At 36.9% G+C, this 72,089-nt stretch overlaps 3 protein-coding genes and 2 long non-coding RNA genes across 6 annotated transcripts; 4 read left to right on the top strand and 1 right to left on the bottom strand.

Moving 5' to 3' along the window:
- The first annotated feature begins 4,047 nt into the window (after positions 1–4,047).
- LOC130459492 (uncharacterized) lies at positions 4,048–5,028 on the top strand. The gene is made up of 2 exons (XR_008918906.1): positions 4,048–4,470; positions 4,606–5,028. It is a non-coding gene; the product is annotated as an uncharacterized lncRNA (long non-coding RNA).
- A 1,804-nt stretch (positions 5,029–6,832) lies between these two features.
- LOC110783629 (uncharacterized) lies at positions 6,833–10,448 on the top strand. Its single transcript, XR_002532111.2, has 6 exons — positions 6,833–7,275; positions 7,372–7,460; positions 9,159–9,235; positions 9,605–9,658; positions 9,784–10,049; positions 10,170–10,448. It is a non-coding gene; the product is annotated as an uncharacterized lncRNA (long non-coding RNA).
- Positions 10,449–46,776: 36,328 nt separating this feature from the next.
- LOC130459340 (uncharacterized) lies at positions 46,777–48,867 on the top strand. Its single transcript, XM_056826658.1, has 2 exons — positions 46,777–48,166; positions 48,454–48,867. Exons 1-2 carry the CDS (start codon positions 47,710–47,712, stop codon positions 48,486–48,488), a joined length of 492 nt encoding a protein of 163 aa, XP_056682636.1. The 5' UTR covers positions 46,777–47,709; the 3' UTR covers positions 48,489–48,867.
- An 8,479-nt stretch (positions 48,868–57,346) lies between these two features.
- LOC110783587 (uncharacterized) lies at positions 57,347–58,478 on the top strand. Its single transcript, XM_021987941.2, has one exon. It carries the CDS (start codon positions 57,460–57,462, stop codon positions 58,300–58,302), a length of 843 nt encoding a protein of 280 aa, XP_021843633.2. The 5' UTR covers positions 57,347–57,459; the 3' UTR covers positions 58,303–58,478.
- Positions 58,479–58,922: 444 nt separating this feature from the next.
- Positions 58,923–66,363, bottom strand: LOC110783630 (protein SPA1-RELATED 4). Of its 2 annotated transcripts, XM_021987984.2 has the most exons (8): positions 66,158–66,363; positions 63,938–65,151; positions 63,328–63,485; positions 61,680–62,637; positions 61,459–61,605; positions 61,016–61,327; positions 60,652–60,711; positions 58,923–59,559 (listed from the first exon to the last, which is right to left on the bottom strand). In XM_021987984.2, the coding sequence occupies exons 2-8, from the start codon at positions 64,754–64,756 to the stop codon at positions 59,371–59,373; spliced, it is 2,643 nt and encodes an 880-aa protein (XP_021843676.1). In that variant the 5' UTR covers positions 64,757–65,151; positions 66,158–66,363; the 3' UTR covers positions 58,923–59,370. The 2 variants fall into 2 exon arrangements, with proteins under 2 accessions (XP_021843676.1, XP_021843677.1); XM_021987985.2 differs by lacking the exons at positions 58,923–59,559; positions 60,652–60,711 and having other exon boundaries at positions 61,085–61,327; positions 61,416–61,605; positions 66,158–66,335.
- Positions 66,364–72,089: the final 5,726 nt, after the last annotated feature.

Below are 72,089 nucleotides of genomic sequence, written 5' to 3'. Positions count from 1 at the left end.
TCGAATCAGGTGCAACAAGCTTAATCAAGTGTAATTAATTTCAATAAATTCAGATAAATTCGATTCTAATCTAGTAATACTCCGTAAAACACACCTAAAGTAACCTCGTTTATATTTTATTTGCATTTTCAGACTTTTTTTTTTGGAAAACAAGGTGTAAAAGTCTTCTTTTTTTCCTACAATAGAAGCCACTGAACAAAATTGAACCAATTGAATTTCATTGTTTGCTCCAGAAAGTCATATTGATATTTTTAGTGGAGCAATCTTCAATTAAAGTTTTCTATTTTCTACACCCACTTTCCCAACGCCACGTCTCTTAGGAAAATTAAATAAAAAATGCATTATTTTTATTATTATTAATAATTTTTGTATATAAAAATATACTTGTACTTGTAGATCTGAATTCTCCAAGTGGGGAATAATGGAAGAATATACACATTAATTATGTTACAAATTAAGTAGTTACGTACTAATTGTACATTGTTTATTCTTCTCTTTGACGTGGACTATTCAAATTCAATGTATACTTATACTACGTACTAATACAAGTGTAACCACGTCAATGATTTAACTTTCCATTAATAATCCCAAGTCAAAGTCTATTACCATATTTATTCCACAAATTCATGTCATATCAACGTAATTTCAAATTCATATCAACGTAATTTCATAATCATGTCAAAATAATTTTTGCGCAATATAAGTAATTGATACGAGGTATTCTTTAAGTTAATTTGTTGTGTATATTTTTGTAAAGAGTTTGATAGAGATTAATTAATTGGTTTATAATATTGAATATTCTCTATAGTACCCCTTATGAATAGAGTAAACCTGTTTATCACAACATTTGGACAATATTTAACACATAAACATATTAGAGACAAGTTTTACCGATAGCAACGCAATTCGACGTCCGTTTTTACTGGGAAGATGAGAAATTGTTTGGAGTCCTTTTAACATAATCGTCAAACAAGTTGATTTGTATAATATACATCGTGGTTATGTGGAGACTGGAGAGATGAAGGGTTAACATAGTCGCACAAGTAAGGTCCAAAACGTGAAAGCTACTTAAGAAAATAAGTAAAGTGCTAGTACGTGTACAAGATTAGTACTCCGTAGTAATTAAGATGAAATAACCAAGCAAATACTGAGGCCACGATAGGCTTTTTCTTATTGCTAAACTACCGACTATTATTATTATTATTATTATGGAGAAGAATGAGGATAATGGAGATGATGTGGAATTGTGTAGTGTGTCATTATTATTATTATTATTATTATTATGGGAAACCACCAAAACGTTACAAGCTTAACAAGCTACAAAGATCAAGTAAACTACAAGAAGTTGGTGGGGAGCCGAGATACAATCTGGGCCCCCACCCCTCTAGCTATGGCGAACCCGATCCTGCTGAAAATGTGGGCAGCTGCCCGTGCCCCTATGTCTTGAGCCCTGGAGTACGTCTGGACCCGCTTCAGCAACGAAACAGCCCCTTTCTCTAACTCCCCAAAAGAAGAGAAGGAAAAAGGAAAGAAACCGTAACCCAAAGCCCTACAACGTGCCGCATACTTAACCTGCTTCCGCTGCGCAGCAACCGCCACAACCCGACCCGGAACGAAGTCTAACAACCCAGATTGCGTCATAGGTGAAGACCCAGTCAAGTCAACACACACATCTACACCGCCATCCCAAGAATAAAGCAATATATCTGCAGGACGAAGAGCTCCATCACTCTCACTAGTCAGCCCAACATCAACCTCCTTTCGAGCAGAAATCCCCGACCGATAGCAAATATCCAAAAGGGTATCACGAACAACATTATGCCGATGTTTGATACCCACGATCCCAGCACAAGACACGGCATGATCCCCATAAATATCCCCATCGAAAACCCGAGAGCAAGCAGAACACAGCGTCGAATCAGAGAACAACGGAATACCCAACCGATAGCAAAGAACCGAACGATAAGTCTTACCGTTCATAGTCTGGCCTAAACCCGAGATAGGGACTGCCCGCAACCAAGCTGAGGAGTGATCCCCCTGCTGGGATTTCCAAAGGGCAACATGACGCGAAGATAAGGAGTAGGCGGATACCGCATCAGCAGTAACCTTCGTGAAATATATGTCTGCCAATTTCTTCATGAGAGTGGGGGCAGCGATTTCTTTATATTTATTATTATTATTATTATTATTATACTAGTTTTATTAACGGAACGGTGTGATCGCATGGCTCTGTTATATTTCATATATGCAACTGAGAATAAGGTGTATACTCTATTATATAAAAAAACATATAAACTTGTGTGAGTAAGAAATAGATGATCGATCAATTATGTAACTACTTGCCTAAATAATTAATAATTTTAAAAAAAATATTAAACAGGAGTAGTAAATAATTTAATAACTTAATAAGTAATTAAATAAATAATTATTAGTGAGTAATACTTCAACAAAAAATTACAATAATAATTATTAAAAATATTATTGATTATTATTTAGAAAATTATCATTGACAATTAATAATTATTAATAAAAATTATAAATTAATTAATCATTAATCACCAATAAACAATAAATAAACAACACTTAAAGGTTTGTACTTAATAATTTATATTTTTGAATTAGTAGTATAAACTAATTTATAAGTGGTTACCGTAATACCGTAAATAATAATTTATTTTAGTTAATAATTTATGCATTAATTATTATGCAGTACATATTTTTTTTCATAAAAATGAGTACAAGTCAAAAAATGTCCTCAAATATTATTTTACACCGCCAATAGTTGGCGGTGCCAGTATGAATTCAGTGGGTTCAACTGAAGTCATACTGGCTGGCATTCGAAACAAATCTGGTAGTCTGGAAGAAAAAAACCAAACAAATATATTCAAGTTTAATGCTTTCATATTCATGTTAAAGGAAGATGGCTCACTGAGTCACTGGTATACATCTCACATATAAGGAGTAGTTTCACATTCTTTGGCTTGCGGGTTTGAGCCCTTGCCGAGCCTTTTTTGTATTTTTTTTTCTTTCCAAAAGTTCTCTTCTTGATATTTTTTTGCTCATAAATTTGGACGAAAAGTCAGTTCTTTCGTTTTGTTTTAGGCCTTGAACACACCCACATTATGATTGTATAATAGGATTATAGGACAATGGTATCTGATTTTATTATATTTATGATATTTGTTAATCAAGTTGCGTCAAGTTTGAAAATTCGAACCCATAACGAAAAATTTCTGAAATCGCCACTGCCACCAAAAAGTGATACTAGCAGATATATTTATGAACTATCAATAGTTAAACATGAAACAAAAGCAGTCAACTTAAATCAACCAAGTAAAACAGTCGATAACGAACAACATTTACCAGCATGCCCATGTCAATGGTATTTGTCTTGTCATAAATGGTATGGCTAGCTTGTTCGGCAAATACTATACGTCTTAGTTTCCACCACTCGTTAATCATGGCAAGTCCTTTTCAGCTGTTAAAGTCACGTTATTTTCATTCCATATTTTGGGGCAAAATTGCTACCTCATTTGATATCAACGTTAATTTCCAATAAATCGTAAATTGATTTCTATCAATATTACGGTGTATTGGTCTAGTCAGTGTATATAGGGGTTAAAATCAGTGGATGTGTATTAGTATAAATAATTACTCGTACACATTTGAATTCGTTCTCTTTTATTTACTAGTTATTGGACCTTGTGCTAGCACGCACGATTCCCCAATGTATATAAATTTATTTTGCAGAAATGATATGTAAAAGACGGACGTTTACAAATTTACGTTAAATGCTAAAAAAACAATGCTAAAATTTGATTTGCATGTAATTAATAATATGAAATCATACATAAGTTTATACGGCTCCTTTGACTCCTCAACAATTCGGGAAAATAGCTACAAACTCTTATATAAGGCGGTCTCACAGGAAAGACCGCGTTGTTGGCAACCAAGATGCCAACTAAGTGCGGATGTCGGCTGAGAATTTTTAAATAAATAAATATAAATACATATTTTTCATTATTTTTCATTTCATTTCATTTTCAATCCTAATTTCTGCTCTCTCTCTCCTCCCTCGACCTCTTCGCCCCTCCCTCTCCTCAAAATCTCCATCGCCTTCGGTCATCCTCGCCGCTTCTCACTCTCCTCAAATCTCCGCCTTCCTCTCCACTTCAATGGTTGTAGGCTTTAGGCCACAGCAAGATCCACCGCGGCCATTCTGATTTTTGATCTCGTCGGCGCTGCTCATCAAGATTCGAGAAGGAGGAGAACGGCGAAGGAAGGCGAGGAAGGCGGAGAGCAGAGGCGGCGATTCACCTCCTCACAAAGCTGCGGTGAGCCATTGTGGTATCGGCTTTGGCCTCGACGTTATCGCGGTGGCTGCAACGGGACGGGGAAGCGTGGAGTAGAACGACGAAGGAAAGAGAAGAAGGAGAAGTCGATTATGATGATAAATGGCGAAGGAAACAGGTTTGATTTTGTTTTTGATTAAGTTTTTGTTTAGTTTCGATTGAATTGATTAGGTTTTCCAATCTCCTCTTTTTATTTAGGTTTTTTTGATTTTGATTAGCGATTAGGTTTTTTGTTTTGATCGAATGCTCGCAGCGTCGTGAAGGAGGTTGGGCTTTTGATTCATCAACACCAGTAGATCCATCGTCACCATCGACGAACACCCTCGGATTCATCGACGACGGCCGCAGAACCATAATCTGCTCTCGCTCCTCTTCTTTGTTGCTGCCCATTAATTGTTTCTTTGCGAGGTGGCCGTTGTCGGTGGTGGTGGCCGTTGTGTTTCACAGCCGCGAGGAGAGGAAGGATAAGTCCCTGCCTGTTGCTGGTTCTTTATGCGTGTTGTTTTGTAGTCTACCCTTGTTGTTCGTTTACTTTTAATTAGTTTTATTTCATAACTATTTTGTATTATTGATTTTGTTTTAGTTACTAATAATGTTGTTTTAGTTATGATTTATTTCGTTGTAGTTATGAATAATTTGGGTTTAGTTAAGAAATAAAATGTTTTAGTTATATGGAGTATTGTTTTGCATTTAAGTAATTTTTTTATCCCCTCAAAAAAAAAGTAATTTTTAGTTTAGTTATATTTTTCTTATATTTAGTTAAGAATTATTATGTTTTAGTTTTAGTTATAATTGTGAAATAATGGTCTTCTTAGTGGGATTAATTGCTAGACTAATTTTCTATGTTTTAGTTATGAATTTTTAAGTTTTAGTTACGATTTACTTGGTTTTAGTTATGAATTTTTAAGTTTTAGTTACGATTTACTTGGTTTTAGTTAAGGTTTTTTTAGTTTTAGTTAGGTATTTTTTAGTTTCAATTTAGGCCTTTATTACGTTTTTTCGAGTTTCAGTTATGATTTCACGAGTTTAAGTTATGATTTTCTTGGTTTTAGTTAAGATTTTTTGAGTTTTAGTTATGTATTTTTGAGTTTCAGATAACGAATTTTAGAGTTTTAGTTAAGATACAAAATTTTAAGCATTGAAACCAATTAGTTAAGCAATTGAATCAATTAGTTAATAGATGAAACTAATAAGTTAAGTTTCGGAACCAATTAGTTAAACAATGTAATAAATTAGTAAGTAATGTAACATATTAGTTAAACCATGCAGCCAATTAGTGAAGCACTGAAACCAATTAGTGAAGCACTGGAAGCAATTAGTTATGCACTGGATTTAATTAAGTTAACCACTGGAACTAATTAGTTAAGTTTGAGATTCAATTAGTTAAGCAACGAAACTAATTAGTTATGCAACGAAACCAATTTGTTAAGCAATGAACCAATTAGTTAAGCATCGAAACCAATTAGTTAAGCAATGAACCAATTAGTTAAGCATCGAAACCAATTAGTTAAGCAATGAAATCAATTAGTTAAACATTGCAACTAATTAGTTAAGATTTTATGAGTTTTAGTTAATACCCCAAAAAATTGAAAATTTTAATTTCGAAAAATATCCGAAAAAAAAATTGAATCGAAAAAAAAAATTTAAGCCTTAAATCCAATTAGTTAAGCCTGAAATCTAATTAGTTAAGGTTGAAGCCCAACTAGTTAAGCCTGAATTCCAATTAGTTAAGCCTGAAAAAAATTCAAAAAAATAAATTTCAAAAAAAAAAAATTACATGTTGACGTCAGCACATACACCAACATGGCTGCCAACGGGGCTACTAGCAAGACTGCGAACAAGGCGGTCTTTTCTGTGAGGCGATCTCACACAAAAGTTTCTCAATTTTATAATATTTGTGCCATTGATATTGTAGCATTTCACAAGCAACATTGATAAGAAAGACGAGAATAGGACGGAGGAAAGCTAGGTCTTAAAGAGTGAAGGGAGAAATTCGGTGGAATGAGTTATTAGGTTCCCAACAAAAGGGGAAAAAAGGCTAAAGAGAAAAAAGGAGACACATGGTAGCAATATGACCGAGGGTAGAGCTGTCCCCACACCATTGATAAGAATAAGACAAAAATAAAATGAAGGCACCGCTACAAGAAAAGCTTGCTTGGGCGACGAGTTAGTAATGTTTGGGCGACGGAAATTATATTTGTAGCCCAAAATATAACAAAAGGCGACAACGTATAATTTCGTTGCCCGGAAATCTGATTTTGTGCGACAAGAACATTTTGTTGTAGCCCAACCCATTTTATGGGCGACAATGTAGAAATCCGTTGCCCCAAATTTTGTTTTGGGCCACGAAATTTAATTTTGTTGTCCTTTGACCATGTTTGTGCAACAACTTACCTTTCATATCGTTGTCCATTGTAAATAAATGGCCCAACCAGCAATTTAACTCTCGTTGCCCATACCCAAAAATTGGCGGAAAATAATCCCGCTTCTTATTTCCCACTACTCCACGACCATACTCCAAGCTTCCAAAGGCAAAAACAGAAGTTACAGAACTGTGTATCTCCTCCCTTTTCTTCCCCTCTTTCTCTTCCTGAGGTGAATCCGTGTGTAACTCCTCCGTTTCCTTCCTCTCTTTCTGTTCCTGAGGTGAATCCAAGTGTTACAAGTCTACAACTGTGTTCTTCGATGTTTCTTCTTCACGGAAATCACCAGGTCAATATTTTTTTTTCTGTGCATTTAAAGATAAATTGAGCGCTACAACCCTAAATTAATTCATTTTATTATTTTTCTAAAAATTACAATCTGGGATGTTGGTGGATCGGAGGTGAGGTCGTCTCCGACGCTTCTCTGGGCGAGATCATGAGAGCTCTGGTTTAGATCTCTTCTTACACCGTCTCGGCCCTCGGCATCGCCATTTCCATTGGTATCTCCGTCCTCGGCGCCTCCTGATATTTCCCCATATTTCAGGCCCTTTTTGGGATTTTAAAAATTAATTGAATCTGATTTTTTTATATTTTAGTTTTGTTGCAGGGGAATTTATATTACAGGGAATAGTTTGATCAGTGCGGCAATCAAAGCTCCTACAATCACCCTCAAAAATCTCATCAGGTAAATATGAAATTCTTAAATTTTGTAAATTTGACTCTTGAATTGTTATATTTTTTTGCAAATGGTTGCTGCCTTATTTTTATTATTTATGAACATTATGTTTTGTTATGATGAAAATTTTAGATTATATGACGGATAACTTTGATCTTGTACTGTATTATGTTAGAACCAAACTTGAAATAAGCATGTATAGTTGGTTAATTTACTTTGGGTTGGAGGGGAGAGGGTAAAGAAAAAAACAATTGGATTAGTTCAATCAAAATCGACCTCTTTTGCTAGTGAATCGCAATGCTGGATTTATGAAGAAGGTATTATATATAACGCTTCGTATGTGGTCTTCTCTGTGTTGTTTTCTGCTGCATATGCTCGCACTGTGTGCCGCTGCGCCTCACTCAATTGTGCAGGAGGGATGGGATTTTCTTCTGAGGAGGGTCGACTTTGGGTAAAGTCCTCAGAAGAAAAGAAGATTGAATATTGAATAAAAACAGATTGAATAATAAACAGATTGCATATTGATTTTTAGGCTTCAATGATTATGTCTCTGTTGTGTATTGTATTTGAGAAATAAACAGAAATTTGTGTGCAATTACCATCTACATGTAATTTCTTGTGTGTTCTTGTAGCAAATTCTGCTCTAATGGTCACAACTAGAGCTTCTCCCGAATGCAAGCTCTCTTGTTGACTAGGTCTTCTTAGAAAAGTGTCATAGTAAATGAAATGTTTGTTTGTTTTAGATGTTTGTGCGGTCAGTTTTCATGTTAGAACATAGAAGACATGAGTCAGATTACACTGTCGGCCATATAGAAATCTTTGACTCTAAGGGGGAGGGGGCCGGGAAATCAGGAGATATATTATGATTACAACTTGGAGGCCATATAAAAATTGACATTGACCTCCTTCTCATTATGACCCCAAGCTAGCTGAAAAGAGGCTCCCTACAATGCAAGGTAAGGGATTGGATTGGATGTATGCAACATTATCAATGGAATAATATAATAGAGATGTTTTCATATAACCCTAATCTGATCTGGTATGGTAAAGTATATGTTATCTACTATTCACATTATGTAAGATGCATAGGCACTTAACAAGCCTGTTATTTATTATTCCGTACACTATAAACGATTAGTTAAACAATAGTGAATCTTTGACTCTTGAAATCGACAAGCTTTCAATCAGTTATAGAATTTAGGGTACTATTGATTGATTAATCCTACACGCAAAAGGGAATTATTATTAAAAGCGATATTTGTCTGTTGTCATGAATTTTACAAGTTTCTTAGGTAGATAGGTCACTATCGGTTATGCAAGTCTTTTAGTTAAGTTTATACACATTGCAATGACAAATTTCTAGTTATTATGGATATGATGAAGATACTGACCAATATTTAGTAGAGTTGTTGCGCAAATATTATCTAGCTTTATGATTGGAAGATTAAACAGAATTTGGTCCAATGAAAAAACTAATGTACATTGATTTCTAAAATCTAGCCAGAGAAGAGAAAATTGATGGATCTGGTTGGCAAGAATTGCAGGATACTGTTTCACGGTTTTTATTGTGTTATATATCTTTGATGCATGTCATACCAAAATATAAGTCTGAAGTTACACTACGATTTGTAACTTTTATACCATTGGATGGAATCTTATCATTGATATTTTCTTTTGTCATAAATGGGTTCAATCACATGGTTTTAGGCCTGGTCAGGCGATGATGTTATGGATACGTCTCTATGTTAACAACATCTTGGCTGAATCTTGTGATGATCTGGAAGGTACTGAGCTTGCAAATTGAATCCAGTTCTTTTGTCTCATTGATTTTCCTATTATTTTCTCTAGCTACAAAACAAATTTTCCCTCTCGAAACTTTTTGGCCATGTTTGATATATGAAGCTTTATTGTCACCATTACTTCTAATTGATGTCTCATGGTAAAAAAAACATTCTATCATCTTACAAAAGTATCTTTGAACCATAAATCCATCATTGATATTTCACAGTATAATCCAATACAAATTTGACAAGTTAATGTTTAGATTTAGCAAACTCAAAATCAAACTTGGCTACTTATTTTGTCATGTATGTAATACTCTTTTCATCCTTTTTGACAAGCTCTCTGTTCACAATTTTATTTTTATCCCATAGGTCTGAACAAGGATTTGAGAAAAATGTTCGTTCTACATCTGATGGAACTAAAAGGTGACAAAGGAACTCTCTTATTGTTGCAGTCTTGCAGATACCAATACCATTTACCGTCATCATGCTTTATCTGTTGTTGTGCCAATAAAATTTCTCATTTTTTTCCCTTTCATTGTTTGTTCCAGTTTTGTATAAATATCTCTCAATGATCCTGGAACTCACAGGAGCTTGCATATATTATTCACATTGGAGGATGGACTGGTGATTGAAACAATTATTTTCCCTTGTGATAGAGGAAGAAATGCAGTGTGCGTTTCAAGTCAAGTAGATTGTGCCATGAATTGTCAGTTTTGCTTCAATGGAAGTTAAGCTTCAATCAAGATTAGTTCACAAGTAATTTTGGCGATTGTTCACAAAAGATGTTGGGTCAATTTCCAATGTTGTCTTCATGGTAAGTGTCTTGTTTTGGATAAACTAAATAACTGGTTCTATTTGTTTTGTGGGTTTAGTGTAATGTCTTTATTCTATTGCAAATCACACAAGTACCTAATTTGGCATAATATCTTATCAGGAACAATGGGTCAAGAACATCGTCCTAAATTGTGCGAGGAGCGCCATTTGAAGTATGATCGAGCATTCGAGTTAACCCTATATGAACTCCTTAGACTACTAGTATTAGTTATTTAGTTTATTCCAAACTTTTAGTTTCTATGGCACAATATTTTTTTTATAGATGATTATATATATATAAATATATATATGCATACGATGTTAGAGTGACATTTATGTATCAATTTTATTTTGTTTGGATAAATATGTACTTTTTATTCAAAATTGTTTCTTATGTCAATTTTTTTTCTTTAATTGTTTAGCACATATATGAATAGAGAATAAATCATATATGGAGCTATAATACACATGGGCGACAAAACATGTGTCGCACATTAGCCTTATAATTTGGCATGTGATTTAAACTTGTGCAACAAGAATTTTTGTTGCCCATAATACTATGTGCAATAAGAATTTTTGTTGCACAAAATACTATTAAAAAATTAAGACTCCTTTGGGCGATGAAATCCAAAGGGTCGTTGCACCAAGTGACAATAACAGGCAATGAAAAATAAAATTTGTTGCCCAAATATATCCACTTATGGACGACAAAAATGTATGTCGTTGCACAAAGTCACCTAACATACGGCAACGAAAGTAACCCTTGTCGCACATTTGTTTACACTTTAGGCGACAAATATAAAACTCGTTGCCCAATAGAAGCTTTGGGCAACGACTTTATACGTCGCCAAAAACTCCTTTTGTGCAACGAGATTTGATTTCGACACCCAAATGTATCAAGGGCTTCGAGCCTATAGCAACGACCTTAGACCTGGATAAAATCGTCGCCCCAAACTTAAGGCGACGAATTTCCCTGTTTGGGCGACGACTTTTTCCGTTGCCCAAAACCGTTTTTCTTGTAGTGCACAAAAAGGGGTAGAATAGTAAGTTCACAATTAGGTGAAAAGTAAAAGATGTTCAAGGCTTTATAAGTGTTAGGATACACTATAATTTTTACTGTCATATGAGTAAAATTATACGGAGTACGATTTTTGGTTATCTGATTAAATCGAGTTCGAGTTAAATTAGGTTGTATTATTTCCGGTGGCTTTCGATTACCGGGTTACCTCAAGTCGGGTTATTTTTGGATAGATATAATCGAGTCGGATTGACAACGATTCGGTTGAACATGGATTCGGGTTAATGTTGGTCGGGTTAAATCGGATATTAGGTTATATCAGGTCGGGTCGAATGCGTTTGTTATGGGAAAGTTGATTTTCGGATTGGATGTAGATTCGGTTCGGCTAAATGCAAATATGCTTACGGGTTTCTTGGGGAAGCTAGCGGTTTAGATGAATTCACAGGTTAAATTTGATTTCAGGTCAACATCGGATCAGTCCGAGTCGGATTTGAAATCCATATTATTTGGAGTTCGACGTCAGTTGGTTTCGGTCGATTTTTCTCGGGTCGAAGTCCTTTTCTTACAGCCCTAGTACACGGATCGCATCAGCATGCCCATGGGCAACGAGCAGTGAGCAAGCAAGCCACAACGCTAACGAGAACGCACTGCACAAGGCATGCATGCTAGCACATTGGGTTGTTTGCGAGCGATGGGCGAGCATGCCCATGTTGGGTGGCACATACTGAGAAGCCCATTATCTTGGGCGTGTGAGAGTGTGTTTGTGCTTGTGCTTGAAAGGAACTCCGGTTGCTACGAGGAGTTCCAATCCTTGTAAAATTCGGATTTCTCCGATTCCTACGAGGAGTTCCAATCCTTGTAGAACTCGGATTCCTCTGATACCCTCCTATAAATATGAGTTTAGACCCTCATAACTTATACATGTAATTTAAGTATCTTGCCTACTCTTTGAAGGTGAGAACTAAGCCTAAACACCTACCATGAGCCATTTACTCTAAGCTAGTCTACTTGAGGCGAATCCGAACATACTAATTTGCTTGAAATTTACACATTTGTAGGAGCCATTAAATATTCTTCTACGTACATATTAGTGTTGTTTAGGTGCGTGTAGATTTCATCAGAGAAATTCATATTTCAGTGTCTTTTGTTGCTTGTTTTTTGCAGAGAGATTCTCTCTCCCCATTTTCAGGCCAAGCAAAAGTGAGGCATTGGAATATGGATGTCCCACTAATCCAAGGGTCGGAGAGAAGAACCACATTCACGAGGAATGAGTGTAGCCCCGAGGATTTCTTGTTTCCCTCTCATCACCATTTTCAACGAACTTACATGAAGGAGAGGAGAAGTTAAAATAGAAAGCTCCCATAAATTCAAGTCTGGCCAAGGTCCAAGGAGAACTTATATGCAAAGGAGAAGAGGAGAAGAGAAATGGAGTAGCTAGGGGCACAGTCCTTACACAGACTATGCAACATTTGCACCACCGGGCGGACAAATTAGTTCAAAACTGTATACATTTCAAATAACATAAATTCGTAAGCATGATATCTATTACAATGATCTGAATTGTAAAACAAAAATAATGGATCCAAAACTACATCCATTAATATAAAAATTTTGCAATCACGATCTGGTAGCTCTATTTTTTATAATCTATCTAATATTTATGTCCAAAAACCCTATAAATCTTCACATATTTAATGTAGCTTGTAAATCTTGAATATATACATCATCCTGCACAACAAACAAATCAAGTATGAAATTTTAATTAGAAACTTATTATCAATGAATAAAATCCAAATATAAAAGAAAAATGAAGCTTGGCATGAATGATAAAAGATAAACTTTAAAAATAATGGATAAATGACAACTTTTAAAAATACATGTCTCGTGTGAATTCATCAAGACTCCCATTGTAGACCCTATTACAAAAGTCAGTAACACAAATGATAGTGAACATGGAAAATCCGACAAAGTTTCGTTTAAAATTGAACTATCCAAAAAAATGGACTAATTAAACCCTATTTCAAATCTATATGACAAACAAAGACTTACCACAATATATACCACGGAGTTCTTTGTCACAACGAAAGAATTAGAAAGGTTGGGGTTTCATCATCACAAAATGAAAAAATGACGTTTATTCCACTATATCTCCTACATACTCCAATGGTTCTTAACACTGGGGGTTATATAAAAATCTAAAGCTTGTGCATATACCTTTGTCCGGTGTATCCTTCCTCCAGCTTCTACACTCGGCATGTGTCATGTCAAGAGTGCTAAACATTAAAAGTTAGAGAAAGAAGTTTTTATATATTAACCTATTTGTGTAAAAACTAGGAAAATATGTAAAAAATCATGCAAATATCACATCACAAAAACACAGATCCTACTGAAAAGAAGCTATAATGAATGAAAGACATCAAAACGTGCTGCATGAAGCTATAGTGAAAAGAAAGACATCAAAACGTGTTGCAGCTTTAGTTATGCATTAAAATTATAGGATTTTCCACAACCAGAATAAAACATCTGACATAAATGAATAAGCACTGCAAACTATTGATGATGGAATGATGTTCAAAAGAGAGATTAACACACGCATGGAACCCCAGATCGATAATGGATGATTGTTAGCAAAATAAACAATAGTGAGCCATAATATAATGATCATTCGCCTTCGACATGTAAATATCACTCACCTCGATCTTAGAAAAACGCAGCTACAATTCTGACATGGGCTTTTGATTATTTAACTACCTTCAGTCATGATGTCTCATTTGAAGCAAAAGTAAGCATGAGAAATTAAAATCATCAAAAAATTGACCATGCCCTACAACGAGGAGAGCACTTAACTTGGGATAGATCACTCCTTCATAAATCAGTCACATATAACGTAATGACAGAAGTTATAATCAGTCACGTACATAATAGGTGGTGCACTCATGTATTTCACCAGAAAGTAAAATGAACACAAGCAATATGTCTAATTATCTGGTCAGGCCAATGAACGTAATTTTTTATTTCGATTTATTTCAGATAAAAAATAAGCGAAGAGAAAGCTAAAAAAGAAATGGTTTGATTTGAAAACCTGCTTGAAGAAGGTAATAATAGCAATAACAACGGTGGTGTGTATAGTATTAAGAAGAATAGGATTATCTACGAGTCATGGCACTAGATCCAGATCGCAGTTCTATGTCTTCTTAAGTTTTTCCTTTACCTCATTTTGATTTAGTTCTCAAGTCTTGAATTCCAATCGAGTTTAGAGGTTCCTCTGTCATAACTTAAAGCCATCATATGTTTAATAGAGTGTTATATATGTCACTAGTTTGTTAGTATTTTTGTAATATTACACCTACCGTCGTGTAAGAATGTAACGCCCCGACCTCTAATTCAATAATTAAAGCATAATTAGCAGCGGAATTAACCTAATTGGTCGGGACATTACCAGCCGTAACTTCCTTTTCGGAAATTACAAGGCAAGCATCAATCATAAGCCTTTAAATACTCCAATATATACATAACAATCCTTTATATTACCAAAATGAAAGTACATTACTTACTAAAAGTCTTTAATTAAAATTTTTAAACTATTAGAACAGTAAACATAAACTAGGTGGATAATATTAAAGTGAAACTCCTCGCCACTACTCGTGTCCATCATCCCCCGCAGTACCTAAAACGGAAAACAAAACGGTGAGCCGAAGACTCAGTAACGAACTATTCTAGCAGCGTAAATTCATTTCAATTCATTTTATTTAATAACACAGGGAGAATAGAATAAGTAAAACATTTAATAAAACATCACATTCAATTCATTCATAAACTTTGCAGTTTAACATGCTAGTTGTCGGCAAGTACGAACCGTGAAGAAATTCTCCACTGGGCCTGGGCCCATAAGAGACTGGGCTCATCATCGTAACATGGGCCTGGGCCCTGAGCCTGGGCTCATAAACCATGGGAGCCTGGGCTCATGATCCATGGGTGGACAGGTGTCCGTGGTGCATGCATGACCGATAGATAGGAAGATGGTAGTTTATATACCGCCAGACAAACCAGGTCTTTCACTTTCATTTATCATGTTATATGTAATTTTACCAAGCCTTGGCTTGTATTTCAGTTGAAACAACATAACTCTTTTAGATCATAAAACATCATTTTGATCCTGGGATCAATAAAATATCAATTCTTTCATGGCATCATAATTTTATGAGAAAACTCAATCAAATCATATTATAGGAAACAATTCAATCAAATCATATTTCATCCCACAATCCATAAAACACATCAAAACATTTAATTCATAAATTCAATCATAACGTCATAATTTCATAATACATTTATAAGGGGATTGCGGGTACTAGCAATAGCCGTTACCTCACTTCCACGACTTTGCTAAGGATTTTCGTTGGTTCGTTCGTCCTGAGCTCCGAGTCCAATTTCTTTGAAAATATTAAATAATTGAATTAGTACCAAAATGATAAATAATTTAACTTAATAATTTCGAAACTTTATAATTAACCAAAAAAATATATATAATTTCATAGTTTTAATGAAAATATAATTAAACGTCAATTTTAGTGAAGAATATAATTAATTGAAATTCCAATCGAAATATATATATATATATATATATATATATATATATATATATATATATATATATATATATATATATATATATATATATATATATATATATATATATATATATATATATATTCCTTAATTAATTTACACGAAAATCTTATTTAAATTTTGTCCTTGATAAATCCATTTAGTAACTTATTTTAGTTAAATCGATAATATAATTTAAGATCAATATTTTATAAAATCATAAATTTTATAAGTAATGAATTTTATAAATAACGAGTTTTTAATATAAATAACGAATTTTTAATAAAATTATACTTTCTAAATTTAACCAAAATGTTATTATTAATCGAATTTTCAATCGAAATACATATATATTTTATAATTGATTTCCATGTAAATAATATTAAAAATTCCGTTTTTGTTAATTCAGGCTAAGTAATTTATTTTAGTAAAATCGATATTTGATAATTAAACCTGAAAATAATAACAATTTATTAGTAAATAATTATATCATAAAAATTATTAAAACATAAATATTGCTAAATTTAAAATCTGAAAATTCAGATTGGTCTTACCAAAGGCCCAAATGGTTAGTTGGCCCAATTGTATGAGGGTTTGAGGAGGATTAAAACCAAAATTTAAAATCACAATTTTTTTGGGTTTTGGTTTTTGTTTCTGGGAATGAGTCACGACAGGGGAGGAGGAGAGCACAAGGAAATCGGGAAAAGGGAAACATGAAGAGGGGGAAGAGAGGAGGTGGCGGCTATGCTGGATTGCGTTGGTTAATTCGACGGTGATGGTGGGTGGTTCTCGGCGGCGGAGCAGCGAGAGAGAGAGGGAGTGGAGCACGGTTTTGGGTGAGAAGCAGGGGAGGTTCGGGAGGGGGTGTTTCAGGGCGTTATGGGCGGCGGCAGGGTGGCTTTTGGGGCGGTGGAGATTGGTGTGTGGGTTGGTGATGGTGGTTGTTGGTGGAGTGTGGTAGGGGTGGTGCGGGGCGGCAGAGAAAGAAGAAAACAGGGGAGGGGGGCAAGGGAACGGGGCAGGGGCGTCGCGAAAGGAGGAGAGAGCAGGGGAGGGGATACGGTGAGGTGGTGGTGTTCGGTGGTTCTGGGTGGTCGGGAGATGCGGGGTGGTGGAGTGGTGGTGAGGATGGTGGTGCACGGTGGTTGAGGTGGTTGGTTGGATTGAATCACAGAAAAACAAGGATTGTGATTAAGATTGAGATTGAAATTGTTTTTGGTTTGTTGTTGAAATTCCATCCAAAATTCTGATTATGTACATGAGAAAAGTGATGAACAAGCTAGGAATTGTGCTTGGGGTCCAAGTATCTGCACTTGGACTGAATTATGGGAAAGAAGGAAGGAAGTTGACTTCCTGGTTTGAGCGTGGGGAGCAAGGAAATAAAGCAGACATTTTCATTTTTTTTTTTTTAATAATTTCACAATAATTGGCAAAATTCCGAAATTGTAATTAATTGCTAAAAATAAAAATGTTTAATTAAAATAATTCCTTAAAAATAAATAAATTATCGTTAACGAAAATAAATAATTTCAGTTTATAAATTTATCATTTAAAATAAATCGTAAAAACGATTAAAATAACGAAATTCGATTATTCGTAATTTATTTAAAACGAAATAAAGTTAATAAATATTTTTAATTTTAATAAATCGAGTTTAAAATTCCGGGGTATTACATCCTTACCCCCTTAGAAAAGGTTTCGTTCTCGAAACTGGAGCTCGGTCGAACTAGCCATTCATAGAATCATATAATTCATACTTAATCGTTTTATTCTCTATACAAACATGGCGGAATAATATTATAACACAGTCATTCAAATTACAGATTAGAATTCATACATCTTATCGTTTCTAAACGAATAACTGGGGATAATTCGATCTCATTTGCGCTTCGACTTCCCATGTAGCTTCAGATGTCAAGTGGTTTGCCCACAAGACTTTAACCATTAGAATTACTTTGGTTCTAAGTCGTTTTTCTCTTCGTTCAAGAATTTCAATTGGTTTCTCCTCGTAAGTCAAATCGTTTCGCAACATCAAGGGTTCGTGCGTAATCACATGGCTGGGATCAGGAGCATATTTTCTTAACATCGACACGTGGAACACATTATGCACTTTTTCCAAGTCGGTTGGTAAAGCTAGTCGATATGCTACTGCACCTACTCTTTCTAGTATCTCATATGGCCCGATGTATCTTGGGCTCAACTTTCCCGTTTGACCAAATCTCATTATTCCTTTCGTTGGCGAAATTTTCAAGAACACGTGATCTCCAACCTCAAACTCTAGTGGTCTTCTTCGTTGGTCCGCATAACTCTTTTGCCTACTTTGCGCTGCCATCATTCTTGATTGGATTAAACGAATCTTGTCAGTAGTTTCTTGAATCAACTCTGGTCCTATAACACGTGCCTCATCGATATCACTCCAACATAATGGTGTTCGACATTTCCTTCAATAAAGTGCTTCGTACGGTGCCATACCAATAGTGGCCTGATAACTGTTATTGTACGAAAATTCAACCATAGGCAGAAACTTTTCCCACGTTCCTTGAAAATCCAAAACACAAGCTCTCAACATATCCTCAACAATTTGGTTAGTGCGTTCTGTTTGTCCATCAGTCGTTGGGTGAAATGCGGTACTGAAGTTAAGTTTCGTCCCAAGAGCTTTCTGCAATTCTTTCCAATAGGTTGATTGATACCTCATACCTCGTATCACGATCAGAAACGATCGAACTAGGCACTCCATGCAATCGCACAATAGTGTTCACATATAGTTCAGCAAGTTGATCTAAACTCGAATTGTTCTTCATGGCTAAGAAATGCGCTGACTTTGTTAATCGATCAACAATGACCCAAATAGAATTTATTCCCTTGGTTGATCTTGGTAAACCTATGATAAAATCCATTGAAACTGAATCCCATTTCCATTCTGGCACATCCAGAGCTTGCAACAAACCTGCTGGTCTTTGATGCTCGATCTTGATTCTCTGACATGTCAAACATTTAGCCACATACTCTGCCACTTCTTGCTTCATGTTGCTCCACCAATACACTTGCCTTAAATCCTTATACATCTTATTTCCTCCAGGGTGAATCGAGTATGGTGAACTATGAGCTTCTTCTAAAATTCTCTTTTTCAACTTCTCATCATTAGGCACACATAATCTTCCCTGAAACCTTAATGTGCCATCCCCTTGAATGACAAAACCAGGTGACTTCCCATTTTCCACTTCACTCCTTATTCTTTCTAATTGCAAGTCCTTACATTGCGCTTCCTTAATCTCATCAATCAAAGTTGGTTTCATTACCAACACATTCAAGCAAGCATCTCCTTTGATAAACTCAATTTCCATCTTTTGTAGATCATCTCGGTTGACTCGGGAAAAAGTTAGGATAGAATTTAAGCGAGTCTTCCGACTTAATGCATCTGCAACAACGTTAGCCTTTCCGGGATGGTATTGAATATCAAGGTCATAATCTTTAAGAAGTTCTAACCACCTACGTTGCCTCATGTTGAGTTCTTTTTGGGTGAAAATGTACTTAAGACTCTTATGGTCGGTGAAAATTTGACATGAAGCTCCATACAAATAATGTCTCCAAATCTTAAGGGCGAAAACAACAGCTGCAAGTTCGAGGTCATGGGTAGGGTAATTTTGTTCATGGACTTTGAGTTGGCGTGAAGCATAAGCTATAACGTTTCCGTTTTGCATCAAGACACATCCTAACCCATTCTTGGAAGCATCACTATAGATTACAAATCCGTTAGTTCCAGATGGAAGGGTAAGAATAGGGGCAGTGGTGAGACGTTTCTTAAGTTCTTGAAATGCACATTCACAATCATCATTCCACACAAATTTGGTATTCTTTCTAACTAATCGGGTTATGGGTAAGGCAACCTTAGAAAAATCTTGAACGAATCTTCGATAGTATCCAGCTAAACCCATAAAACTCCGTACTTCGGGTACATTAGTTGGTCTAGACCATTCCACAATTGCTTTTATTTTCTCAGGATCAACAGATACACCTTTCTCTGAGATAATATGTCCTAAAAATGATATTTCCTTAAGCCAGAATTCACATTTCGACAACTTAGCATATAACTGGTTTTCAATCAACATATCTAACACTTTTCTCAGATGCTCCTCGTGTTCCTCATTACTCTTAGAATATACCAAAATATCATCAATGAAAACAACTACAAACTTATCAAGGTATGGTTTGAAAATGCGGTTCATTAAATCCATAAATACGGCTGGTGCATTAGTTAACCCAAAAGGCATCACAACAAACTCATAGTGACCATATCTAGTTCTTAAGGCTGTCTTTGGAATATCCTCAGGTTTAATTCGAAGTTGATGGTAACCTGACCTCAAATCAATCTTAGAAAACACTTTTGCACCTCGACGTTGGTCAAACAAATCATCAATACGGGGTAAGGGATACTTATTCTTAATAGTAATCTTGTTTAACTCTCGATAATCTATGCATAACCTCATAGTTCCGTCCTTTTTCTTCACAAACAAGACAGGGGCTCCCCAAGATGAAACACTAGGTCGAATATATCCTTTTTCAAGTAACTCATCTAATTGTTTCTTTAATTCTTGTAACTCAGCTGGTGCCATTCTATATGGTGCCTTAGAAATAGGGATGGATCCTGGAATTAATTCAATGCTGAAATCTAATTCTCTTGGTGGGGGCATACTAGGTATTTCTTCTGGAAAAACATGGGGGTACTCACAAACAACAGGTATATCGGTAATGGAAGGTCCAGAGGTATTTAAGTCAATAACACTACACAGATAACCAGATAAACCATTCTCAATCATTTTACGTGCTCTCAAAGCATGGACAATTTGAATCATTGGTTTTCTTACTAACTTATGGAATGAAACTCTATCTCCATCTGGCGTTATAAGGGTCACACTTTGCCTCGAACAATTTAGGTTAGCTTCATACTTAGTCAACCAATTCATTCCCAAGATTACATCAAATTCAGATAGGTCAAAAGCTATTAAGTCTGCTCGAAACTCAACTTTCTCTATTACAATAGGGCAATCCTTATACATGGTTCTACATTTCACAATTTCTCCACTAGGAAGGGAAACACTCATAGCATGAAAGTCACAACATGGTTTCAAATTTAAATATTTTGCAAACAATGGAGAAATAAAGGAATGTGAAGCTCCAGAATCAAAAAGAACATGGGCTGGTAAAGAATGGATAGAGAAGGTACCGGTGATAACATTATCATTCTCATCTGCCTCATCACAAAAACTCTTCTAGCTGGCGGTGGTCGGGGTGGGTTGCGGTTTGAACCTCCTGTGTTGTTGTTGTTCCGACCACGATCGTTGTTAGTTGAAACTGGTCCTCTCGTGGTTGGGGTTATCTGCTTCGGACAATCTCTGATGTAATGATCATGGCTCCCACATCGAAAACAAGTGTTCGATCCTACACGACATTCACTCTCGATGTGGCCTCTTCTCCCACATTTGGCACATTCTTGCGCCCTATTATTCTGGTTTCCACGATAACCTTGTCCTTTGTTTCCAACATCGTTCCTCCTTTGATTTCCCTGATAGCCTTGGTTAGGCTTCTTTGCTCCTCCTTGACTCTGGTTTTCATTTCTCCTTTTATACCCAACATTCTTCGCTTCTCGAAGCAGTACCACTCTCTCTACATTAGCTGCAATATCAACCATATCCTGGTATGAAGTAAACCTCTGAGTGGACAACCTATGCTGGTACTTAAGGTGCAGACCTCGCTCGAAACGGTTCATCATGGACTGCTCTGTCGACACCAGGTCTGGTGCAAACCTTGACAACTCCATGAACTTATTTGCGTATTCCAACACGCTCATTGTTCCTTGTTGCAAGTGTAGAAATTCATCTTCTTTTTGTTTCCTCAGGGATGGTGGATAAAACTTGTCTCTCATTAAATTTTGTTGGTCGTTCCAACCAAATCCAGGCCCATTCTTTCGTTCCTTGTTAACTTTCCACAATAATCCTGCTTGACCCGTCAAGTAGAACACTTGGAAATCAACTCTCCATTTCTCAGGGCATTGCAGGGTTTCAAACAACTGATCAATGCGACTTATCCAATCCTCGAACTCAACTGGATCAGGCTTGCCATCATAGGACGGTGGGTTGAGTGACGAAAAGTTCTTGAACATCGTTGCGTTCTCGTTCCTACTAACATCTTTCTTTTTCCGAGAATCATGGACTAATTCGGCCAACATTGCACTCACATTTTCCAATCGTTCCATCCTTTCCTCATGGCCATTAACATGGACATACTCCTCGTGAGTAATGTCGTTATCATCGTGAACATGATGCTCGTTGCGAGCTCCGTTGGTAACATCGTTGATAGCATCAATGGTCGACATTCTGCATAACATATCTTATCAGATTGAAGCGAAATAATAATATAAAATAAACCCTTTGATCCCGTTCCTACACTCACACTCATATTCATTTTAACTTAGCAAGATTTTAGAACATTCTTTTTAACTCATTCCTTAAAATTCTTTACTTCAAGCCTAATGAATTCTATTCGTGCGAAAACCCGTAAGGTTTAGCACTTATGGTCCAGAACCTTTGCTCTGATACCAAACTGTAACGCCCCAACCTCTAATTCAATAATTAAAGCATAATTAGCAGCGGAATTAACCTAATTGGTCGGGACATTACCAGCCATAACTTCCTTTTCGGAAATTACAAGGCAAGCATCAATCATAAGCCTTTAAATACTCCAATATATACATAACAATCCTTTATATTACCAAAATGAAAGTACATTACTTACTAAAAGTCTTTAATTAAAATATTTAAACTATTAGAACCGTAAACATAAACTAGGTGGATAATATTAAAGTGAAACTCCTCGCCACTACTCGTGTCCATCATCCCCCGCAGTACCTAAAACGGAAAACAAAACGGTGAGCCGAAGACTCAGTAACGAACTATTCTAGCAGCGTAAATTCATTTCAATTCATTTTATTTAATAACACAGGGAGAATAGAATAAGTAAAACATTTTATAAAACATCATATTCAATTCATTCATAAACTTTGCAGTTTAACATGCTAGTTGTCGGCAAGTACGAACCGTGAAGAAATTCTCCACTGGGCCTGGGCCCATAAGAGACTGGGCTCATCATTGTAACATGGGCCTGGGCCCTGAGCCTGGGCTCATAAACCATGGGAGCCTGGGCTCATGATCCATGGGTGGACAGGTGTCCGTGGTGCATGCATGACCGATAGATAGGAAGATGGTAGTTTATATACCGCCAGACAAACCAGGTCTTTCACTTTCATTTATCATGTTATATGTAATTTTACCAAGCCTTGGCTTGTATTTCAGTTGAAACAACATAACTCTTTTAGATCATAAAACATCATTTTGATCCCGGGACCAATAAAATATCAATTCTTTCATGGCATCATCATTTTATGAGAAAACTCAATCAAATCATATTATAGGAAACAATTCAATCAAATCATATTTCATCCCACAATCCATAAAACACATCAAAACATTTAATTCATAAATTCAATCATAACGTCATAATTTCATAATACATTTATAAGGGGATTGCGGGTACTAGCAATAGCCGTTACCTCACTTCCACGACTTTGCTAAGGATTTTCGTTGGTTCGTTCGTCCTGAGCTCCGAGTCCAATTTCTTTGAAAATATTAAATAATTGAATTAGTACCAAAATGATAAAGAATTTAACTTAATAATTTCGAAACTTTATAATTAACCAAAAAAAAATATATAATTTCATAGTTTTAATGAAAATATAATTAAACGCCAATTTTAATGAAGAATATAATTAATTGAAATTCCAATCGAAATATATATATTTTCCTTAATTAATTTACACGAAAATCATTTAAATTTTGTCCTTGATAAATCCATTTAGTAACTTATTTTAGTTAAATCGATAATATAATTTAAGATCAATATTTTATAAAATCATAAATTTTATAAGTAATGAATTTTATAAATAACGAGTTTTTAATATAAATAACGAATTTTTAATAAAATTATACTTTCGAAATTTAACGAAAATGTTATTATTAATCGAATTTTCAATCGAAATACATATATATTTTATAATTGATTTCCATGTAAATAATATTAAAAATTCCGTTTTTGTTAATTCAGGCTAAGTAATTTATTTTAGTAAAATCGATATTTGATAATTAAACCTGAAAATAATAACAATTTATTAGTAAATAATTATATCATAAAAATTATTAAAACATAAATATTGCTAAATTTAAAATCTGAAAATTCAGATTGGTCTTACCAAAGGTCCAATGGTTAGTTGTCCCAATTGTATGAGGGTTTGAGGAGGATTAAAACCAAAATTTAAAATCACAATTTTTTTTGGGTTTTGGTTTTTGTTTCTGGGAATGAGTCACGACAGAGGAGGAGGAGAGCACAAGGAAATCGGGAAAAGGGAAACACGAAGAAGGGGAAGAGAGGAGGTGGCGGCTAGGCTGGATTGCGTTGGTTAATTCGACGGTGATGGTGGGTGGTTCTCGGCGGCGGAGCAGCGAGAGAGAGAGGGAGTGGAGCACGGTTTTGGGTGAGAAGCAGGGGAGGTTCGGGAGGGGGTGTTTCAGGGCGTTATGGGCGGCGACAGGGTGGCTTTTGGGGCGGCGGAGATTGGTGTGTGGGTTGGTGATGGTGGTTGTTGGTGGAGTGTGGTAGGGGTGGTGCGGGGCGGCAGAGAAAGAAGATAACAGGGGAGGGGGCAGGGGAACGGGGCAGGGGCGTCGCGAAAGGAGGAGAGATCAGGGGAGGGGATACGGTGAGGTGGTGGTGTTCGGTGGTTCTGGGTGGTCGGGAGATGCGGGGTGGTGGAGTGGTGGTGAGGATGGTGGTGCACGGTGGTTGAGGTGGTTGGTTGGATTGAATCACAGAAAAACAAGTATTGTGATTAAGATTGAGATTGAAATTGTTTTTGGTTTGTTGTTGAAATTCCATCCAAAATTCTGATTATGTACATGAGAAAAGTGATGAACAAGCTAGGAATTGTGCTTGGGGTCCAAGTATCTGCACTTGGACTGAATTATGGGAAAGAAGGAAGGAAGTTGACTTCCTGGTTTGAGCGTGGGGAGCAAGGAAATAAAGCAGACATTTTCATTTTTTTTAATTTTTTTTAATAATTTCACAATAATTGGCAAAATTCAGAAATTGTAATTAATTGCTAAAAATAAAAATGTTTAATTAAAATAATTCCTTAAAAATAAATAAATTATCGTTAACGAAAATAAATAATTTCAGTTTATAAATTTATCGTTTAAAATAAATCGTAAAAACGATTAAAATAACGAAATTCGATTATTCGTAATTTATTTAAAAAGAAATAAAGTTAATAAATATTTTTAATTTTAATAAATCGAGTTTAAAATTCTGGGGTATTACAAAGAACCTTGAACCTACTCCAAACAAAAGCCTGCATCAATATTTGGATCGCCATGTTCTGGGCCAACCTATGCACTGAAATTTATGAACATATTTAATAATCCACATGCTTGCAATCAGACCCAAGGCGCGAAAATGTAATTTTGCCCGGAAAAAAAATAAGGAGAAGAAATAAAAGAAAGCTACATGTCTTTAAAAACTACAAATCGAATATCTTACCAAAGACGCTGACAGTATACACTAACAGGAAAATACCAATAACACTAACATTATGCATAATCACCCAGCTACAAGAGGTTGGTAGAAATATCCTTGCCCATTGCATACCTTCTAACTCCATAGACATACTCATAGCAGCCTCGTGGTTCCCACGTACACTAACAAAAACCTCAAAAACTATTTGCAAAGAAATAGCAATGCTCAAATGCAGACACACCACATACAACAAACTCATGCATATAAAGCTTAACATCCTTACATATACATTCAACACCCATGCAAATACAACAAATCAGAATAAATCACACACAACCGATTATACACCCTGAAAACCCATAGCATGCCAAACTAACTCCAAGAAAGAAATTAGAACAGAATTACACCTAGCCAATGGGGGGGGTACCATCAACCATATTGCATTGTCAAAAGCAATTGATTTAACAAACATAATCGAATTCAGAAATCAGATTATCAAAATTAGAACCATAAGAAAAAGAATAATTAACTGAGTAATTCGAAAACTTAGAAGTCCATTGAGACCCTAGATTAATAGACAAACCCTAAATCAGACTTATGTAATTCTAAAAAGAGACATTGACATACCAAGAAAGGAAAAATTACTTTAAATAATCCAACCTTTCGACGATTTTCCATTAATAATCCAACCTTTCGATTAATATCTAATAATCCAACCTTTGTACCCCATTAACTTTTATTGCACCCAACCGGTCACCAACCTGATACAACAGGTAACTAATACACGTGTCATCTAACCATTCGTTATATAAAAAGTTAAATTTATTTTTTCTTTTTTTTTCCCCTTTCATTCATCCTTCATTCCTTCCTCCCTCTTTCATCCCTCCTGCCCCTTTCATTCAACCTCATCTCCTCTTTACGGAATTCGTAGCCATGGCAAGGAGACGGAAGGCACCGGCGAAGGGTGGCAAGAAGGCGAAGAGTAAAGAGACTCTTGTAGAATCAGTGCGAAGCAAGGGTGTTCGACGGCGGCCGGAGCTGATAATCCGCCCGTGACCAAACGGCTTAGTGGTTCGATCGAACCAATTCCGGAGCTTGATTTTTCTGATTCGGATGATAATATTCTGTCACTAGATGAATCTGAAAGAGTTTTGGTTGAGCAATCAGCAGCGAGGGTACAATTGACGCAGTGGTTGACCGTGATTAACACGTCGAGTGACGCGCGATTTAGGTGGTGCTAGTGGTTCTACTCATGGCGGAAGTGGTTTCCGGCAACAATCAGGTACTCAATGTCAGGCTTTCCTAAGCCTAGTGTTAGAATTGAGTTTGATGATATTGCTGAAGAAGTAGACGATGATTCACCAGTGGCGCCGCCGGAGGTGCGGGGTTGATTGGTGGTAGCAACGATGATGCTCGGCGATGTAAGAAATTCATCTTGGAATTCCGACAACGGTAGTGAAAGCTCCAAATTGTAAAAAAATAAATATAAATTTGATCGAAATTAAACAAGAGATACTCAAATTCATGTGCAATCCCGATAGAATTGCTCAAACATTTGCCTGAAATTATATTTGAACAAGAATCAGAATTTTCCCCCCAATTTGATTTTTGGGACTTCTATAAATCTGGTGTTGGCTTGTGCGAATATGGGCTTCAAGTATTTGAAACAATGATGACAATTCGAAACTCGAAGGTGGTGAATGGCATGGATGATTGACGAACTGGTGAAAATTCATACGGGAAAGACAAAGGAAAGAGACGGAGAAACGAGAGGGGAGGAGTTATTTTTTATTTTTTAAAATAAAAAATAATTATACTGTATTTCCTAAAGTTTTTTAGTTTTTTTTATTAAAAATAAGAGTGACCTTATTAGCAGGTAAACGGTCATATGGGTGTAATAAAAGTTAATGGGGTGTAAAGGTTAGATTATTCGAAAATAATCGAAAGGTTGGATTATTAATGGAAAATCGTCGAAAGGTTGGATTATTTAAAGTAATTTTTCCTACCAAGAAATGGATATTTAATTAACTTTCTTCAACTCCCAATTTGGAGATATAACAAAAATGTTCGAGCCAAAATCTACAAGGAATGAAGTACAACTTCTCTATCCAAGAATTGGTTTATTGGTGTGTAATATATTTAAGCAATTAGGTTTTTTTGGGAGTGTTAGCAGGTTTGAGAACTTGGGGAATGAAACAACAGGCTTCTAAAATTTAATCTTGCTTCATTAAAATGCTTTACTTTATTTACAATTCAAGATTAACAACTACGGGCACATGAAATTCTGAAGGAAAAGTAGAAACAGTTTCGTGAAACTCGCGACAAAACATCTGAAATTCTGGTTATTAGTAGGTAAATAATGCATTTAACTATCAGATTGTACATTTACTTGTCGTTCATTAAGTATTCTAGTAGTGAGATCAGGAACATCAAAACAACAACAGCTAAAACAAAAAATCTTTGTGTCACAATGCAAGCATCTGAGTAGCAGTAGCAACACACAGGTACAAACTTAGAATAACTAACGTGGTTCTTCGCGCAAATTCAGAACTGGATTTCGTCACTTTCTATATGTTGCTTCAAAGGAACGATGATGGAAGATAAAATCTGTTGCTTCAAGGAACGCAGAGGAGGAAGGCGAAAGAGAACAAGGAACGCAGAGGCCTCTAGTGAAGAAGAACGCAAAGCCCTAAACCGTAAAAAGCAGTGAGAGGGAAACCCAAAATAAACGCAATCTGTTGGAAAAAAAATGCGCCCATATGAAATATTTTTAATAAACCTATTTCTTATTTGATTTTATTTTTAATTTTTAACATGTTTTAGATGTTTGACAAAAAAAGCGTTGCAATATCTCATTAAAATATTAAAAAACTAAAAACTGGTGCAATAAAATAGTCATAATATATAAGTGTTGCAATAGCTTTTCTATAGCAACGTTTTTTCAAAGTCAAAGTCTACTAAAATTATTAATTATTTCACTGTTGCAATAGCTATGATATAGCAACGCCAGGAAAACTGTTATCTAAAAGGCGTTGCTATAGCCCTATTTTGTAGTAGTGGAACAACGAGCAGGACGCAGATCAGTGAAAACAATGACGAAAGGAAACCTCCAAACATTATAATATCTATCAACTTTGGCACAAGTAAACCAACTACACAACACCAAAAACCATTAGGACACATACACAAAATGCATTCCGTAGGTTAGACCAAGTTAGATGAGAGAATTAAATAGCCAGCCACTAATTCCTCCCAATATGTATTGAACTCTTAGAACATCCTGCATAACGTACTGAACTTGAGACACCAATAGATATTACAGACATTCATCCAAAATACAACATGAACAAAAAACATCTGAATTCCCTAATTAACCAAATTCCCTAAAGAAACCGTAATTTAGCCCTCAAAACCACACAAAAAACTTCAATTATAATGGGTTAATAACTTAAACAGCGTAATTGTGAAATTTAATACCAGATTTGAAGAGATACATACAACCTAAACTTGTTCTTCTCGCCAATTCAGAAATGTAGTTCGCCAATTTCTCTTTATCCCCAATTCAGATACCCAAAATCCAAATTAGAAACGCCAACCTCCAATTTGCCTGGTTCAAGAAATGATGATGAGGAGGATTCAAAAGAACAACGAGGAGGATGAAAGAAAACGAAGAACGAAGAGGTCGAAACTCCAAAAGAAAGGAAAGTGTTTAGGGTTTTGGTGAGAAAAGAGTCGTGAAATAAGTTTAGAGGAGGGAAACCAAAAATAACGCAAGTACTAAATACAATACAAAAATTCCTAAATGCAAAATTATTTAATGATTGAAAAATAAGTAATAGACAAAAACATCCTTTTAAAATTTTAAAGCCTTCAAAACTAAAGAAAAAAAACGCTTCTACGTTTCAACTGTTTCTCTGGTTTTGCACTATCTTCTTGATTATCTGGTTTTGCACTCTTCTCCTTGATTATCTGGTTTTGCACTCTTCTTCTTGATCCTCTGGTTTTGCTACCTCAAAGTGCAGGATTCGGATAAAGAAATCGAGGCTTGAATAGTACTGCCGGTTTCTATTTCCGGAGACTTAACCATACTTCCGGATAGTTTTTCCGGAGGTCAAGCTAGGCTGCCGGTTTTATGTTCCGGAGGTATGGAAACTTCTCCGGTTAACCTTTCCGGAGGCTTGATGCTAGCGCCAGTCTGAACATCCGGAGGTATGCACTAGTAGAAAAATATTGATTTGAGGCGTCACTTTTATATTGATTTGCGGCGTTTTAGGCGTAGCAGCAAATAGAGTGGCAGCAAATGAATGGTATTGATTTTCGGCGTTTAAAAACGCCTCAAATCAATCATTCATTTGCGGCGTAATTAAGGAAAAACGCCTCAAAATAGTTAAATTGTATGGCGGCGTTTCTACCTGAACGCCTCAAACTTTGGTAAAATGGCGGGAGTTTATACGCCGCGAATAAATAATATTTTTTTTTTAATATATAATATATTTTTTGTATACTCAACAATCCAAAAAATGTAGAACCTGTACTTACGCCACATTTATACAACGTTCAAAAGTGTCATCAACCACCAATAACTTCCAAGACACTTTGATTTTTACATGTAAGTTAACCATCATATATATGTTTACAAAAACAAACCACCTAAATAGTTTCAAGTCGATAATAACTATATGTTTTACACTTCATACGTTACAAATTTGCACCAAAAATATAATAAGGCAATTATATATGATTTGAATAGAAGGAAACATCCACAAAAAGAGATCTATGAAGCGTTAATTATTTACACACAATGTTCGGTGAAGTATGATGCCCATTTGTCTCGTATTTCATCAATTTGCTCATCGGTGAAAGAATCTCCACTTAGTGACGTGCAAACCTAACAAAATAATATATATCATAAGATAAGTTATCTTCGGTTAGATTATCTAAAAAGTTGTTGTCTCCTAGGTCCTCGAACCATGGAAATAATAGTCTTTGAATAGGGATGATGAAAGAGTTCAAAATCCGAAGCATATATTCAACCGCAAGAAAAAACCTAGCCCTTAACACATGCGCACACCAAAGAGGAATAACCCAATAAAAGAATAACTTTAATCTTCACATGGATAAGAATGGAAGGGCAAAGCCCTTAGAATCAAGAACCCTGACAACATGACAACAACAATATTCATGACAATAAAGGAAACAAAAACCGTGTGTCTTTCCATCAATAAAACTTAGTCACAAAAATTACAATTTTGACTTAATATAAACGTCAACGGGGAAGTAAAAAATCATAGTCAGCAAGCTTATCATGAATTAAAAAGCTGATTGCGACAAATAAGACCATAGATGGTAGCAAATTAGACCATTTGCGAACTAAAACTGTAGTAAGTATGACTCTTTAATTCATACTACAATCATTGATTAAATAGCTGGTATATGATGTTGGCCAAGAGGGTATATGCTGGTAGGAAGCTTAGTATTTATGTAATACATAAGACTCATATAATTTGGCCGATAGCAAAGGGTATAAATTTTGAAATCAGGACGTTAGCAAAGAAAACTCATCAAATTACACTGACATCAGTTTGGACGGTAGCAGACAGTAACAGAGGTGACCATGTACCCATGGGTGATTATTTAGTCTAGATTTAAGACAACCTTTTTGTTGTTGGCCTCATATGATGGTATAATGCTGGTGATACTAAATCAAGTCATACCTCTTCTAAAACATCATCATATACTAAGCATAAACTTGCCGCTTAGATTAGGCTAGTAGCAAATTAGCTACGGAGTAACAATTAACAAGTAATCTAGAATTTATTGGGCTATGGAGACAGTGAGTCAGCAATAAATCATATGGTATACTGATAACTCTATAGGCTGGTAAGAGTTTCATGCCGACAGAGGTGTTTAGACTAAGTGTGTAAACTGACAGAGAAATAGAGAATGATCGGGCTAGTATGACACTTAAATCGCAGCCTACCACATAAAAAGAATTACCAATGAAGCATATTTAAAGAATCAACAAATCCATTAATACAATAAAATCAACCAGACCACCGCATCTAGATACTATAACCAGACCACCGCATCTAGATACTATAAGAAATCAAACTGAAATTCACATTTAGAAACTATGAAAAATAACAATACTACAATCACGTAGCATCAAGTGTTGGTATGACATTTCGAGGTTGGTATGGAGTAGGATTTAGCCCTTTGGAGCTGGTAAGATAAAAGCCTAAGTCTACAAAAGTAGGTAGAAAATCTAGGGGATGCTGGTAGCAATGACGCCGTCATGGCATGGTGATTGACTTGTAGGTTATGCAGACAACGAGCTGATAGTAAATCAGATGGTATGGGTATGTCTAAACTTTATACCAACATAGTCTTCCTCCTAAATTCATAACACTGCTGGTAACAATAAATTAATAAAAGGCGTAAATACTAATAGAATTTTAGGCTGGTTATACATGTTGCAAGTTGGAAGTTTATACTGAAGGAAATAATGCCCTTGGTCCAAGTATGCATTCTATGTTAAGTCTAATAAATGCGGTTCAGTATTAATTAACAAGTTAATAATTCAGTGAGATCAAGTGAGCTGAATGCCTAGCTAGAGGCCGCTTCAGTTCAAGTGGAATTAATGATATTAATCCACAGCTTACTCTTGACTGAACCCGTAGGGTCACACAAATAGTACGTAAACGGATCAAGTATTTAATGGCATTAAATACTCCATCTATGAATATTCGGAACCGACGGATCTTGGTTTCAGTGGGAGCTAAGATCGTCACAGGCAAGAAATGAATACTCCGGAAACGATGATATTGCCGGAAACGGAAATATGGATCGTATCGGAAATATGAATATTATCCAAGTCGTAGATGTTGCCGGAAACGGAAACATGGTACGTATCGGAAAATATTGTTGGAAATGGAAATATTACCAGAATCGGAAATATTGCCGGAAACGTAAATATTGTTCGTATCGGAAATAGATTCCGGAAATGGAAATTTAATCGGAAGCGTATCGTACGAATTAGCATCGGACGAGGCCTGCCGGACGAAGGCCCAGCACGAAGCCAGGCCATCGCCCAGCAAGCACGCACGCCACAGCCCAGCGCGCACAAGGCCGCGCATGCGTGGGCCGCGCTGCGTGGGCTGCTGCTCGCATGCGTGGGCAGCCCTTGTGGCTGCCGTGTGTGTGTGAGTTTGAGCTCATGCGAGATTCCTGAATCTGCAAGAGTCAGTGTATGATTAAATGTCTATTCCTATTGGATAAATTGATTAAGTAGAATTCATGTAGAATTCTAATTCCAATTAATTCGCATCCTACTAGGATTACGATTCCTTTTCCATAACTCTATAAATAAAGACCTAGGGGTCATAATTTATATACAAGTTTCAAAGTATTCAAAAGTGAGTTTTTTGAGAGAAAATTAAAACCCATCTTGCCCCAAAAGTGCCGAATTTTCTGAGTACCTTAAGGGCGATTCTAGTTGGTCAATCTTAAGGCGGATCCGGACGTGCTGTGGACTTTCTACGGAGGGACGACACTTGGAGTCCTAAAAGACTTGTTCTTGTTCGGTTCGGGCGCAGCTAGGGAAGGCACGCAACAAAGAGTATGCATCTAAACTATGCTAAATGATTATGTGTAAATAATATGTTTCCTGGGTTAATGGTTGTTTCCGCATGATTTATGTAAATGTCATATGTATCATAACCTAACAGTGGTATCACGAGCCCCTTATTATTTTCATAATCTAAATTGCATGAACATGGTTAAATATTACAAATTTGCAAGAATTAAAAGGGGTGATTAATTTTCGTAATTGTTAATTAATTGCAAATTGCGTTTATTTAATTATATGTACGCAGTTTTTCGGCAGTTTCTTCATTACTCATCCGAATTGAGTGATTTTTGTGTCAATTCCGCATGTAAAAGGCATTCTAAAATTTTGACAAAAATAGTATTTTTCTGCCGAACCCAGAATTCTCAAATTCGAAGCCTAACTATGACTTTTCGAAGGTTTTAGTTTTTCGGATGCAAAATTTCGTAAATTTAAGATGTTAAATTAAATATTTGCGATTCTTGTTGATAAATCTTGAATTTTTGATTGACCTACTGCATATGTTTAACAAGTTTGAATGCCTAGTCTTGTTAATTATGCAATCTAATTTGTAATTATGATTAATTTGTTGAAAATTAGAATAATTTAGAATTAATTTGATTTTCATAATTAATTGTAATTTAATTAGAAACCTATGATTAAAAACCACCATAAAAATTGTAAATTTACGATAAATTTTAAATTTTTATGACCTAGACTTGAATCCATATCAATCGGAAATCAATTGGATAATAAATTTTCGATTTTTCGCCCTAAAATTATGAAATTAATATTATTTATTAATTTGTCATTAATTTTAAATATAAATTTTAAATTTTTATGCGATTCGTTCAAATAACTTGCACGCACGAAGCAATGGACGCTTCGTGTTACCCTTAAGGGGTGTTGTATAATGCGGGCATGCGACGACGAGCAAGGGAGCTCGTCGCCCGTGCGGCACGAATGCAATGAGCAAGGGCGTAGTGCACGAGCGCAAGGCAGCAGCCCTGCCTTGTGTCGTGTGCCACGAGCAATGAACGGATGGGCATGGGCGAGGGGCGAGCCAAGGCAGTCGCGTGTGGGCAGCAAGCGAGCTGCGCCACAGCGCGCGCTGCCTCGCACAACAGCGCGCAACCTCGTGCGCAGCGAGCGCAAGCTCGCGTGCCACGAGCGCTGCGCACAGCATCACTCGCGCGCACAGCGCGCGACGTCGCCCGCCCAGCGAGCGATGTCGCGCACCAGCGAGCGATGGCTCGCGCGCGCGCAGCGAGCGATCTCGCGCGCCAGCGAACGATGGCTCGCGCGCACCAGCGAGCGATGCAGCGCCCCAGCGAGCGATGGCTCGCGCGCACCAGCGAGCGATCTCGCGCACCAGCGAGCGCGGTAACGCGCGCGCGCTGCGAGCGATAGCTCGCGTGCGGTGGGCGCTGTGCGGAGGCTTGCGTATGGGACAGCAGCAGCTATGCAACGAGCGCATGGGCTGCGCGCACATGGCCAGCAATGGCTGTGTGCGTACAGCCCATGGGCGTGCAACGCATAGGATGTTTGCGTTTCGATTAGATCGTTTTTGAATGTTTAATTTGAAAATTTCAGTTCACGTAATTTTAATTGATTTTAAAATTAATAATTTGAATTAATTTCTTGGATTTTAATTTTGAATATTATAATTATAATAAATGGCATTTATTCTAATTATTTTACTAAAATTAAAATCATAAATTAATTTAAATGTGACTGAAATTAAAATTAAATTTTTGGATTCAATTATAAATTTATATGAGCTTTAAATTTTAATTAAATTTGTATGTTTCCGGTTAGACTAGAAATACAATTTTATGTTTAAAATTAGTAAAGCATATGAATTTATTGGTTTGAGTGGGAGTGCTTTTAGTCATAAACTCTTGATTAGGTCTACAAATCCTTAAGGTTAAAACAACTCGATTAGAATTAATAAGGACTGAATAATTGGTAGATTATTGGTGACCTTGATTAATTGCTGCAAATGTTTACGTGATGCATAATGTGTTTTAACTAACCAGCTATGTGGGCCATTCATGATAATGAATGGGTGAATGGTATATATTGTATATGTACTGTTTTGCAGGTTATGAAGTGACTAGTATGGCCCAAATAGGATAGAAAATATGGTCTGCGTACCATTAATTTGAATGTAATTGGTCTAAAGCACCAAAGTTATTTTTCAATTCAAATATGGTCTGCGTACCATCAAATAGTTGTAATTAGTTATAACTTATCCTATTTGAAGAAAATGGTGCCTCCCACGGAGATTTTCAAGACGGACTTTGAAGTCAAAGCTTCAAGATGAAGTCGGGCCATACTAGATCACAAATATCTTATGCATGTTTTAAGTTATTTATTGCTTTAAATATGTCTTAAAATGCATGAGATCAAAAGCTTGATTATGTTGCATGATTAAGGATTTTAGTTCACTTAAAATCTAACCAACATAGTAAGAGCCTTAAGTTCCAAACTTAAAAATTGAGTTAAAAGGTGCCATGCCAAAATATACACTTGCTTGGATATCCTTTACATCAATCTAGTAATAGTTTTCGCTCAGCGAGGTGTTACTTATTGGTCCTAAAGGGGCAAGGTACACAAATAATTGTGAGTACATGTTAGTTTTGGTGAAACTCAACGATATAAGTAAGGAGTCCTTTTATGTCGTGGCAAATTCGATAGGTTTACCTAATAAGTTCTTAGACGTACCTATCAACCAAGAATAGTTTCTAGACTATTAGCAAAAGGCTTTTGCTTACCTAAGATGTTCTAGGATTAAGTCGACAAACTGTGCTTAGTTCTTCAATGATTTTAGGATCTTGGAATCATTTTATTCACACCTGCCGGAACACATAACTTGAATAAAATGCTTAATAAACATTGAATTATGCATGTATGCTAGAATTTAAGTTTATTAAGAGAAACTGTGAATGGTTATTTATTTGTTTATTCTTTTCAATTGTAGTTTTAATATGGCAAACAACAATCAAAACATCATCATGGGTTCTGAGCTTATGGTCAAGCTGAACCTGACAAATTTTCTTGAATGGGAAGCTAAGCTAGTTGAAATAGTCAAACTCAATGGACTTGAGTATGTACTATCACATCCCATGCCAAGCTACTATGCCAGAGACATGACCCCTGAGAGATTTTACGCCTGGGATGCGGATCTCAAAAAGGTTATGAGTCTCATGCTGAACAATATCCCTGATGATTGGGCTAGAAGGTTTGTAGCCTATGAACCTTTTACGCTCATCAAGAATCTGAGGGATATCTGTCGTGGAAGTACGGAGGACAGGGACCTGAACGTCCATGAGTTGATTGAATCAATGTCTGGGCTAAAGGTTAGTTCTCCCAACAGGTGTTATAGGATGGAGGTCCAAGAAACACATGTTCAGCTCCTTCGCACTAAACAGAGGGTAGGCGTCCCACTGAGGTTCCATGTGGATCTTATGTGTTCATATTTTGATCGCCTAAGTCTACTAGGAACACCAATAAGCGAAAGGATGGCAGTCTCTGTCTTGCTCAATTCACTACACAGTGGGTTTGGTCGCTTCAAGCAACAATACCTAAGTGAACCAAGAGAAGAAACAGTTGCAGAATTTATTCACCTTGTCAGAAAGGCTGAAATAGTACTGGACTGTGAAGCCAAAGATTTACTCAAGGCTAGAAAGAGACCATTCAAGAAAGGTGGAAAGTCCAAGGGCAATGCTAAATCAAAGCAGGACAAGTCCACATCAAGCTGTCTTTATTGTGATGGAATAGGCCATTACAAAAGAGAATGTCCAAAGCTAAAGGAAGATCAGAAGAACGGAACAGTCGTTCCATCTTCAGGTATTTTCGTTATAGACTGTATACTTGCTAATTCAACTTCTTGGGTATTAGATACAGGTTGTGGCTCACACTTATGTTCCAATCCACAGGGACTAAGAAGAAGTAGAAAGTTAAGCAAGGGAGAAGTCGACCTACGAGTGGGAAATGGAGCACGGATTGCTGCATTAGCCGTAGGAACTTACTATTTGTCGTTGCCCTCCGGGCTAGTTTTGGAACTGGAAGAATGTTTCCATGTTCCAAGTCTTACTAAAAACATCATTTCAGTTTCTTGCTTAGATGCTAAGGGATTTTCCTTTATAATAAAAGACAATAGTTGTTCGTTTTATTTTAAAGAGATGTTTTATGGATCTGCTAGATTAGTCAATGGACTTTATTTATTAGATCACGACAAACAAGTATATAACATAAATACCAAAAAGGCCAAAAAGGATGATTCAGATCTCACCTATCTGTGGCATTGTCGATTAGGCCATATAAACTTGAAACGCTTAGAAAGACTTCAAAGGGAAGGAATTCTAGAACCATTTGACTTAGAGGATTATGGTAAATGCGAATCATGTTTACTTGGCAAAATGACAAAGCAACCTTTCTCTAAAGTTGGAGAAAGAGCAAATGAACTATTGGGTTTAATCCATACAGATGTATGTGGACCAATGAGTACAAATGCTAGAGGTGGTTTCAGCTACTTTATCACTTTCACTGATGACTTCAGTAGGTATGGTTATGTCTACCTAATGAAGCATAAGTCTGAATCCTTTGACAAATTCAAGGAATTTCAGAGTGAAGTAGAGAATCAATTAGGCAAGAAGATCAAGGCACTGCGATCTGATAGAGGCGGTGAATATCTGAGCTATGAATTTGATGACCATCTGAAAGAATGTGGAATTCTATCAGAATTGACTCCTCCTGGAACACCACAATGGAACGGTGTGTCAGAACGGAGGAACAGAACCTTGCTAGACATGGTCAGGTCAATGATGGGTCAGGCCGAACTTCCATTAGAATTTTGGGGACATGCACTAAATACAGCTGCACTCACTATAAATAGAGCTCCGTCTAAAGCTGTCGAAAAGACTCCATACGAATTATGGTTTGGAAAGCCTCCAAATGTGTCTTTTCTTAAGATTTGGGGATGTGAAGTATACGTCAAACGATTAATTTCAGACAAACTTCATCCAAAATCTGACAAATGTATCCTTGTGGGCTATCCAAAGGAAACAAAGGGGTATTACTTCTACAATACATCTGAGAACAAAGTGTTTGTTGCTCGAGATGGTGTCTTTTTGGAGAAAGATCACATTTCCAAAATGACAAGTGGGAGAAAAGTAGACCTCGAAGAAATTCGAGTCGAACAACAAACTCTAGAGAATGCTCAAGATGACATTCAGGATGAAACTCAGAGATCTTTAGAAGAATCTGGTGAGAATCATGGTCAATCTAGAAATGTTACCCCGCGTAGATCGCAAAGATATAGATCTCAACCGGAAAGGTACTTAGGTATTTTGACGAACGAGAGCTATGACGTTCTATTACTTGAAAGTGATGAACCTGCGACTTACAAGCAAGCTATGACGAGCCCTAGCTCCAAGCAGTGGCAAGAAGCCATGCAATCTGAATTAGACTCCATGTCTGAAAACCAAGTATGGGATTTGGTCGATTTGCCAGATGGCTACCAAGCCATTGGAAGCAAATGGGTTTTCAAACTGAAAAAGGACAAGGATGGGAAACTTGAAGTTTTCAAAGCTAGATTGGTTGCGAAAGGTTACAGGCAAGTCCACGGTGTGGATTACGATGAAACCTTTTCACCAGTTGCAATGCTAAAGTCTATTCGAATAATATTAGCAATCGCTGCATATTACGATTACGAAATATGGCAGATGGATGTCAAAACTGCTTTCTTAAACGGCGTTTTAACAGAAACTGTGTTTATGACACAGCCTGAAGGTTTTGAGGATCCAAAGAATGCTAAAAAGGTATGCAAGCTAAAGAAGTCAATCTACGGATTGAAGCAGGCATCCAGGAGCTGGAATATACGTTTTGATGAAGCAGTCAGTGACTTTGGTTTCATCAAGAACGCGGACGAATCTTGTGTATACAAGAAGGTCAGTGGGAGCAAAATTGCTTTCCTAGTATTATATGTCGACGACATATTGCTTATCGGAAATGACATTCCTATGTTGAACTCTGTCAAGATTTGGCTTGGGAAATGTTTTTCGATGAAGGATCTAGGAGAAGCACAGTACATATTGGGCATCAAGATTTACAGAGATAGATCTAAAAAGATGATTGGACTTAGTCAAAGCACTTATATCAATAAGGTGCTTGATAGGTTCAAGATGGCGGACTCCAAGCGAGGCTACCTACCCATGTCTCATGGAATGACTCTAAGCAAGACTCAGTGCCCAAAAACACTTGATGAGCGTAGACGAATGAATGGGATTCCATATGCATCATTGATTGGTTCAATAATGTATGCTATGATATGTACACGCCCGGATGTTGCGTACGCACTCAGTGCTACGAGCAGATACCAGTCAGACCCAGGAGAGGCGCATTGGACTGCTGCCAAGAATATTCTGAAGTACCTGAAAAGGCACAAAGATGACTTCCTGGTCTATGGTGGAGATGATGAATTAATTGTTAAAGGCTATACGGACGCAAGTTTCCAAACCGACAAAGATGATTTCAGATCACAGTCTGGGTTTGTCTTCTGCCTCAACGGAGGAGCAGTAAGCTGGAAAAGTGCTAAGCAAAGCACCATTGCGGATTCTACAACTGAAGCGGAGTACATTGCTGCACATGAAGCAGCAAAGGAAGCTATATGGCTAAGGAAGTTCATAGGAGAACTTGGTGTAGTCCCCTCCATTAAAGGACCAATAGCCCTGTATTGTGATAATAACGGAGCTATTGCACAGGCAAAAGAGCCTAGACACCACCAGAGAGTCAAGCATGTACTTCGTAGATTTCACCTTCTACGAGAGTTCGTTGAAAGAAAAGAAGTCGAGATAAGCAAAATTGGAACTGATGACAACATATCAGATCCATTAACTAAACCTCTGCCGCAAGCGAAGCACAACTCGCACACTGCAGCTATGGGAATCAAGCATATTGGAGAATGGCTTTGATGTCTCTGTTTAATGTTTTAAAGTTTTAGAGTTTAAATCTTTGTAAAACATTATTGGTTAATCATTCACAATAAATGAAAGGAATTCATTTTTCCATTTAATTTGTGGTTTATTAAATGATGAGTCCCTTCAACTTGACGATATATTCAAGATAGACTGTCAGGACCAGTCCTGTGACTAAGAAATGTCTATCAAGTGAACTTGAATGTCAAAGGTTGAAAATGGTCCCTAGTCGGAGTTTTCTATAAAATTGGACGCATAGAAAACGTTAGACGATTAGAATGCAAGATGACTAGTAGTTCTGTTTCTTGAACTATGTGGACATGGCAATGTCATAATCATTTGCATAGATACTTACTTTGGGAAGACTAGTATCGGACAAGACCTATGAAACTTTACTGTAAGAGATGAAAGTCTGTCATAAGTAAATTTCATTAAATTATTAGACACTAAATCCTCAATACCTGAGTGATTTGAGATTACTTGTTTGAGAACTGGTTGCTTTGACGTTGACCAACCGTCGCACCGTAAAAGGAGGCTATAAAGGCAACGCTCAGGTAATCACCTATCAAACGAAGTCTAATCTCAAGATCGCAAGATTGGGATTGTCCTCCCATAAATCGGGATGAGATGCTTAAAAGTTGTACAAGGCCACTCGGAGAGCTAGAAACTGTGAAATGCATGGCCGTGCTCGGATGAATCATAGGCTATGATTATCTGTTTATTTGATCAGTTGAACTCTGAAACCGAGGAACACCTCTGGACATAATAAGGATGACAACTCTTACCTTATGTTCAAGAGCAAGCATCGAGCGACAAAGGAATTAGGAAATGCACACTTGTCCCTAAGGACAAGTGGGAGACTGAAGGAAATAATGCCCTTGGTCCAAGTATGCATTCTATGTTAAGTCTAATAAATGCGGTTCAGTATTAATTAACAAGTTAATAATTCAGTGAGATCAAGTGAGCTGAATGCCTAGCTAGAGGCCGCTTCAGTTCAAGTGGAATTAATGATATTAATCCACAGCTTACTCTTGACTGAACCCGTAGGGTCACACAAATAGTACGTAAACGGATCAAGTATTTAATGGCATTAAATACTCCATCTATGAATATTCGGAACCGACGGATCTTGGTTTCAGTGGGAGCTAAGATCGTCACAGGCAAGAAATGAATACTCCGGAAACGATGATATTGCCGGAAACGGAAATATGGATCGTATCGGAAATATGAATATTATCCAAGTCGTAGATGTTGCCGGAAACGGAAACATGGTACGTATCGGAAAATATTGTTGGAAATGGAAATATTACCAGAATCGGAAATATTGCCGGAAACGTAAATATTGTTCGTATCGGAAATAGATTCCGGAAATGGAAATTTAATCGGAAGCGTATCGTACGAATTAGCATCGGACGAGGCCTGCCGGACGAAGGCCCAGCACGAAGCCAGGCCATCGCCCAGCAAGCACGCACGCCACAGCCCAGCGCGCACAAGGCCGCGCATGCGTGGGCCGCGCTGCGTGGGCTGCTGCTCGCATGCGTGGGAAGCCCTTGTGGCTGCCGTGTGTGTGTGAGTTTGAGCTCATGCGAGATTCCTGAATCTGCAAGAGTCAGTGTATGATTAAATGTCTATTCCTATTGGATAAATTGATTAAGTAGAATTCATGTAGAATTCTAATTCCAATTAATTCGCATCCTACTAGGATTACGATTCCTTTTCCATAACTCTATAAATAAAGACCTAGGGGTCATAATTTATATACAAGTTTCAAAGTATTCAAAAGTGAGTTTTTTGAGAGAAAATTAAAACCCATCTTGCCCCAAAAGTGCCGAATTTTCTGAGTACCTTAAGGGCGATTCTAGTTGGTCAATCTTAAGGCGGATCCGGACGTGCTGTGGACTTTCTACGGAGGGACGACACTTGGAGTCCTAAAAGACTTGTTCTTGTTCGGTTCGGGCGCAGCTAGGGAAGGCACGCAACAAAGAGTATGCATCTAAACTATGCTAAATGATTATGTGTAAATAATATGTTTCCTGGGTTAATGGTTGTTTCCGCATGATTTATGTAAATGTCATATGTATCATAACCTAACATATACTGTATAAGCTGACATCAAATTATACAAGCTTTTAATCTACAAATCAAACAGACCAAGCCACCAACCAATCCTTAGTTTATCCAGGTTGTGAGCATAAACACTCTCATAGTCATATTTCAATTTAAAAATCCAACCAGTAAATTAATCCCTAGTTCACCATCCTAACCTTCTAACAAAAGAAGAACTCCACTTCTTTGCCAAATGGCCCAAAATTACCCTTATTCAAAGTCAGATATATGGCCGGTAAAGAATTAGTGAATTACTAGGCCGGAACAATTAAAACACTTGTCCCAAACGAGAATTACTAGGCCATATATCAACAAAGTTCATACCATCAAAGTGTAAATTGCCAAACAATGCGAATCATTTGTGCTAGAATCATTTACCAACCATATGAAGGGGCATACCAATTACCAGCCATTGGGATTGATACAAATCATTAATTAATTAATTAATTAATTAAACAAAATAGCCGACAATGAACTAGCTGGTATCACTGTCAAACGGCATGAGGTTGGCTGACAACAAGTTGAAACTAGCAGATAGAAAATTAAGAGATGTTCGCCCGGCTTGCGAAACTTATATTGGTAGCAGATAAGAATGTCTGTATGCGGCATTACCGTAGGATTTCCAAAAGATATAACTAACCGCTTGCTAATAATTCCTTGCTTATTTGTGACAATTTATGCACACACATCATCACAACAAGTACTTTACAGACAGAGCCAAGAACGAATTAGAGGGTATAATGTGACTATCAGACTATGAGTTATGGACTTTCTAATCAGGCCGGTAGCAAATTAGATAATAATTAATCATTTGTTAATAATTCGTTGCTTAAACTTTTTCTTTAACATCAACTTTACATAAACCAGGTAGTTTCAGACTACCCTGGTAACAAAACAATCGGCAATAAGTCAGGTAATCTTAGCCGGTAATAATACAGTCGGGAATGAACCAGGTCATTTCAGTCGGCAATTAACCCAGAAATCAATAAATCCGTCTTATTAACACTTACAGTATGACAGAGAGATTATGACTTAGACTTTGAAGACTCGATGGAACATGTTAAAAACATAACAATTGTGCTTTAGCAAACACACAATGTGCACCATTTTAACTTGTAAAATCATAAACTTATTAGGCACTTATTAATTTCGCCTGGCAAAGGGCCATTAATTAGCTTGCTCAAACTAAATGCCTACTGGTGCACAGCTGCACACTAATGGCAGGTTGGCTATGGAGTAATTAAAATTATAATTAAAGCTATGTCACAAAGAAAATACACACAGACATCATAACGAGAATCTTGCGGAAAGTGCAGTCGGCAATTAATCGGGTAATTTTAATCATGTATGAGCATTGAATTAAAACATCTTAATCGCATAAATAAGGAGAAAGAAATCTTAGCTTTGGTGTCGGTGTTTTGGTGTCACCGCTGTTACCGTAGCAATTCAGCAGCTATTTAATCGGCAATTGATGGTTATGGAAATTCAGCACTTATTCGGCAATTGGTATTGCTTCCAGAATCAGCTAGCTGTTGTTCTGGGCCGGTGTTGCTTCCAGAAATGTCCTATCGGCCAGTGCTACCGCCATCATCGACTAGCCGGTCTAGAAAGGTTAACTGTTGGTAACAGCCCATCAAGTAAATTTGAAGCAATTACAACTAAAAAAAAAAAAAACTTCAATAAAAAAAAGGGGGGCTATTTTTCGATGAAAATACACTTGAATTTTACACCCAATTGATCAAGAACACCCTAATTCAAACAACCCATCAGTCCAATTCGCACGCAAGCATTATAACTATAAAGCAAAACTTTCAATTAAAAAGAGGGTTATTATGAAAGAAATTATACTTGAATTATCAAAAAACCAATCATACCCATAAATAACACCAGTTCGTGTACTCTGTAATGACCGTTTGAACTCCCACATCCTCCAGATTCGCCGCTGCTGGAACTTCTATTAAGAAGGTAAGTGGTATGGTTCCTAGCGAAACATTCATTGTTCTTCGAAATTTACATGTCATTGAATTACTCCAATAATTAATTAACTAATTCGTTAATAAAATAGAAGATAGTTACTAAAAAATTCAATCAGATTAGTTGATAGTTAGATACCACTTGTTGATTTTTGAGTGGGGATGTGATCAATGGGGACGCATCAATACATCATGCCTCTTTATTCTTGACTGGAGATGAGTTTAATGATTTCATGGGGATGAATTGCTTCAATGAACCTGAATTTGATTGGATTAGTGGTAATGGCCACAAATCAAACATGGGTTTTCTCTCTCCCTCTTTCTCATACTGGCTATTATGATTATCAACCCAAATTAGCAATACCACAAAATTCACAAGGGGGAAAAAACAAATTTCACAAAAGCAATTACGAAATTAGATGAATTTTAAAGACAACTAGTTCTATAATTACCACAATTTCGTCCAAATGCCAAAAGAACAATGAAAATTACACAAACCCTAGAAATTAAAACACATAATTACAAAGAAAAATAATCCAATAATTCAGAAATAATTCATGTAAATCGAAAGATGAAAGAGATAGAATAACGTAATTGAATAGAAAAAACGGCAAGAAGGAGAAATGACTGAAGGAGTAGGAGCGAAACTTACCTAGACTAAGCCCGGCGGCCGGAGAACTTGACACAATGGTGTCAGTCACCCGAAAACTTGAACCAACCCCGTGAATCGACGATTTTAGATAGTTTCTCTGATTTTCACATAATTTCAGTACATCATAGACGAGTGTGAAGAGTTTTGTGATTCGCAGTCGAGATGAGTCGATCTGTACCCTTTAGTGAGACGACGGTGGTGGAGATCTGTCCCAAAATCTATTAAAGAGGAGATACTTGGTGGTGAAGAAGAATGAAAGAAGAAGGGAGAAGGGAGAAGGATACAGACACTCAAAAACGGGCATGAAGAAGACAACTGAAGGATAGGAAAGGAAAGGCAAGGGTTACTTTATTAGTTGGCGGCGTAAATATCATTAAACGCCGCTCATTAATAATCACCATGGATTAATGGTGTTATAACGCCGCCAATTAATTCTTTGTCGTTTAATTGGAGGCGTTATCAAATAAACGGCGCTAGCGTGTAGCCGCAAATCAATATTTTTCTACTAGTGATGGAAGGATTTCCAAATCGATGGACAATAAAATACTTCCTTTTTTTTAGATGTTTGACAAAAAAACAGTTGCTATATCCTATCAAAATATTAAAAATTTAAAACTGTTGCAATAAAATAATTATAATATACAATTGTTGTCATAGTGTTTTTATGGCAACGTTTTTCTAAAGTCAATGTCTACTCAAATTAATAGTTTTTTAAATGTTGCAATAGCTATGATATAGCAACGTCAATAAAACTGTTGCATAAAAAGGCATTGCTATAACCCTTTTTTCTTGTAGTGTAATTAAGCGAAGACAACTTCTGATGACAGATATTGGTCCATATCTCTCGTAGAGGTTTATTTTGAATTAGATTTAAATATAGTGAACCCTAGAATGACATATACATAATAATTATATCTAAAGCCTAAAAAAACTATTAGTAAAGTCCTAGAAAACAATAGAATAAGCAAGATACAAGTAAAGGAAGGTTGAATACTAACACTAGTGGTATCACAACAATGTCTCTGCATTTTTAGCATAAATAATAGTTTTAAATTTATTTGATATTTTATTAAACTTAATTTATGATAATAGTAAAAATAACGCGCGACCCAAGTATAATGCAATTGTATATCCGCCACTACGGGGCTCTGAAATTAACCCCAACAATTGCTCAATCACCTAAACAATGCAACACAAAGGTATTTATATGCAAAGAACAACAAACGTTTTAAACTTAAAAACTAGTCGTTGAACATCAAAATTGATATTTTTAAGTGAAGGATATTTGGCGAATTAAGTTTTACAACATGGTTATTTGGTGAATAAAGTTATAAAATTAGGGATACTTCATGAATTTTGTATTTGTGCTAATGGCGCACTAACGACGCGTTAATACGCAGAGCCGACCCTATACATGTCCAAAGTGGGACACATAATAGGCTCCAAGTTCAAAAAGCCCCCAATTGAGTGAAAACATTAAAAAAAATTAATAAAAAAGAATTATTTTCTATAAATAGCAGTACAAATAAAGTTATGAGTCTTATAGCAACTCTTTAAGGGACTGCAACTTTTTCTATGAAACTGCAACTCTTTAAGTGAAATAGACAAAATAAAAAAATTTACAGGGGTCTATTTGTAATATTGACAATTTGACACAAGGCTTCTTATTTACTTGGGGCCGGATCTCATTAAAAGTAGGGATACTTGAGATATTAATATTGAAATAGGAAAATTTTATATATATATTATAAACATTTTGTTATGAAATATAATATGGATGCCCATTATACCCCCATTAGTATTTCCGGAATATTCTAGGGTTCAGTCAAACCCTAACTATTGTATCCTATATATACCCAGTATTATATGGAATAATGAAGACAACCCTACTTTCTCTCTCATCTCTCCTGTTTTATTCACAACACGTTATCAGCACCAAACCCTAGCCGACTGAGCGAACGAGAAATAAATAATCATCTACCATTGAGGTAAGTATTATCACTTTTCTTGTTATCAAATTAGCGACTATTTTTATTTACTGGATTTGATTAATTAAGAAACAACAAGAACTTTTGATTGTGTTTTAATTTGCCGCAAGATGAGTCGGAGACTCGTACAGTTGTTAAGATATGTTAAGATATTAGATATTATTCTGTGAATATTCTGTAGAGTCCTAACTATGGTGAGTTACCTAATGTGTACCTAGGGTTTAGGTAACTGAGTTGTACTATATATACGTATGTTATTAATGAGAATGATACGAGATTACACAATATTTGACATGGTATCATGAGCCTAGGTTAAAAACCCTAGATTTTTTTCCGCAAGAAATTTGAGAGAGTGTAGCCGAGTATTGAGAACAGCGACTTTCTTCGCTTGTTGAGTATTGAGATTAGGAGTTAACAATTCCTTAAGTATCACCATGAGTTCCGATGAGGAGGCACCACCAAAGGTCATCGCCGCCGCCGTCGACCTAGACTACTATCTCGGGTCAGGCGACGGCCCCGGTATTGTTATCACCCCTGTGAAACTGAGAGGAGCATCGAACTACGATGAATGGGCCAAAGCCGTTCGTCGCTCGATGATTTCAAAATTCAAATTTGGTTTTCTTGATGGGTCTGTGAAGGAGCCCATTACGGACGAGACGAAGATGAAACATTGGATTGCGGTCAATTCGATGGTGGTGTCTTGGATCACAAACACCATTGACGAGAGTTTGCGTTCGAATCTGGAGGACTTTGATATTGCTCACGAGTTGTGGAGTCATTTGAGGACGCGGTACTGCGTCGTGTCGGGCACCAGGGTCTGCCATATTAAGATGGCTCTGAGTGGTTGCAAGCAGGGCACGTCTGAGGGCGTCATGGAGTACTATGGCCGCTTGTCGAAGGTATGGAAGGAGTACGTACAGTATGCACGAGTTCCCAGGTGTGTATGTGCGGGTTGTACGTGTAATATAGCGAAGCAGGTGGGGGACATTCACGATGAAGATCGTCTGCACTATTTCCTAATTGGCCTGGATGATCACTATGAAGCCATTCGTGCATAACTGTTAGCACGATCGCCGTTGCCAGGACTCGACGAGGCGTACCAGACGGTTATGAATACCGAGACCATGCACGCCAAGGCTGCGAGAGGTCCGGAGAGTGTCATGGCGTTCAAGGTCGAGACTAAGGCTCGGTCGAGGTCGGGAGATGTCAGTGGCAGATTTTGTGGTCATTGCAATCGTGAGGGTCATGAGGAAGAAACTTGTTATCAGCTGATTGGATTTCCTGAATGGTGGGATGAGAAGAAACGAGGTGGACGAGGGCCTGGTCGAGGAGGCAGGACGTCGATTAGAGGAGGCAGAGTAGCTCGCGGGGCAGCGTCGTCGACCAGTGGTGTCGCTCGTGCCAATGCCGTGAGCAATGCCACAGGAGGGGCGACAACCACTGTGACGAGTGGAGACGGATCGCATGGTGCAGTGACGACAACCAATCATGAGCTTGTTGGGGTGACGAAGGAGCAAGTCCAGCAAATAGTTGACATCTTGTCACGACCTTCAACCAAGTTGCAAGGTAATCTTGATTTACGTTGGATTGTTGACAGTGGGGCATCACGTCATGTGACGGGTGATATTTCAATCCTGAGAAATATCAAGACATCAAGAAATCAACAGGTTGTGTTGCCGGACGGTCAACCTGCAAATTCAAACCAATATGGTTCGGTGGTCTTGGAGGATGGTTTCGTGCTCGATAATGTTCTATTTGTGCCTAAATTGAACTGCAATTTAATTTCTGTAACTCAATTAAGTGACGAATTACATTGTGCTGCTCAATTTACTAACAAAATGTGTGTTCTTCAGGACCGCTCGACGAGGATGGTGATTGGCGTAGGTGATCGACAGGAAGGACTATATTTTTTCCGTGGGGCTCCAAAGGTTCGTTTGCTAGCAGTGGAGTGTGTGGTCGACTTGTGGCATCAACGGATGGGGCATCCGTCGGAAAAAGTGTTGCAGTTACTTCCTCATGTGAGTCATAAGATTAGGAAGAATAAAACAATTTGTGATGTATGTCCGCGGGCGAGACAATGTAGGGAGAGTTTTCCAGTTAGTGTTAGTCGTGCTAGTCGCACATTTGAATTGGTTCATCTTGATTTATGGGGACCCTACAAGACTCCCTCGTCTTGTGGGGCAAAGTATTTTTTTACCATTGTTGACGATTATTCTAGAGGTGTGTGGATTTATTTACTGAATAATAAAATGGAAGTTGCATCGACATTTCTTAATTTTGTTGCCATGATTAAGTGTCAGTTTAATAGATCCCTTCGGGTAGTACGCAGTGATAATGGTACTGAATTCAATTGCTTACAAAATTATTTTCGTCAACATGGGATTCTGTTTGAGTCGTCATGTGTTGGGACGCCCCAACAAAATGGGAGAGTCGAGAGAAAACACCAACATATTTTGAATGTTGGGAGGGCGTTACGTTTTCAAGGAAATCTTCCAATAAAATTTTGGGGGGAATGTATTTTGGCCGCCTGTTACTTGATAAACCGTACACCTACCCCGATACTTGACAATAAAACACCTTATGAGATGTTGTTTGGTAAACCACCATCGTATGTGCCTATCCGAGTGTTTGGGTGTCTGTGTTATGCATATAATCTCCGGTGCAAAGGGGATAAGTTTGAGTCTCGGAGTCGCCGATGTGTGTTTTTGGGTTATCCATTTGGCAGGAAGGGATGGCAACTTTATGATCTAGAGACACATGAGTTCTTCGTCTCATGGGATGTCAAGTTTCATGAAGGGACGTTTCCTTTTGTAGATGAATCAGATGTGTTGCCACCGGTGCATGATGGTCATGGGGGGCTTGACCATTGGAGTTTGGATGAGAGTGGGACTACGGGTCCTGAGACCGTGTCGTCGCCTGCAGGTGATACTGCTGGGGTGTCGCCGCCTACAGGTGATACTGAGGGAGTGTTGTCGCTTCCGGGAGCTGATGAGGGGGTGTCATTGACCAGTGGTGACGACAGGGGAGTGTCGTCGCCTGTGAGGGAGGAACAACAACATGAAACACCTAGTCGAGTGGATTCAGACGTCGTCTCCTCACAGACAGGTGTAGAGGAAACGACGGGTAGTGACGAGAGTGAGACAAGGCAGTGTGTGGAGGATACGGAGTTAGGAAGGGGGAAGCGTGTGAAGTTTCCGTCGACAAAGCTGAAAGACTGTGTGATACATACAATACGGGAAAAATATAGTACTTCCGACAAAACACCTACGGCGTCATCACTCTCAGGTACTCCTTATCCTATCACATATTTTGTTAATTATGAGCGTTTTTCGTCAAAGCACAGGCATTATATAGCAGCATTGCAAGAAGGGCAAGTTCCTAAGAGTTTTAAACAAGCGATGCAGCATGAGGGGTGGCGTCAGGCAATGGCCGCTGAAATCGACGCGTTGGAGGAACAGGGGACATGGACGTTGGAAAATTTACCGGAAGGGAAGAAAGCACTGGGGAGTAAATGGGTGTATACTGAGAAGCGTGATGAGGATGGGAATTTGTTGAGACTGAAGGCTCGATTGGTATGTTTAGGGAATCATCAGGAGGAAGGGTTGGATTATAATGAGACATTTGCTCCCGTCGCGAAGATGGCGACAGTTCGAACTTTCCTAGCTGTCGCAGCTGTCAAACAGTGGGACGTGCATCAGATGGACGTCCATAATGCGTTCTTGCACGGTGACTTGGAGGAAGAGATCTATATGAAGATTCCTCCTGGATTCCAGAAGAATCACTCTGACAAAGTGTGTCGAATGAGAAAGTCGTTGTATGGGTTGAAACAAGCACCTAGATGTTGGTTCCAGAAGTTGTCGACGGCATTGACGCACTATGGATTTCGACAGTCGCTGTCCGATTATTCGCTCTTTACTCTGTCTAAAGGTATGTTGCAGCTGAGTGTGCTCATTTATGTGGACGACATGATTATCGCGGGCAATAACAAGTTTGCGCTTGAGAGTTTTAAGGCATACTTGAAGGAGTGTTTTAAAATGAAAGACCTCGGGGCTCTGAAGTACTTCCTTGGGTTAGAGGTGGCACGAAGTAGTCAAGGGTTCTATGTATGTCAGAGAAAATATGCCCTCGACATCATCTCAGAGGCCGGATTGTTGGGAGCAAAGCCTGTGGACTTTCCCATGGAACAGAATCATAGGTTGGCATTGGCAGACGGGCCAGACCTGTCGGACGGTGAGCAGTATAGGCGTCTGATCGGACGTCTGGTTTATTTGGCTGTCACGCGACCAGACGTTGCCTACTCTGTACATGTCCTATCTCAATTTATGCAAGCACCAAAGGAGGCACATTGGGAAGCAGCTTTGCGAGTAGTGAGATATTTGAAGAAGTGTCCGGGTCAAGGTATACTACTTCGGTCGGACAGTGCGTTGCAGTTGGAGGGGTGGTGCGACTCGGATTGGGCAGGGTGTCCAATGACGCGTCGGTCGGTGACTGGATGGTTTGTGTCACTTGGTATGTCGCCAGTTTCTTGGAAGACCAAGAAACAGCATACTGTTTCTCGGTCGTCTGCTGAGGCAGAATATCGGTCGATGGCAGCTCTGACGTGTGAGTTGAAGTGGTTGAAACAACTACTACGCGACTTGGGGGTGACACACGACCAAGGCATGAGGATGTATTGCGACAGTCAGTCTGCGTTGCATATTGCACAGAATCCGGTGTTCCATGAAAGGACAAAACACATCGAGTCAGATTGTCATTTCATTCGAGATGCAATCAAGGAAGGGATCATCAGTCCGTCGTACGTGTCGACGAAGGTTCAGTTAGCAGATATCTTCACCAAAGCGTTGGGGAAGGCGCAATTTGAGTTTTTTTTGAACAAGATGGGCATTCGAGATCTACATGCTCCACCTTGAGGGGGGATGTTAAGATATGTTAAGATATTAGATATTATTCTGTGAATATTCTGTAGAGTCCTAACTATGGTGAGTTACCTAATGTGTACCTAGGGTTTAGGTAACTGAGTTGTACTATATATACGTATGTTATTAATGAGAATGATACGAGATTACACAATATTTGACAGTTATGTTTTCCGTTTACCGAAATTGAGAAGATGCACAACTAATTTGCCGCATGTTTGTGTATGTTCCTCACCACATACTTTTGTTTATGATTATGTTACTCCGTAATTATTTATCTCATGGCAAAAGTTTAAAGATTTTTGTTTGACTATGCACGTTACTTTGTTTATCTTTATTCCAATTTTTCTTCCAAAGTTTATGGATTATGCCGCACTATACATGACTAATACTATTAAATTGGCAAAAGTGAGATGACTAGAGTCATTGTGATCCTCTAATTGTGAATTTGGTTGAGGGACTCAATATAATATTACTGCAATTGTATTATTTTTGCCGCATTATTCGTGCTAATTATCCGTATGTCAGCTCGTGCAAATTATTTTCAGCACACGTATGATTAATTAAGAAACATGTAAATTAATCCTTTGTATTCACATTGCTTTTGTTTTGTTTTAACTAGTCAAGTATTATACGATGTATCGCATGATTTGGTTAAACATAAGTTTTTTTTAATCAGTTTATTGTTGTAGATGTTCCCCAATTTTCAATATTTTGTATAGTGAGCTATGTCGAATTTTCGAAAACTTGAATTTGCGGCTCTTGATATTAAAACTATTTGTCTTGGGTGGTAGATAATTAAATTCAGCTAGATACAAAAGACACGAGGGTCTTAAAATTTAGTATTTTACTGTAAAAATATCCACAAGTCCTTTGTAATAATCTAAAGGAGAGGTATGACCACCAGAAAACTGTAACATTACCTAAAGTTTGATATGACTGATTAAATTTAAGACTACAAGATTTTAAGTCTGTAAGTGAATATAACTCAGTTATGTTCAGACTTACTTCACAGTTGAATTTATGTGGAAAGAAAATCATTGATGCAAAAAAAAAAAATGATGGAGAAAACCTATTTTAACTTTCACTCAAATAAGTTGTCCTGTAGACACAATACAGTGAAAAGATATTAAGAAATATTTTGAACTTATATCTTGTCTTCTTGTGGCTGAAAAATAAATAAATTAACGAGCTATTGATTAAAAAAATAAAAAAAAAAATAAAAATAATAAAGATTCACGTCCAACTGGTCGTGCTACATTCCCTTAAGCGAATGTGACATCCCATAATGGGAAAGAAAATACCACACAACAAAAGTGGTTGAGGACGTGGTCATGGATACGAATATGATCGAGTTTGAGGCTGAGATAGTTCTCTCAATAACTCATATCCCCACCAGAAGTGGGACAAAGATGTCAACAAACAAGAACAAGATAAAAATGATACTTGACCAATGTATGTTACCGCTATGGAGAAAGAAAAAAAAAAAAAAAAAAGGTATTGGTCTACTAAAACAAGTAGAATTCATAATAGAATTTTACTAGATAATATTGAAGAACTTAAATATGTGGTCTTGCCCTTCCCTGAAGAAAATTATTTATCAAGGGTGTTATATGTTGAAATGCGAATATACCATTGACTGTTGTTTACAAGTCAAAATAGGTTCACGACTTCAGTTTAGACTTTTGACCATTAAAGGCCCGCAGACCTTTTGGAGAAGTACAAGAAAATATGGCCTAGAAAACTATAATAGTTTCTAAATCTTGTTGTCAAGATACCCTACATTTCTTTCATTAAACTAGTGTGGTCCTGCAGACACGATATTTTTGAGAGAGATTTAAGCTAGAGTGTTTTTAAATAGTTATATATTAATTTTTGGTGGATGAGACAATAACGAAATCCTGAAGGAAAGTATTATGATCACGTTCAATTAGGTAAACCATTCCCAGAAGTGAATGAGAAATTGTATGACTAAAGATAGTGAAGATAATGTCAATAGTCATGATCGAGGATGTGAAAGTAAAATATAGTATAATCATGGGTGAATAAATGAGTACAAATGTAATTTCAAAATACACATATACACACCAGAAGTGAGATTGTAAATGATGAAAGCATGTGAAAGTTAATGATGAGAAAATACAAATTTTATATTTTTGGTTGGTTGTAGAGGAAAAATGAACAAATGTTTGGCCCATTACACCAAAGCATGTTGTTGAGCTTTATTAGCACCCATCAAAAGGGAATAAATTGTAGATACACATGGTGTATGAAAATATATGTCTAGTAAACATTGTAGCGCTCTCGAAACCAAATTTATACATGAATACATGCAAGGATTAGTGGGAAATAGCTCTCAACATAATAAAATTAGTAGTATATGATCAAGATTATAATACAATATGTTAAACTTGGTACAAATATTTGATTATGTCTTATTGACTCGCTCTATGAGCATGAGTAATATACTACATTCTGAAGATGTATACTTTTGTGATATGTACCAAAGTTGTAATGGATACTCTTGAAGAGTACAAGCTATCTTCCACAAGTTTTGTTTAGATTGTCTTGCCGTTATAATTGAGACACCAGTTTGTGTCGTTATATCACATCACAATATGTTCAAATTATAGTATTCTATAATTACAGTGATCACTTTGAGAAGATAACCAGCAGTTATCGAATGAAATATTTTATATGATATTATATACGCATGATGTGATAATCCAGGCCATCCGGGTTTAAGAACACCCGTTATGAGAATTTGAAAATTCTTATCAAATAAAATTTTAGGTGCTGACACTCCCTCATATGTTGTATATATATTGAAGGCAGGACAAAATGATGAGGTAGAGTTGTATTTCAATCGAATAGTTATAATGAATCGATTGAGAAAATAAATACAAGAGATATTAATGATTTTGAAAAAATTGTATAATGATAGGTGATTTGAAGTTCACCATGATAGTAAGTGACCTGAAGTTCACCAGAATGATAGTAGGTGACTTGAAGATCACCAATAAGTTTACAAGTATTTTGTGATTGATTTAAGTATCATAAATAAGCATCATAAATCTCTTGATCGGGGCAATCATACGTCAGCACGAAAAGAGAAAATATGAAGAAAACAACTGCATATTATATCTACTCCCCATAATCAATGTTGATCTCCAGAAGAGAACAAAAGTATGTAATATTTATCAAAATACACGTTGAAAAGTGTATTATTTAGTTGGTGAAATTTTTTATGCCCCATAACATATTGAAAATATTTTCCCAACTTAGGGGGAGACGAGCAAGAATAAGTTGGCAAAATTAAAAGATAATAAATTGATCCCCATATGAGTAAGTGTACATGCCAGCTTTATGTCCTCTAAGTATGTTTGGACATAAATATCTATGACTTGATTTTGTTGAATTGTTACATGTTCAAAGGCATAAAGGTGTATGATAGTCATAGTGCTCGATGTTACATATAGTAAGTGTTGAGAAATATATATCTTGCTAATATTTATTTAAATCTCTACACCTGAAGTGTAGATTATATATATGGTTCCAACATAGTGATTATATGAAAATGATGGCAAGATAATGCAGTTGATGATGTTATTGAAAAGAAAGAAAACACTAATATATAGTGTATGAAATACCCTTGAAGTGGTATAGATATCTGAACTATAATAGATGGCCCATGAGAAAAGATGAATGGTACCTATTGAATAAGTATTCAGATATCATTGATGAATAGCATGCGAAGTATATGTTGAAGAATTTTGATGATACCGGTAGATGATGGAACCGAATATAATGCATATGCGAGAAATAATGGGTTTTGAACAGGGGATCGTAAATCTATGTCTATTTCGACGTAGTCATAACTATAATGATTAAATGAGCTCATGGACCTGAAGTCCAACAAGATATGGATTCGAATATCCACACTGTACAGTGTTTTGCATTTTGAGTCTTACATTCATATACATCTGTAGTTAATATGTAAATGCATCATTCATCATACATTTAGTTTGTTTTGTGTTTTATCATGATTGATTTTCATTTATCAAGTTATATATGTTTCAAAATTATTATGATGTCATATATTAATATGCATCCTAAGAATGGTAATACGGATTTGCAACTTTATGAATATTATAAGAGGAGTTTCTTACTCCAATGGGCGAATAGTTGCGAAAGAAGTATATATATAATATTGATTTAATAGCATGTTATGAATCATGCAATAAGAAGAGTTCCTGAAGAACTTATACATGATGTTCTTACACATCTAGCCCTTTAAGTTTTACATATGAATGTCATAACATTGATCAAATATTATCTAAACTCTTGAAGAGTGTTTTTGAACTGTCGTCTCAACCAGTAGTTTGAGTACTTGAGAATTATGAAATATACATATTTATTTACGGAAGAATTCTTGTACAAATATGAGTTGATTCAAAATTTTAAGATAAGAGTATGTAATGTCCTTACATTGAGTTTATTTTATGGTCCAGAAGAACCATAAATTACATTATACCCTTAGTTGGACAGTGATATAATTATTTATCATGTATAATCATGAAAGTATGACTAGAGAAATTTTGATCAACATTGATGATTACTACTACTTATAACCTCCAGAAGAAGGTTTATATATGTCCAATATTTAAGGATACATTTGTAATATTATGTACAAGAAAATATATTTATTTCAGGTATTATTGTCAAAAGTCTGGTGATATAAATACTCACCTAGTGCATACAAGTGAACGTTTCAAAATACAGGATATGTTTTTACATGTGGTGGTATTGCCATTTCTTGGCGTTCCATGAAGCAAACTATTGGAGATACTTCTTCTAATCATGCAGAAATTTTAGCTATCCACGAAGCTAGTCGTGAATGTGTATGGTTAAGGTCTGTAATTCAACATATACGAGAATATTGTGGCATATCCACAGGGAAAGAAGCTCAAACAGTTATGTATGAAGATAATGCAGCATGCATTGCACAGCTCAAGGATGGATACATCAAAGGTGATAGAACAAAGCACATTTTACCAAAATTCTTCTTCACCCATGATCTGCAGAAGAATGGTGATGTACAGGTTCTGCAGATTCGTTCAAGTGAAAATTTGGCAGACCTATTTACCAAAGCGCATCCAACTGCTACTTTCAAGAAATTAGTTTGCCAGATTGGATTGCCTCGTATCAAAGATCTCAAGTTATGTAATCATGAGGGGGAGTAGATGCGCGCTGCACTCTTTTTCCCTTAACCATGGTTTTTTCCCACTGGGTTTTCCTGGTAAGGTTTTTAATGAGGCAGCATCGTTCGCGCATTAGGAAATATTTTATTTTAAGAGAGAAATTTTATTTTTGTATAATGGACATCCAAGGGGGAGTGTTATGAAATATAATATGGATGCCCATTATACCCCCATTAGTATTTCCGGAATATTCTAGGGTTCAGTCAAACCCTAACTATTGTATCCTATATATACCCAGTATTATATGGAATAATGAAGACAACCCTACTTTCTCTCTCATCTCTCCTGTTTTATTCACAACACATTTGAGTATTTGGTGATTTTTTTTCAAAATTGGAGGGCATACCATAAAAAACCGTAATTTTAATCAACACACGAAAGGCTGCCAAAGGCAAAGCACATGTGCTTAGCGGGAAAGAATCACGTACAAATAAATTCATTTAATTCTGGAAGCGCGAATCACAAACATTTCCAAGGGCGCCATATGTTTGGCGGGACTTTTACCGCCACATATTTCCCGCCAAAACCCTCGTTGTTGCCTTCGTTTCAGCTTTATAAACACACATCTATGCTTCAATCCTCAATAACCCTAAATTTCTCTCACTTCTTTCTCCTATCTCTCTTGCGCACCACCTGTTCGACTAAATTACAGTGAGAAAAAAAGAAACCCAGAGCAGTTGCCATGGTAGTCCCTCTTCGACCTGGCAAATTCTACGGCAGCAGCCTTCCTCGGCCCAGGTTCTACACCGATATCAAGTTCAGCGATGAGCGTGTCGATCCACCGGTTTCGGTACTGGACCCACTCATGTCTTGGGCAAACGAGGCTCACTGGTCGATGGGTGGTCTGAGCATGAATCGCCTTCGTCTTCAGGGGAAGATTGAGGGAAATGTGCAGAAGCTGAGGAAGGAGCAAGAGAAGGCTCTAAATAAGAAGATCGAAAATTCAACACCGATTAGCTCATCAAAGAAGGGTGTTGGAATCGGGGGTCGAAGGGGCGGGGATCTGGTTGATTCGCCTCCACCCGCTCCAATTTTGAAGAAGAAGCGAGGGAGGGCGAAGTTGTTGGATGAAGAGGAGGAAGAGTTTGAGGAGGATGAAGAGGACGAGGAGGAGACTGAGATTGAGACTAGAAAAGTGGTGAAGGCCGTGAAGCGAAATGGCGAAATGAAGAAGAGGAGAAGGCTTGTTAGGAAGCTTGGGGATGATTTTGAGTTGGTTGCATCTGAGAATCAGAAAAGTGGGAGGAGTCCTTTGAAGGATCTGAGCAACGGATTGGTTTCTGATACCGGTGTCGCGCTGAGGACTCGCAGCAGGAGATCTATGGTGGTGATGGAAGAGGAGGGTGAAGATGATAATGGCGGAAAGAAGTCAAAGGTCGCCGTCGAAAATGGTAAAGCTAAGAAAGTCTCAGAAAAGAATGTTTCGGTTTCTCCAAAGAAAGTGAGTAAGAAGAATAGGGAAAAGGGCTCTGTTTCACCAAATGGGTCAAGAAGTTCACCAAGATTGAAGCAGAAATCAATTTAGTTAATTGATAATTTACTAATTAGTATGCCTAATTAAGTCTGAAAGAAACTTTAATGTGGTGAGATTTGATGTTTATATGTTAGAGGTAGGAAAAATGAGAGTGGGTTAAGTTATTGCTTCATCTTCTGGTTGTAAGAAGTGTTAAATCTGAAATCTGAAATCTGAAATGAAAAATGGTTAATCAAGTTGTTGGTGGACTAATATTTGATCTTGGTTTACTTAGGTTATATTGGCAGTCACTAGTTATTGCTTCTATTTAGTTAATCGTGCAAATCTGATGGCTACTGCATTTCATCAACTTACCATTTGTTTCCAATATTTGTTGTGAAATATATGTGAATTGGGTGTTTTACTGTTGTGGCCGGCCTATTGCATAGTACGGAGTATATGAATTGGGTGTTTACTGTTTTGTCTGGACTGTTGCATATGAATCGGGTGTTGCAATACATATTAATTGTATGGTGGCTGGTTGATGTTCAAGATATGAATAGAAAAGGTTGAAGGTCTAGGATTTACTTGCATATTTGATATGAACAGCCCTCAAATCTGGTCTAGGATATGAACAGCCCTGGATAATTTTTTATTTTATTTTATTTTGGCTGTATAGACGAAATGACAAATGCAAAGAAATTGTTGTTTAAGATTGAAATCCTAGTTTCATACATTACAGTACATGAATATTTCACTCATTGAATCCTTCAAGTTCCTGATAACAGAAGAATTATTGTTGAAAATCCGGCCTGTATCCAGCACGGCTTTTCTAGAAACAAAATGAAAGCTTAGCATCACAAAATCACTAAATTGGATGACTACTTTGGAGATAAAATAAAAATGTGACCTATAGAAGAGAGGTTATGCAAGGGCTTGTACATGAGATCTTACCCTTCTTTGTGCCTAAAAATTTTATTTACAGCAAATAGTATAATAAGTCTTCACACCCATGACATCTGCTCTGATCTAATACCAAAATTGCTATGGTTAATCTCCCCTTACCAATCATTTGAAAAGTAACCCTGCACGAGTAACTCCAAACCTTCTATACATGTATACTTTGCCAGTTGTGAAAAGTCAAACCATTTCCATCAACTTGATATCCCCAGTGGAGTTTGCAGCTACCAGCATAGATGAATGCCCACGCCAACACACAGAAGAGATGAACTGTGCACTGTCATCTGTTTCATTGCCTGAAAGTGGATCTACACTGCTGAATTTGTATGATAGAGCTGGCATCGGAAAGGCTCTGTGATAAATGAACACCTGTTCACAAGGCATCACACAACCACCATCACGAAACAAATATGATGCACTTGTTGTAATCAAAACATGTTCTATTGCCTGCGTACTGTAGATGGATTCATCAATCTGATTCTTTAATATTACTTGCCTACACATGATCAACATAATCGCCACTACAGACAACTCGGCCTGATGTATTGAAAAATAAACGGGGGAAATTTTCACTTCTTTCAATTTCAATGTAAAATGTGACGGAATGCTAACTTCCACCAATTCCCTTATACTTCTATTTTTCATGCTAATCATTTTCAAACATGGCTTCGTAAGTAGGGTAAATTAGTCGATTCAAATTTCATAATGATTTCTGTATATGTGCGCTTCCTCTAAACTGACATATACAAAGAACAGCGGTCATACACTTCTACATCATAATCTCTGTACTTTATCAAGCAAATAAAGAAATATCAGTTGATAGATTGGAACATCCACATACAAGTAGAATAAGGCCTACAGGGAACTTTTAATAGTAACAAAATATTCCTATTTTCAAATAAGAAAAAAAAAGACTCATGTTGCGAAATACTCCCTCCGTTTTGTTAGTTTACTCACTTTGTAATTTGGCTATTCACACACCCCTCCTTCACACTATCCTTTGTGATTTAAGTAAGGAAACATATAGTGATGTGAGACCTTGTGAAATTCATCTCGATTTATACTTTCAAGATATGAACTTTTATAGTTTACTTATTGCAAATTCAAGATATTAATAGTCGAAATTGTGTGTTGGGAAGCATAAAAGTCAAAATGGCCAGATTTACAAAAGAGGGGTTATATAGAAAGAGTTTTTGTTTTAGAAACTTTTTAATTTTTTTTTAAAAATTTCCAGCAAATCTTCAACTTCCACTATTAGTAACTTTACTCCCTTTTATATGGCTAAAACTCAGTACAGGGCTGGACATGAAACGTATAGCATTTTGCATATAAAAAAAGTAAAAAACTACTAGTTCATGACAGCTTTGTAAAGTGGTATGGGACTAATAAAGAAACAATTCCTATACTTCACTGAATAAGAGAAACTTAAGATATCAAGATAACCTATCCAATTGAGCTTACCTCGTTTGTTTCAGAACCTGTGGCAACGTAACCATCTGATACTGACAGACCTACAAAGTTCTGAAAAACATGAAAAGAATTAGAAGCAAAGAGAAATCCTATAAGCCAGAGGCCAACAGGAATCACATAACAAGTCAAAGTACGCATATTTACAACCATGGTGCATAATATGTACAGTTTTTTTTTTCTTCAAGAAAATCAATATAAAGCCAATAGGTCAAGCACCACGAGAAGGGGACAAAATAAAGAAAAAGAAATAAGGTGCTGGCACCCATTGATGACGGTTATCATTTATCAGTCCAAATAAAAATAAAAATAGAGCAACCATAACAAAGTGTGTAGATGACATCAAGTGAATGTTTACCTTCATATTTGTGTGGCCAGTAAATGACTGAAGAGGGCCCTCAACCACCCGAGATGCACACGATGACACATCCCAAAGCTTGAGGGTACTATCTGTTGAAGCAGATACGAGAGTGGTGGAATCTACAAACTTAATGTAGCTTACTGTTTTGTTGTGCCCGATCAATGTGCACAGAGGTACTTTAGGATTGCGCAGATCATAGTAGTATATTTTATGGTCAGCTGAACCAAAAGCAAGAGAGCGACCAGAATCCATGGGAAACTGAACACAGCATACATTGGCTTTGGTTTTGATGGTCCCGATGCTTGCTCCCTGCAGCAACAATCCATGTGAAAGAAACAAATTATCACAACCCCAAGACATTGACCTTGTAGCAATAGCAATTAGATAACAACAGTACGTTTAGTTTCAAAGCTGACATCCACCAAATGCAGAAAAATTGCCTGATTGATACTCCATAGCTTAACTGAACCGTCATCGCTTCCACTTGCCAATAGTGTTGGATCTGCTGCTGAGAAATCAACTGACCAAACTCTCCTTTCATGCTCTTTCAGTTCCAAAAACACTTGGCTTCTTGCAGCATCCCATACCTGCAAATTTCAACAAATAATTCAGCATGAAACTTTCACAAATCAAACACAATGCTCAAAAAGAGACAACCCACCTGCACTACACCTTCAAAATTACTAGATGCTATCTGGCTTTTGATATAGTTATTCCAACAAATGCTGCTAAGCTTTGAACGACAAGCCATTTCAGTTACAGGATAATGAATATCACGATCTCCGCTGAGGATGGCATCACACTCAAATATTTTGATCTTCTTATTTACCCCAGCAGTTGCAAAAAATTCTCCATCACGATCAAAACCAACAGAGCATACTAAATTGGAAGAGTTTAAGAGATCCCCTTGCTTCACGTCTGCTTTAACATTCAATTTAGTATATGACAGGTACTTGCATAAACCATCAAGGAAGGGGCTAATCCACCCACTTTCTCCATTATTGCACCTATCAGCCCTATGCTCCTTTGATAATGAAACACTTGAAGTTTTTTCAGTTAATACTACAGATCCTCTACTATTGCTGCTAAGCTGAGAATGGCCGCTCACTGGCTTCCCTGACACCCTAGCTGGCCTATGTCTTGTCGAAAGGTAGGCCGTCTCAAGTTTCTTAAAGTTTTTTATCAATCGCGAATTCTTTGAAAGCAAACTTTCCTGATTATGACTTTCACTTTGATCAAAACCAAACTTCACGACGTCATGCATTTGAGTTCCTTGCCTGTTATCATCCGATCCACCCACATTCCTCACTCTTTCATGTTCAGCAGTATTAACTGGAGAGAGATCTGGTGCTGACTGCCGAATCCTCTCTGGGCCCGAGAAAGTGCATCCTTTCTCTTTCAGAATTTTTTGTTTACTTACAATTTCCTCAATATCAGAAGTTACAGAGGAAACAGTATTCTGCAACTTGCCAGCAGCATCCTGTTTGGCCTGTCTCATAAGCACAAGGAACTCGAGCAACAATTCATGATCCTCTATCTTCTCCCTGAGTTCTATAGCAGCTTCACGTTCGTTAAGATCAACCCTAGGTTCATTAAGGAACTCACTTTGCAGCAGCTCACTGACATTTGCACAGAGAGATATTGACTCATCACAAATTTACAACTTCAGAAAGACCAAAATTCATAAGCAGAAACTATTATAGCTAGTACTTCTATGGGGTATTGTTTCTTCATTATTCATGTCCATTCTTCCATACCTATATACGAGTGACACGACAGGGTTCTTGTTGAAAAGAGACTTTTGTTGATTGTTCATTTACTGATTTAAGTTATAGCCTACCACCCCTCCTTTTAAATAAAGAAAAAAATTAGAGGAAATAAGGTAATCACATGAAAACTCCTTTTACATCTTGTTTGACAACCCCTATTAATTTTGGGAGTATGTTAAGCTCTGGATTAACTTTGTGTTGTTCTCGTCAAATTATCATGAAACCATTGGGAAATATAGAACCATGCATATGCTCAAAATGAGCAATGAGAAGCTCCTAACTCTAGTTCTCTATCACAAAATATTACCTCCATTCAAATTATATGCTACTTTTGACTTTAATCTCAGAAGAAAGATTTCATATTACTACTCATCGGAAATTAACTTAGACATGCAAGGAAGGAAGATAAAGAAACAACGTGTTGGACTGATGTCCAATATATTACAATAAGAATTTACATCCCTGAGAAACTAATGGAGAGATAAACTAAGAGGAATAAAGCACAACTAAATTGAATATAAATTGAGCAGAAGCATTTACCCCATTTTTGGCCGACTACAAGGGTCTGGATGCAACAACCATAAGCAAAATGAAGCTTCTTTTGGGCATTTCAGCAAAAGTTGTGGGGGAAGAACTCGATGCCGTAAACTAGACATTGTTCCGCCTTTTTCTTCAACGGAGCTAAACGTGCAAAATAACTGTTCCATCAGATACTTACAACATTAGCTATTTTTTCTCTCTAGGTTTTCAATATACTCCTGCCATCCAGAAAGAATATCCGCATACACTATTTCAGGATTACCAAAAACTGCTGTAACCTTACCTTAAACAGTTATTGTTGATCTTAAAAAGTTATCACCAAATCTTTACTGGTAAAGGTTTATGACAGGACTTATCATTTTCTTAAATTAAGGGATGTGGCGAGTATGGAAATGACCCAACTTTCATAATGGGAAGATCATAACATATGCTCAATTATGAGGGGTCGGAACAATGTGACTACTATTTCTGGATGGAGTGTTATTTATACTCTTTTAAGGCAAGAGGTACAGAAAGGGGAATCAGACAAACAACAAATATTCCAAGGTGAAAATAATATAGCAACCAAAGTTGTTAGGAATGCATTGACAATGTCATGTGAATTACGGACCTCAAATAGAAGAACCCCTAAACGATAAATATCTGAAGCACAGGAGCATTGGGCACCTGCAATCTCCTCTGGGCTAGTATACCAACTTGTCTCCATTAGCAAAAGTTCTTTCATTGGGAAACACTGCTTTTCTCCAGCCTTTCTGCAGCTTCTACTGTCCTTGGTTTCACACCAACCTCTCTCCTCTATGGAAGATAGATTTATTGCCTGGGACTTTGAGCCACTGGCTTCTTGTATAACTTTATGACCCGACCCACTTCTCTGCTCAATCAGATCATTACACAAGGATGAAGATGGTTGTTTGGTTTCAGTATCCTGGCCGTCCTCCAAAGAATCTGATCCCGAGTCTGAACAAGAAGCAGACTCAATGAAGGATACATGGTTGAAGGAAGACATTATAAAACAGGAGGGCCGTACATTATTAATCACAATTCCCTGAGAATGTGCAGTGCTAACAATCTCAACAATCTGCCTAAATATATGCAAAGACTCAATCACATCAACACTACGTTCTGGATTGTCCAGCCACTGCCTCAAGCTGACATCACCCCATTCAATGCTGTGAACTACAGGATCCATTGCTACCTCATCCTCTGAAACTCCAGATGCACCAAACCGGTTCCTGAGATGGTCAAATGCTGAATTGTGCGATGCCTTCCTCCAACTGCCAAATGCTGAATTGTGCGATGCATCAGTTGATAAGCTACGTCTACTTGCCTGGAGGAGCCTCAAATTTCTTTCGGAAGATGCAGAAGTTTCCAATCCTCTTGAACCAGCAGACTTCCGCCAACCAGTGTCAGATGAACCTTCCATTTTCATCTAGTAATCACCTCACCAACCCAACCAAATAAAGTCAGTAACAAGACATTCTCCCAAGGTATGTTGCGAATAGAAGACCCCAAATTAGCATTTATCATCATGTATCTATATACAACTGTCAGCGTTTATCATCAGGTATCTGTTTACAACCGTCTGTTGAAACTCCAGCATATTCTTATTTTGAGCTTGAGCATCATAAAAAGTTATGATATCAACCAATTTGAGATTGTGCAGACCAATTATCCGGTCACCATCTCCCAGAAATCTACTTGAGGTTTAAATCAATATAATATCAAAACCACAGGAATCCATTCTTACAACAATAACTTCTTCACTCCTTCAGTTCACCCACAAAATATAACTAATCCCCGAGAATAAAGTTTACTCAAACATTCCTTCACAAAAGGAAAAGAAAAAACATGTTAGCAAATTATCTTACTAACTATATAGAATTAAACCCAACCACTTGACAAAATGCTGGACTACCTTGACATAAAAACCATATGAAAACATAGAAAATAAACAAAAATATCATAGGCCATTGCTTACGAGTCATGAACAACATGTAAATGTCCATAAGAGTCAAACCCCCAGACTTGCAAAAGTGAAGACAGAAGCATGCCAGAAAATTATCACATTTAACATTCTTTTGACAAAACAGCAAAATCTTATTGCTGGAATCAAGGCAGGCCATAAGGTTAACCTAGAGGATCATGTCATTGATCATACAGTATGATACAATTTTATAACTGTTTTTCATACCCATTAACTCTACCCTTTCCTGGTTCCTTCTGTTACCCCAGAACCATAAACAAAATTTGTACTTGTTTACAAAATTGACATTGCACTCTACAGTAACCGGACACGGCAACTCATATCATACATGGGTAGGTAGTTGTACATGTTTACAAAATTGCATCGCACTATACAATAACCAGACATGGCAACTCATATCATATACGGGTACATATCCAAGTAACGGACTCGGGTATTTCATGAAAAATTCAATGTTCTTGGTCCAGAATAAAGTCTGAGGTAAGTTAATTTGAAGTTAAAGCGAACAGTCCGAGTAACATAATTGACACACACCAATGGGAACTATTGAGAGTACAACTTTCAATTTCAAATCTTAGTACAAAACCACCAGAAACTGACAATTCACCCCAAAAGAAATAATAATAAAATCCAACAAAACAAAAGTCTCATAAATAAATATAGAAACCTTTGATCTTCCTAAAAATACCCATTTAAAGCATAAATCATAAAAATGCAAAAATAATAAAACAAACATAAAATAAATAAAAACCCAGAAAACTCCATCATCAAAATAGTAACATAAACATAAAAGTATTATCATTTCTGCCATTTTACAAAGAAGGGAGAGAAAAAAAAAACACTAACCAGCGTTAAGGTGAGGCATAGAAACTTGAGCAGGTGAAAATGGAATGAGAGTTGAACCTGAAAAGCAAACAAAACGCAAAAAAACATAGACGACACAAAATATAGCAATTTTTGAGTGAAGCTGGGCTGAGCTGAAGAAACAGCAAAGCACCACAGCCTCATAAATTCTTCTGAAGAAAAAAGTGTCAAACAAAATCCTCCAAATAAAACGTGGACCATATATTTTCCACACCACCATATGAAACAAATACTCCGTATTTTTTTATTATATTTTGTATACCATAGTATGCCGTAAATTGACTGGTTATTGTATACAGAGTACATAAATTCTTATTTACAATGGTTGTACAATAAATATTGTATATCAAAGTAAAAGTTAACTCAAAATGTTTAAAAGTTAAACTTATATATATAAAAGTTATCCATTTTTTAATGATAAATTTTTTCATTTTAATAAAAATTATTTCTTCAAAATCACTAATAATGTATAAAATTAATCATTTAACTCTTTAAAATGTTTATCTATCAACGTTTTTTTAACTAATATAAAAGTTAATCAAAACTAGGTTAAAGTTAAAAAAAAATAGGTAAAAGCTATCTTGGTGTACAATAAATTTATTGTACACCTAATGCGCGCAAGACCTTTTGTACAGAGTATCTAAATTTCCTATACAATTTCCCAGATTAGGTTATGGGTGAGATTCAACTTTTTTTTTTTTTTTGGGTCAAGCCGCGGCGGATTCAGGATTGCGGCGGATCCAGGATTTTAGGTTACGGATGGTATAAAAGTAGGCAAATTTGCCAAAAAGAACCTTTTATAAAATTTAAGTTTTGCGAGAAAAAGACCTTATATAATTTTTTTTGTGAAATCACACCTTAATGTAAATTTTTTTGCGATAAATACCTAAAGGAAGTTTCCGGCATTGACTGAGCTTTTCCGGCTATTGACTTGCACGTGAGTAGCATGTGTGACTTAAGTTGGCTGAAGACACTGATTTTCCCGAGTCTTGAATTTTCAAACTTGATTTTGTTTTTAACTTTAGGTCTTAAAGCTTAGAATTTTGGAATAAAATTGGGTGTGGTTAGCAAAATAAAGCCAAACATGCTTCTCACGTGCAAGTCAATGGCCGGTAAAGCGCAGACAATGCCGGGAACTTACTTTGGTTGTCTTTCGCAAGAAAAAATTACATTAAGGTGTGATTTCACAAAAAAAAATTATATAAGGATTTTTCTCGCAATTTTTTTTATATTAAGGTGTGATTTCACAAAAAAATCATATAAGTTAATTCCTTTCTCGCAAAATTTGGTTTATAAAAGATCATTTTTAGCAAATTTGCCATAAAAGTATTAATTGTTACCGTATTATATAAAAAGGCATTGTTATAGTATTGGTATAGAAGTGGGTAACCCATCATTTTTATGGACATGTCTAAGGTGATACTCCTATTGAGTATCACCCTTGCAAATCAATCCTAGCCCTTCATTGTTTTATTTATTTCTCCTTTTTCTTTTTTGTCGAAAATGCTTTTTCTTTTCTTTTATATTTTGGTTTATTAACTTAAAATTAATTTTATTATTTCTGAAATCTTTTAAAAATATTTTGTACCAAAAATAAAAAATCATACTTTGCATTTCTTTCTTAGTTTTGATTCTTTTGACTATTTGAACAAAAAAAAACTGATTAAAATTCTGAAAATAAAAAATTATCATATTTATCAAACCTAAATTCTTGAAAATTATCAAATCCTTCTTATTTCTGGAAAAAAAATTATCTATATTTTTCAGAAATTATTCAAGCATATTAATTGGTAAAAAAATCTGAAAATTATATATAAAAAAAAACTTTCCCAGAGATGAAGATTTCATAGAATCGAGAAGCTCCTAATTGAACAACAACCTTGTCATCTCCGGCACGATTGAGAAAATCAAAAGAAATTTCTGACACAATCGAGAGAGCGAGGAAAGAGGGAGAGAGTTCTGGTAGCGAGCAGAGTTGCTGTAACATGAGTCATTGGGGGTACAGGAAAGGAGTAATCCTGCTCATGTTCAACAATCTCAGTGTGGGTTTCTCCCCATTCGTATTCACCTTCAAAATTTGCAGATACTTCAGATCCCCGTTCGTGAGTGTTGGTGGTGTTGGGCGGCGCCGTGGGTTGCGCACCGAGGAGAGAGATCGTGACTTAGGTTGGATGGTTGGCTGGGCGGAGATCGTGGAGGCAGGGACTGAGGTTGGTTGCTTGGCTGGGCGGACATCGCGGAGGCAGGACGGAGGTTGGAGATTGGATCGGAGGCTGGGCGGCGTGGGGATGCGCAGCGGGGAGATCCGAAATCGCGAAGGAAGAAAGGAGGGCAGAGGGGCGACGTTTGTGAGTTTCTTGTGTGGAGTTGCGTTAATTGCCGGTGGTGGAAGGCTATGGTGGTGGTGGAGGAAAATCAGAAGTTTGTTGGATAAATGATGGTGAGTGTGGTGTAGTTTAATTGAAGGGGTGGTGAAGTTTAACCCACACATTTGAGGCACTAGAGTATTATTATTCCTTCTTGGTTGTTACGCTTTGTTCTCTAACAACCTAAAGAATAAATCAAGCATGTTAATTTACTGATAAATTATACTTTGTATTTAGGTTCTATTAATGCAAAATATACTTAGTAATAAAACTTAAGTATGCATGTGATTTAATATTCTAAAAGTTGAAATACTATGATAATTTATATGTAGTACAAGTAATGCTTTTAAAAAGAATACTGAATAATAAACGAGCTTGTGCTTGAGTGAGTATAATTATAAATAAATCAGCTTGTTCTTGATAAGAATTAAACAAGCTCGTTCAATATAAAACAAATAGATGAGTTGTTAATCAACTTAAACGATTATAGTATAGTTGCAAATGTGGTAAACAATATGTGGTAATGGCCAAGGGCGTAGTTGGTTAGATGCAAATCGTATTTTTGTATTCCGGTAATGACCAATGACGTAGTTGGCAAGATGCAAATTGTTTTTTTTATTTATTATGGTAATTGTAGGGGTTTTTTCCGGTGAATGGTGTTGGATTTTGAATTCCCCTACGTGTTTTGAAAGATTTTGAATTTCGAAGGATTCGCCACCAAACAATATTTAAGGGTCCGGTTTGGAAAGACCATGGTTGACTCTTGTGGATAAGGCATTGAATCTTAGAAACGGATGGGTGAAATCCGGGCAAGGGAACGAGATGCTTATTTTGCGAGCTTTTAGAAATACATTCGAGTGCAAAGGTTTGTTTTCGGATAACCCTAATCATGACACTATGTTGGTTTGAACATGCATTTAGGACATAGAAATTGCTACTTGTATGTGACCACTTTGCTTTAAAGTTAATTAAAGGAATCTAAGGCCGGTTTTTCCAAGAATTATCTTTGTTAAGCGTGATGTGACCGTTTGTATATTGTTGAATTTAGCATGTGAGGTGATGAATGAAATAAACAAGTAAAGCATCATTACAATAAGTAAAGGAATTATTGAAAGTGCGTACAAAACCACATCACCTTAAAATAAGGTGAGTAAAGAGTGCGGAATTGAAATTGCAAGAATAAAGGTGCAATATTGAAATGCGATATTGAAGTGCGATATTGAAATGTGTGTTATTTAAAAAGGTGGGATATTGAAGTGCGTTATTGAAATTGCGGTATTGAAATTGTATTATTGCATTTGAGATCCGAACGCCAAACGACTACTTAATAATAAGTGCGTCCGACACGGATTCAATTATAAAAATCTCAACTTTAAGATGATCGAGTTACTCATCATAAAGTATCTTAGATTTTGGTTATTGAAATTGAACTTGAACATTGAACTTCGATATTGAACTTTGAATATTGAACTTAGGAAGCTTAATGCTTAAAGTCCAAACCTTTTAATGTGAAAAAGATCTCAACTTTAATGTGCTCCACAACTTGACATTGATTCTAGTTGAAGGAAGTGATTACAAACAACCTTAAACATCATGGAATCTTGAAATATGACTTGAATTTGAATCATGAAAGATGAACATTCAGGGCTCTAGTTTAGAAAAGGGATCGCACTTTTCTAAACATCATTGAACTTTTTGAAAAGATTTTGATTTTGTAAAAATGTGTGATTGTTGTAAGTAACACTTTTGAGAGCAAAAGTGTCAACTTTACTAATCGTTTTTGGAATAAAGATTGAATCTTGTATGACATATTTGAAATGGTGTTTTGGAAAATCATTTGGAGAGGGTTTCAAGAGTGAAACCTCCCAAAGATAACACCTTTGGCATAGTTTTTCCTAGTTAATCAAGGGTATGAACCCTAATGATAACATCATTGGATTTTTCATTTAGAAAGGTAGAAGAGTAGAAAGCATTGTGGATTTAAGTAGGGATTCGGAATTACCTATTTAGGATTAGGTTGGCTTTCCTATTAGTGCTCCCAATTGCTTAAGTGCTTGAAATTATGTAGGAAATTGTAGTTTATGATTTGATTTTTGTGTATTTGATTTTGAGAGAGGATTTTAAAATTACGACGATGTGTTAATGATTTGCTGCCCCAAATGCTTAAGAAATGAGGGTTTAAGTAGGGGATTCATCGGCTAAAATACAAAAGCCAGCTGCGCCTAGCGCAGGGCCTGCGCCTGGCGCAGGTGACGTGGCCTAGAATCCGCCAAAGCAAGGACGATGACACCGCCCTTGCCTTTGTCTTGTATAGTTGTACCTTTGTACGGTTTGAACGAAATTGACACGTAGTGATTGCTTGGGGATTAAGGCTTGATTTGCGTCTAAAAACAAGCCGTTTTGTATTTCGATTTCGTGTTTGGCATCGGTTTTACGGGACGGGGCCCGACATGCTCGGTTTTATGGGTCGGCGCCCGAATTTAGGTTGCTTAATGTCATTTTGACTGGAAAAGGCCTTGTAAAGCCAATGGAGAGGTCCATTGGGTGAGATTGTGTTTGGATTTTGAAATTGATTTTTGAAAATTGAATTTTGTACCGAGTTCGGTGATGGGAACGAGCTCGGGAATTGGACTTTGGATTTTGGAATACACTTTAGCAATTGAGACTTCCGCACGGAGTTGCACCAACCACCTAGCTAGGATAATAATATCGTCATCATCCCCATTACGGATGACAAGGGGAATACTTCAATAGCTTTCTTCTCCCCCAAGCTGAGAGGGTGTACGTTAAGGGTGTTTACTAACGTGCGCCACCTTCACCAATGGCGAAGAAGAAGAAGGCTAGCTTGATTGTAACTTCACCAATGGCTTCGGAGGATGTTTCCGCTCAGTCTAACCCTAGAAATGAGTCTCTTTTGGTTCCAGAAGGGGGCCAAAAATCGAACCCAGCTGCTGCAAATAGCGCGACGAACTCTGAGAATGAAGAACTTGTTTACTCCAATCTAGTGCACTCCTCGGCTGGTATGATTCCTAAAGCTCTTCATGACACCATTATTGCTTTGAATCAATCGTTGGGGCTCACTGGGGAGGGGAATTTGATTCCTCAGTGTAGTACGGACTCTGTTTTTCGAAACTCTGGTCATGTGGGTGTTATTGGTCAACCATTGAAGCATCAAGCTTCTCCTAGTGGTTCGAAACAGGTTCCTAAGGAGGGGGGAACTGTTAAGGAACCATGGGTGAATCTATTTGCTGGGGCTAAGCTTGCTTCCAAAGGAGCTCCCCTGGAATTTGTGACACCTTTGGTTAAAGATGGGAAAAAAGTAGCACAACTGCAGCAATCTGAGCTTGCCACTATGGCTGATAAATGGCAAGCTTCTTTAGTTATGTATGTTGTAGGAGAATCACCAACTTTGGCCTCTGTAAGGAGATTTATGGCTGCTGTGTGGAGTGAAGTTTCTACTCCTCAAGTGTTTTTTCATGATGAAGGGTACTTTATCATTAGATTTGAGTGCATTGAGGATAAGAATCGCATTGTTGCAGGGGGTCCTT

The sequence above is a fragment of the Spinacia oleracea genome, chromosome 4 (assembly GCF_020520425.1).
Source record: "Spinacia oleracea cultivar Varoflay chromosome 4, BTI_SOV_V1, whole genome shotgun sequence".
NCBI lineage: Eukaryota > Viridiplantae > Streptophyta > Magnoliopsida > Caryophyllales > Amaranthaceae > Spinacia > Spinacia oleracea.
Note: the sequence above shows the minus strand (reverse complement) of the source record. Positions and strands in the feature narration are given on the sequence as shown.

Excerpts from the sequence above, each read along its gene's own strand:
- LOC110783587 (XM_021987941.2), top strand. The coding sequence starts at position 57,460 with ATGGTAGTCCCTCTTCGACCTGGCAAATTCTACGGCAGCAGCCTTCCT.
- LOC110783630 (XM_021987984.2), bottom strand. The coding sequence starts at position 64,756 with ATGAAAATGGAAGGTTCATCTGACACTGGTTGGCGGAAGTCTGCTGGT. Across the intron at positions 61,606-61,679 it reads ATTTTGAAGGTGTAGTGCAG|GTATGGGATGCTGCAAGAAG; the intron begins GTGGGTTGTCTC and ends TGAAATTTGCAG. Across the intron at positions 60,712-61,015 it reads CTGGCCACACAAATATGAAG|AACTTTGTAGGTCTGTCAGT; the intron begins GTAAACATTCAC and ends CATGTTTTTCAG.
- LOC130459340 (XM_056826658.1), top strand. The coding sequence starts at position 47,710 with ATGAATACCGAGACCATGCACGCCAAGGCTGCGAGAGGTCCGGAGAGT. Across the intron at positions 48,167-48,453 it reads ACCTTCAACCAAGTTGCAAG|GACCGCTCGACGAGGATGGT; the intron begins GTAATCTTGATT and ends TGTGTTCTTCAG.